Source organism: Oncorhynchus mykiss, chromosome 8 (genome assembly GCF_013265735.2).
Source record: "Oncorhynchus mykiss isolate Arlee chromosome 8, USDA_OmykA_1.1, whole genome shotgun sequence".
Taxonomy (NCBI): domain Eukaryota; kingdom Metazoa; phylum Chordata; class Actinopteri; order Salmoniformes; family Salmonidae; genus Oncorhynchus; species Oncorhynchus mykiss.
Window position 1 is genome coordinate 10,051,599 of NC_048572.1, and position 61,578 is coordinate 10,113,176.

At 42.0% G+C, this 61,578-nt stretch overlaps 4 protein-coding genes across 13 annotated transcripts; 3 read left to right on the top strand and 1 right to left on the bottom strand.

Moving 5' to 3' along the window:
* The first annotated feature begins 21,390 nt into the window (after window positions 1–21,390).
* On the top strand, window positions 21,391–27,725 carry LOC110529342. The gene is made up of 2 exons (XM_021611475.2): window positions 21,391–21,679; window positions 23,873–27,725. The coding sequence occupies exon 2, from the start codon at window positions 23,996–23,998 to the stop codon at window positions 25,874–25,876; it is 1,881 nt and encodes a 626-aa protein (XP_021467150.2). The 5' UTR covers window positions 21,391–21,679; window positions 23,873–23,995; the 3' UTR covers window positions 25,877–27,725.
* Window positions 27,726–29,238: 1,513 nt separating this feature from the next.
* On the bottom strand, window positions 29,239–34,812 carry LOC110529344 (zinc finger and BTB domain-containing protein 25). Of its 3 annotated transcripts, none has more exons than XM_021611477.2 (3): window positions 34,696–34,812; window positions 33,404–33,593; window positions 29,239–32,726 (listed from the first exon to the last, which is right to left on the bottom strand). In XM_021611477.2, the coding sequence occupies exons 2-3, from the start codon at window positions 33,574–33,576 to the stop codon at window positions 31,481–31,483; spliced, it is 1,419 nt and encodes a 472-aa protein (XP_021467152.2). In that variant the 5' UTR covers window positions 33,577–33,593; window positions 34,696–34,812; the 3' UTR covers window positions 29,239–31,480. The 3 variants fall into 3 exon arrangements, with proteins under 3 accessions (XP_021467152.2, XP_021467153.2, XP_036840610.1); XM_021611478.2 differs by having other exon boundaries at window positions 33,404–33,540; window positions 34,696–34,805; XM_036984715.1 differs by lacking the exon at window positions 34,696–34,812 and having other exon boundaries at window positions 33,404–33,988.
* A 515-nt stretch (window positions 34,813–35,327) lies between these two features.
* Window positions 35,328–40,344, top strand: zbtb1 (zinc finger and BTB domain containing 1). The gene is made up of 2 exons (XM_021611473.2): window positions 35,328–35,684; window positions 37,242–40,344. The coding sequence occupies exon 2, from the start codon at window positions 37,246–37,248 to the stop codon at window positions 39,340–39,342; it is 2,097 nt and encodes a 698-aa protein (XP_021467148.1). The 5' UTR covers window positions 35,328–35,684; window positions 37,242–37,245; the 3' UTR covers window positions 39,343–40,344.
* Window positions 40,345–44,916: 4,572 nt separating this feature from the next.
* On the top strand, window positions 44,917–60,266 carry LOC110529345 (coiled-coil domain-containing protein 9). 8 transcript variants are annotated; one of them, XM_021611480.2, is made up of 7 exons: window positions 44,917–45,174; window positions 45,378–45,538; window positions 45,757–45,855; window positions 46,154–46,312; window positions 46,684–46,833; window positions 50,190–50,308; window positions 58,986–59,234. In XM_021611480.2, the coding sequence occupies exons 1-7, from the start codon at window positions 45,156–45,158 to the stop codon at window positions 59,032–59,034; spliced, it is 756 nt and encodes a 251-aa protein (XP_021467155.2). In that variant the 5' UTR covers window positions 44,917–45,155; the 3' UTR covers window positions 59,035–59,234. The 8 variants fall into 8 exon arrangements, with proteins under 8 accessions (XP_021467155.2, XP_036840612.1, XP_036840617.1 ...); XM_036984722.1 differs by having other exon boundaries at window positions 44,969–45,174; window positions 46,681–46,833; XM_036984720.1 differs by lacking the exon at window positions 50,190–50,308 and having other exon boundaries at window positions 45,005–45,174; window positions 46,681–46,833; window positions 58,986–59,141; window positions 59,199–60,266.
* Window positions 60,267–61,578: the final 1,312 nt, after the last annotated feature.

A 61,578-nucleotide genomic window follows, 5' to 3' on the forward strand; every position in this document is an offset into this window, starting at 1 on the left:
GAGGATGACATTGGTGTTTCTCGACCAGTAGGGTGAGTCAACATGAAAGAGAGGAGGATGACATTGGTGTTTCTCGACCAGTAGGGTGAGTCAACATGAAAGAGAGGAGGATGACATTGGTGTTTCTCGACCAGTAGGGTGAGTCAACATGAAAGAGAGGAGGATGACATTGGTGTTTCTCGACCAGTAGGGTGAGTCAACATGAAAGAGAGGAGGATGACATTGGTGTTTCTCGACCTGTAGGGTGAGTCAACATGAAAGAGAGGAGGATGACATTGGTGTTTCTCGACCAGTAGGGTGAGTCAACATGTCTTTACTATATGCACACACACACATCAGAAACATGGACAGCCACGTCATATTTAGCTTACGTTGATTGGACTAAATTGTTTTTGGTATCTTTTAGTTGTCACTGTATTAGACTAAAGCATAGGTGATTAGATGTTGAAATGGTGCTGGAATAGTGGAGGAAGCTCCTGTTATCTTTGCGACTTGCGATAACTCTCTGTCGTTCTAAATCAATTGTCGTTCAGTGGTCGGAAAATGTCGGCAACATCAACTTGCTTGACCATGCCGTAGGTGATGTAACTGTTTGTTACATGCAATATGCTTTGTGGACTTCACCGGACAGATGTTGCTCTCCGGCTTTGTGATGAAACAGAGGTGTGGTTGAATTTATTTTGCCACTGTGTCTTCTTATTGTCTCGGCCTTTAGGCCTATATATCACGGTATCAAGGCATATGATTGAACTAGCAGGTTATAGAGCAAACAACGCAATTATCACAACACATAGGATGTAATATAGCTTTTTTTCTGTCTTCCCCAGTGGTTTTACCGACACACCGCTACTGTGCCAAACCAAGCCAGCTCAGTACAGCTTGGTTTGGCTCGGCTCAGTTTACTGTGAAAAGCCCCAAAGCAACAAAAACACAACCAAGAACAGGTCACCCGGACAATCACTCCTGTTTGGATGAAGTCACTAAAATAAAAGGACACGTTCAAATATGCCGCGAGGGCTCAGAAGAACCCCCCCCCCCCCCCCCTCAAACGCATTCACACACACACATACACACACTTCAAGTGAGGAGACGAATGGATTGAGTTTCTGATAGGTGTTCACATACAGTACGTGGGTGAGCTGTCAGAGCAGTGTGGTGGGAGAAGACGAAGCTGAGACACGTTGGTTTCTACTACCCAGAGGATATTTTTACCGAGAGTTGCTAGGTTGCACTGGCCGGGGTTCTGAATATGGATGTTTAGGGAAGAATACTGCTATCAGGTGTCTGTCCCAAGGTGTTATCACTGCTATCAGTTATCTGTCCCAAGGTGTTATCACTGCTATCAGGTGTCTGTCCCAAGGTGTTATCACTGCTATTGGTTGTCTGTCCCAAGGTGTTATCACTGCTATCAGTTGTCTGTCCCAAGGTGTTATCACTGCTATCGGTTGTCTGTCCCAAGGTGTTATCACTGCTATCAGTTATCTGTCCCAAGGTGTTATCACTGCTATCAGTTGTCTGTCCCAAGGTGTTATCACTGCTATCGGTTGTCTGTCCCAAGGTGTTATCAATGCTATCAGTTATCTGTCCCAAGGTGTTATCACTGCTATCAGGTGTCTGTCCCAAGGTGTTATCACTGCTATCAGGTGTCTGTCCCAAGGTGTTATCACTGCTATCAGGTGTCTGTCCCAAGGTGTTATCACTGCTATCGGTTGTCTGTCCCAAGGTGTTATCACTGCTCAGTTATTCAATATAGCTCTCTGGGGAGTGTGTGTGTGTGTGTGTGTGTGTGTGTGTGTGTGTGTGTGTGTGTGTGTGTGTGTGTGTGTGTGTGTGTGTGTGTGTGTGTGTGTGTGTGTGTGTGTGTGTGTGTGTGTGTGTGTGTGTGTGTGTGTGTGTTCACATGCATACAAGTGTGTGTGCTTTTGTACTTGTGTGTTCATGACTGTGTGGTGAAGATTGCACTCAGACCCTACACATTGGGTAGACCGGGGACAATTGTAACAGGAGGCAATTGTAACACCTTGAATTTCTGCCAGAGTGATGAAAAGTTACAGTCAAATTTCTCACTATTTATTTATTGGCAAATGAAAATATTGTTTTCCTCCGGCTGTATTTTATCTTATACCGTCCTGAGTCTAATGTCCAATAATTCAAACTAGCATCATTTTCCTCAATATCTGTTGGCTAAACATTGACACGAATGACATGTCACTGTTGTAGTCTCTTGCTAGGTACACGTTGTCATAGCTGCTGGGTTGATAAAAACAAGTGATTTTAACTTTAAGATTGTATGATTTATACATGAATTATACAAGTAAATAACTTTAAATAGCCTTGGGGTCCTGTAGAGTGTCAAATAAGTTGTAAACAAATATATCTGGGCACCATCTGACTATTCAGATGTTTTGAGAGCTACTGAATGGCACAGATATGGGTGTTACTGTAATTATTTGGTTACGGACATAGAAATAGTCGTATGTCTTGCAAAATCATTCCATATGTCTCTTATTATATGGTACTTTTTTGAAGTTAAGTTAATTTATTTTGTTAATTTTTTTAGGTGTTACAAACACACATATACACACCAATGAGGTAGACAAAGCTCCTGTTGCTTTTCTAATGAAGTTTCTCTAATGTTAATTTCCTTTGTCAATATTCCTCCTTCTGGAAACCCTACGTCATGCCCCTCCACTACTTTACACCCTGTTCATCACAGTCTGCTCTAGCAACCGGCACTAGAAACAAAAACAGATGGCAACCTGCTGCTCTCCAGTTTGTACTGTTGTATCAGCTTTCTTATCTCCCTCTAATCCGTACTGTACTAGATGAGCGCTCCACCCCAATCTCCGGCCTTCTCCTGTTTCTATGACAACGACCTCAGCAGAGAGAGCAAATAGTCCTCCTCTCAGGTGAGTTCACAACGGGTTGAATGAGCAAATCACTACCACTACTCTGAACTTTGTTTCAAATAGGTAGGTAGCGTAGTGGTTAAGTGCGTTGGGCCAGTAACCGAAGGTTTGTTGGTTTGAATCCCCTAGGTGAGAAATATTTTCGATGTGCGCTTGAGCAAGGCACTTAACCCTAATTGCACCAGGGTTTCTGTCAATAATGGCTGATCCCTGGCTGTGACCCCACTCTTCGAGGATGTCTCAGGGGGAGTGGGATATACAAAAAAACACATTTCCAATTTACTTGTACATACAGTATGTGGAATAGGACAAATGAAATCACCCACCCACCGAATTGATTCATAATTGGAATCGAAATAGAAATTCCCCTACGATCATGAAAGAGGTTGTGTTGTGCCTCCACTCTTGTGAATGATTTGATTGTTTCTCATTTGAAGAGTAATGTTTCGCTTTCAGCCTGTGAGTCAGGCAATAACAGAATCACAATAGTCGCAGACCATATGGCCAATGTTAAAAGACAAACATGCTGGTAGAGGGAAGTAGGCATCGAATCCATTTCAGTTTGGAAGCTAATGGAAAAAACAGGGACTACATCCCAAATGGCACCCTATTCTCTATATAGTCCACTAGTTTTGACCAAGTACCCTATTAATGCACTAAATAGGGAATATAGTGCTAATTGGGAAGCAGAGACAGGATCCGTGTAAGGCTATGAAAACAGATTATTTAATTACGGCATTTATTGCTGACTGTATTGGTTAACTGTTTGTGAACGTGTAAGAGCAGCTAGCTATCGTTCCTTTAAAGAGACACTGTGACAACCCCTTTCATTAATGTGGACCAAACAAAGAGAAACATCTAAAAGACATGAGGGAAGAAAGAAGGCAATAATCATTATAAACTGGGTGGTTCGAACACTGAATGGTGATTGGCTGACAGCCGTGGTATATCAGACCATATACCATGGGTATGACAAAACATACACGTTGCGGCGTGCCTAAGAACAGCCCTTAGCCGTGCTATATTGGCCATATATCACACCCCCTAGTGCCTTATTGCTTAAATGGCCCATGTTCATCTCTCTCCCTTCTACTTTAATTTTTCCATGTGAAATAACACCATTCTCCATGTCATTTGCAACTTAATCATAGCTATTGATAAGAGCTAGGTAAATGAGTAATCCCTTTGATCCCTAAGGGATACTGACTGGTTTTCTGATACATGCCCCTACCTTTTTTGTATTGATATATTTTATTGTACCTTTATTTAATTAACCAAGCAAGTCAGTAAAAAACAAATTCTTATTTACATTGACGGCCTACCCCGGCCGAACCCGGACGTCACTGGGCCTATTGTGCGCCGCCCTATAGGACTCCTAATCACGGCCGATTGTCATACACCCTGGAATCGAACCAGGGTCTGTAGTGACACCTCAAGCACTGAGATGCAGTGCCTTAGACCCCTGCACTAATCAGGTGGTATCTGTGACCAACAAATGCCTGTCTGTATTCCTAGTCATGTGAAATCCATAGATTAGGGCCTAATGGATTTATTTCAATTGACTGATTTCCTCATATGAACTGTAACTCTTTGAAATGATTTCATGTTGCATTTATATTTTTCTTCAGTGTAGTTCCTTTCAGTTCTTATAGCCTACATTATCATTCCCTGTAATTACATTGTTTCGTTGACCTTAATTTGCTTCCTCTGTAAACGCTGTCACGTCCGTGTGGTTGTTGCCGATGATCATTAGTAACAGTTGATCATATATAAAAAAAGACGTGGGATAATTCAATCAGTTATGGAGCGGAGCGCAGACCAAGCCGTGACAGTTTGAACCCGACGCATGGCCCCTTTCTTGGCCGTGTCATCACACAGTTCCACGGTTAGTGCAGGCGATAGACACGGGTATAACCTACTATTGTACACTATCCTCGCTATTATAATTATATGTACACTAATCTTTCAACATTACCAAGGGTTGAATCATTTTCGGAATGAATCAAACCACCGTTTTCTTTCTTTTGTGCATAAAGGCTCTCCAAAACAGTTTTTTATGATCCATCAATACTCTCCCAAATCTAAAATATCAGAGTATTTTTTAAATATACCATTTGGAGTCTGTCGACAAAATTCGAACAAAAAAGTACAACATAGGGGATGTCTTAAGATACTGTACTGAAAACCATATTGAATGAAAACTCCACGACAACATCTGTTGGCCAGCAAGTGGGAGGGGTTTCAGCAGTTGAGTGAAATGTATTCAATGCGTGCAAGGTAGCCACACCTGCAGAGCGCGATAAGCGACTAAATTAGGTAAACCTGAACACCAAATACTGAGAAGTGCGTAAGAAAGGTGTGCAATTCCTAAGTCTGAATAGGTCACTTAGTTTCTATCTCTCTCCCCCTCGCCAAGCCTACCCAGAATCAATTAACTAGGCAAGTCAGTTAAGAACAAATCCTTATGTACAATGACGGCCTACCCGGTAGGGAAGTGTGGAAGTGATAGGGAAGTGTGTGTGTGTGTGTGTGTGTGTGTATGTATGTCGGTGTGCACACATTTGCTTGCTCAAGATTTCATATGCTGTTTTGTGAGCGCTATTCGAGATACCATAGGACCAATGACACGCTGTTAAATATGATCCAATGCAGACTTCTTTTTTTTTTTAACTGCACTTTCACCAATGTGAAGTTAATATTTAAATACTTTCGATATCACCAAAGAACCTTAGGTCTTTTCTTACTGCTGCAGGCTTTCATGATTGACTTTTTATTTGTAAATGTCATTTTGACACAAAAGTATTACAGCAATGTGAATACATAACTAAAGACTTGAATTAAAGTTGTCTTGGTGGTTGTCTTGTAGCTAGGCTGCCTTTTATTGTCAACAAAATGTGTACAGTGCCTTCAGAAAGTATTCACACCCCTTGACTTTATCCACATGTTGTTGTGTTACAGCCTGAATACAAATTGGATTCAATTGAGATGTTTTGTCACTGGCCTACACATAATAATACACATGATAATACACATAATAATACACATGATAATACACATAATAATACACATGATAATACCCAATAATGTTGAGATTTTTACAAATTAATAAAAAATGAAAAGCTGAAATGTCTTGTCAATAAGTATTCAACCACTTTGTTATGGCCAGCCTAAATAAGTTCAGGAGTAGAAATGTGCTTAACAAATCCCATAATAAATGACATGGGCTTAATCTGTGAGCAAAAATTGTGTTTTTAACATAATTTTAAATGACTACTTCATCTCTGTACCCCACAAGGCACTAAAGTAATACTGCAACAAATGTGGCAAAGCAACTCCCTTTTTGTCCTGAATACAAAGTGTTCTGTTTGGGGCAAATCCAACACAACACATCACTGAGTACCACTCCATCTTTTTAACCATAGTGGTGTCTGCATCATGTTATGTGTATTCTTGTAATTGTTAAGGATGGGGAAATTGTTTTTGAATTAATGAAACGGAAAGGAGCTCAGCACAGGCTAAATCCTAAAGGAAACCCTGGTTCAGTTTGCTTTCCATCAAACACTGGGAGATGAATTCACCTTTCAGCAGAACAATGACCTAAAACACAAGGCCAAATCTACAATGAGTTAATTACCAAGAAGAAGAAAGAAGAAGAAGAAAGAAGAAGACAGTGAATGTTCCTGAGTGGCCGAGATACAGTTTTAACTTAAATCTACTTGAAAATCTATGGCAAGACCTGAAAAAATGTTGTCTAGCAATAATCAACAACCAATTTGAAAGAGCTTGAAGAATTTGAATTGGCAAATTTTGCACAATCCAGGTGTAGAAAGCTCTTATAAACTTACCCAGAAAGACTCACAGCAGTAATCTCTGTCAAAGGTGATTGTACAAAGTATTGACTCAGCGGTGTAAATAGATATAATAAATTAGATATTTCTGTATTTCATTTTCAATACATTTGCTAAAGTTTCTAAATACATGTTTTCACTTTGTCATTATGGGGTATTGTGTGTAGATGGGTGAGAAAATCAATATTTAATCCATTTTGCATTCGGTATGTAACTCAACAAAATGTAAAATAAGTCAAGGGGTATGAATACTTTCTGAATGGATTGTAAATATTTATTGGGAAAAAGTTGTGGAATTATTACTTTTTCACATCAAGTAAATGTTTGGCGTGAAAAAACATGCTACAAATAATGTTTTTTTTATTTATATACTGTATACATTTTTGTATTTATATATATTGAATATACACTGTAGTGGACATTGGGACTCGGTTGATAGTAAATAGGAAGCATTTACAAGTATTGTGTAAAGCAGGTTAAAAAGAGAAAAGAAATGCTCATCCTGATGTCCACTACAAAGGACATTAATTAACATCCTGATATCCAATACAAAGGACATTTATTAACATCCTGATATCCACTACAGAGGACACTTATTAACATCCTGATGTCCAATACAGAGGACATTTATTAACATCCTGATGTCCACTACAAAGGACATTTATTAACATCCTGATGTCCACTACAGAGGACACTTATTAACATCCTGATGTCCAATACAGAGGACATTAATTAACATCCTGATGTCCACTACAAATGACATTTATTAACATCCTGATATCCAATACAGAGGACATTAATTAACATCCTGATGTCCACTACAAATGACATTTATTAACATCCTGATGTCCACTACAGAGGACATTAATTAACATCCTGATGTCCACTACAGAGGACATTTAATAACATCCTGATGTCCAATACAGAGGACATTAATTAACATCCTGATGTCCACTACAGAGGACATTTAATAACATCCTGATGTCCACTACAGAGGACATTAATTAACATCCTGATGTCTACTACAGAGGACATTAATTAACATCCTAATATCCACTACAGAGGACATTTTTTTACAGCCTTATTTACAGTGCCTTGCGAAAGTATTCGGCCCCCTTGAACTTTGCGACCTTTTGCCACATTTCAGTCTTCAAACATAAATATATAAAACTGTATTTTTTTGTGAAGAATCAACAACAAGTGGGACACAATCATGAAGTGGAACGACATTTATTGGATATTTCAAACTTTTTTAACAAATCAAAAACTGAAAAATTGGCCGTGCAAAATTATTCAGCCCCCTTAAGTTAATAATTTGTAGCGCCACCTTTTGCTGCGATTACAGCTGTAAGTCGCTTGGGGTATGTCTCTATCAGTTTTGCACATCGAGAGACTGACATTTTTTCCCATTCCTCCTTGCAAAACAGCTCGAGCTCAGTGAGGTTGGATGGAGAGCATTTGTGAACAGCAGTTTTCAGTTCTTTCCACAGATTCTCGATTGGATTCAGGTCTGGACTTTGACTTGGCCATTCTAACACCTGGATATGTTTATTTTTGAACCATTCCATTGTAGATTTTGCTTTATGTTTTGGATCATTGTCTTGTTGGAAGACAAATCTCCGTCCCAGTCTCAGGTCTTTTGCAGACTCCATCAGGTTTTCTTCCAGAATGGTCCTGTATTTGGCTCCATCCATCTTCCCATCAATTTTAACCATCTTCCCTGTCCCTGCTGAAGAAAAGCAGGCCCAAACCATGATGCTGCCACCACCATGTTTGACAGTGGGGATGGTGTGTTGCTTTTACGCCAAACATAATGTTTTGCATTGTTGCCAAAAAGTTCAATTTTGGTTTCATCTGACCAGAGCACCTTCTTCCACATGTTTGGTGTGTCTCCCAGGTGGCTTGTGGCAAACTTTAAACAACACTTTTTATGGATATCTTTAAGAAATGGCTTTCTTCTTGCCACTCTTCCATAAAGGCCAGATTTGTGCAATATATGACTGATTGTTGACCTATGGACAGAGTCTCCCACCTCAGCTGTAGATCTCTGCAGTTCATCCAGAGTGATCATGGGCCTCTTGGCTGCATCTCTGATCAGTCTTCTCCTTGTATGAGCTGAAAGTTTAGAGGGACGGCCAGGTCTTGGTAGATTTGCAGTGGTCTGATACTCCTTCCATTTCAATATTATCGCTTGCACAGTGCTCCTTGGGATGTTTAAAGCTTGGGAAATATTTTTGTATCCAAATCCGGCTTTAAACTTCTTCACAACAGTATCTCGGACCTGCCTGGTGTGTTCCTTGTTCTTCATGATGCTCTCTGCGCTTTTAACGGACCTCTGAGACTATCACAGTGCAGGTGCATTTATACGGAGACTTGATTACACACAGGTGGATTGTATTTATCATCATTAGTCATTTAGGTCAACATTGGATCATTCAGAGATCCTCACTGAACTTCTGGAGAGAGTTTGCTGCACTGAAAGTAAAGGGGCTGAATAATTTTGCACGCCCAATTTTTCAGTTTTTGATTTGTTAAAAAAGTTTGAAATATCCAATAAATGTCGTTCCACTTCATGATTGTGTCCCACTTGTTGTTGATTCTTCACAAAAAAATACAGTTTTATATCTTTATGTTTGAAGCCTGAAATGTGGCAAAAGGTCGCAAAGTTCAAGGGGGCCGAATACTTTCGCAAGGCACTGTAGCTTTTATTTAATGTGAAAAATGATTACACCACTCTGAAAACTCACTAAACTATTCCTGAGACATTTACTTACTAGAAACTATTTAATATCAAACTCACAAACCCATTATTTACACACACCAGTCCATTAAACAATGTAGCTTGTTATTTACATTTCATTCATTTAGCAGAAGCTCTTTTCCAGAGCATTTAGATTACGATTTTTTTCACCTAGTCTGCTCGTGGATTCAAACCAGCGACCTTTCGGTTACTGGCCTAAACACGCTTAACTGCTAGGCTACCTGCCACATGTAATCACTGTGGGACTTGACCCAATTACTGACGTTGCTTGCAGGCACCACACTCTTACCAGCTCAGCCACACACCATGGTATTACATTCAACCTCAGGCGTTTAAAATCTGTATGCAAAGTAAATAAACTGTTAAGTTCAGAGCTGAAGCAGCAAACATTTGCTCACTGCACTATTGTAAAAAAAAAACACATTTACTCACTTATCAACATAATTCAATTCAACCATTTTGCATTTTATAATTGACAATAAATATGGCTAATTAATTCATTCAACATGTAGTCATTCTCCAAATTAAGAAGCTAGGAGAACATGTTCAAAATCACCTTTTAGAGTGATGCCTTTCTGATGTTGACAATCTGGAAAATCCCCAAGAGACAAAGAGTCCTCATAAATGGAACCTTAATGACTGAATGTTAACCCTAACCCTAACCCATAGAACCTTAACTAACCCTAACCCTAACCCTAACCCATAGAACCTTAACTAACCCTAACCCTAACCCATAGAACCTTAACTAACCCTAACCCTAACCCTAACCCATAGAACCTTAATGACTGAACGTTTACCCTAACCCATAGAACCTTAATGACTGAATTTGAACCCTAACCCAAACCCATAAAACCTTAATGACTGAAAGTTTACCCTAACCCATAGAACCTTAATGACTGAATTTGAACCTTAACCCAAACCCATAAAACCTTAATGACTGAATAATAACCCTAACCCTAACCCAAACCAATAGAACCTTAATGACTGAATAATAAACCTAACCCATAGAACCTTAATGACTGAGTTTGATCATAATTGACACACACACACACACACACACACACACACACATGTTATGTTCTTCTGCCCATGTGGGGACCTAAAATTAATTTCCATTCAAAATTATATTTACCCTAACACTAACCCTTACCCTTACCATTACCATAAACCTAACCCCAACCCTAACCCTAACCCTAACCCTAACCCAAACTCAAACCCTAAACCTAACTCCTAAACCTAAACCTAAACTTAACCACTAACCCCTAACCCTAATTCTAACCCCAACCCTAATTGTAATATTAACCCTGAACCTAACCCCTAACCTTAAAATAGCTGTTGTCCTCATGGGGCTTTTGAGGGAGAATTTTTGTTGTTTTACTATCCTTGTGGGGACTTTGGGGTATTTTAGGTCCCCACAAGGATAGAAGAACACACAAACACACACACATACACAGTGCACACGAACACACACACACACACACACACACACACACACACACACACACACACAAACACACACACACACACACACACACACACACACACACACACACACACACACACACACACACACACACACACACACACACACACACACACACACACACACACATACAGAGAGAGACAACTAAACAACTAAAGCACAGCTGACAGGGAAAGCACAGAAAAGAGGCAATTGGATTAAATTAGGGCATCACAATGTTTTGCAATAAAGCCTTCTCCCTCAGTGGTGATAATAAGAAATCAGTTGTGTTATTCACTATTAAAATGACCCCCTACCTCAATCTCCCTGCACACACAAACACACAATATGCATATGCGAATACACACATGCCTGTACACACCCCCACCCCCAAACATGCACACACACACACACACACACACGCGCGCGCACACGCACACACACACGCACACGCACATACACACACTTTCCTCATATTGACTTCAGAGAGAGGCCATTGGAAGCTTTGTTCTCCCAGGAGCAGACTGTGGAATCCCATATCTATTTTATCTTCTCTTGGACAAATGAAATCTCTTCGTGACCTTTTAGAAAGCCTGCCGTTGCTATAGCAACACGACTAATGATGCGATTGCATCGTGCGGATACGCCAGCATTTGTCCTTTATCTGCCCGTATCTCCCATTTCCGAATACAAGTCTGTTGTGGATGCTGCATGGCCATGTCAACTGAGGAAGAATTGGCTAAGCCTCAGGGGGAAGGGGAGGGGGGGGAGGGGGGGATTCATTGGGGATCTTCAATGATTTATTTAACGTTTTCTGAATTATTCTGTTTTAATCTTTGATGTGGTGTAAATGTGCTATTTGTTTAAGGAGCCCGAACAGGAACCTGAGGCTATACAACTTGCCAAAAGACTGTGTTAGCCCAGGCATTAGCTCGGGAGATAATGCACGTCTTCAGGTTTCACGTCTCACCATCCTTGCATGGCTCACTAGAACCACCAACCAACAATTTTTCTGCCCTCAAATTTGTTGGTTTATCATCAGGTGCATGTACTCTTCTAAAGGTCAGCATGCTCCTGTTCAGCTAGGTGAACCCAACCAGCTAGGTGAACCCAACCAGCTAGGTGAACCCAACCAGTGTGCTGGCATACCTCCTTGAAAAACAAACAAAATGAACACGGGACAGTAGAGGGCGATGAGCTGGTTATAGAAATCTATGGTCAAACAAGAAAGTGACGACACCAAAACAAGGACAATAAAATAGTGTACACGGAGAGACTCTTGACTGGGGGGAGACTACGCACATTTGGTGAGCATGGAGAGGTCAGAGATAGCCAAAAAATAGTCAATTGGGCTAAGGAAAATAAGTTGGGTATTGGAGAAAGGCCATCAGTGCGTGTTCTGCAAACAATACAGTGGATGAAGGCGTGACATGATGGTGGTGAACGGATAGACGTGGTTATGGACAGCGAGGAAGAAGGAGAACAGCAGAGTGCAGAGGGAAGATGTGTGTTGAGGAAGAATGGCGCCATGTACAAACCACACTCTGCTGTCTCTGATGGCTGGGAAATTGAATCTGACGAGAGTGAGGATGAATTACCTGCGGTGGTAGGTGTGTTGAAGACCTCAGAGTCCGAGCCTCATGCCGATGGTCATGCAAAGGATGATTCTGGCCCAGTGGGAGTGACATTTTTGGTGAAAGTGGATCCCTGCCTTTTGGCTGACCTATATGTAGTCTCAGGCTGGGTAGAAAATAATTTGGCTACTGTTAAACCGGTGAAGGTAGCTCGAAGTGGACTAGTGAGGATTTTCTGGGTTTCTTCTGACCAGAGGAAGCAGACGCTTCACGTCAAGCTCCTTGGGACAAGACCTGTGACTTGCTTTGCTCTCCGGAGCAGGGTACCTTTGAAAGGAGTGTTTACATTCGTGGTGTTAAGTGTTGAGGTGGAACAACTGAAATGGAAGATTCCCTGTGTCTGTGACGCCCGCCATTTGGTGTGATGGCGAGCGTGGTGAAACTGAGAGACGGACTTTTGAGTTTTGAGTCTTTACCTGACAAAGTGTTGTTAGGATATGTCAGTTATCCCATGAGAGTTTTTGTGCCGAACCCACTAAGTTGTTTTATACAGTAAAGATTTTACTGACTTACAAGTTCGTATGAGGTAATCAGTCAATTGAAATCAATTCATTAGGCCCTAATCTATGGATTTCACATGACTGGGAATACAGCTATGCATCTGTTGGTCACAGGTAACTTAAATGGATAGAATGTCATCAAAGTATTGCTGTGCATTGAAATTGCCATTGATAAAATGCAATTGTGTTCGTTGGAGGTAGCTTATGCCTGCCCATACCATAACCCCACCGCCACCATGGAGCACTCAGCAAAGTGCCCACTCACACGACTCCATGAATGTGGTCTGCGATTGTGAGGCGGGTAGGACGTACTGCCAAATTCTCTAAAACGGCATTGGAGGCTGCACATTCAATTCTCTTGCAACAGCTCTGGTGAACACTCCTGCAGTCTACATGCCAATTGCACGCTTCTTTAAAACTTGAGACATCTGTGGCATTGTGTTGTGTGACAAGACTTCACATTTCTAGTGGCATTTTATTGTCCCTAACTGTGTAATGATCATGCTGTTTAATCAGCTTCTTGATATGCCACACTTGTCAGGTGGATGGATCATCTTGGCAAAGGAGAAATGCTCACTAACAGGGAAGTAAATACATTTCTGCTCAACATTTTAAAGAAATAAGCTTTTGTGCGTATGGATAATTTCTGGGATCTTATATTTCAGCTCATGAAACATGACCAACACTTCACATGTTGCATTCATATTTTAATTCAGTGTAGATCCCAAGCTCATGGTCATCTTGCAACAGTGTGTAAGAGGGAGATTCAGAGATGTGAGACGTATGCAGGAGGGCGCGGGACAAAATAATGTGTAGTATTGGTGGGAACAACTGTGCGTGTTAATTGTGGGTGTGCCCATGTTGATGGGGATCAGAAGTGCTCGGTGTGAGAGACAGGTTGAGGTTGCCAGGGAGTAGAGGATGATGGGTCAAGGGTAAATAGTAAGCCTAGGCCAATAGAGTAATACAAATTTGTGCTTCAGTAAGGTTGACTACAGCTCAGCGTTCAACACCATAGTGCCCTCAAAGCTCATCACTAAGCTAAGGAATCTGGGACTAAACACCTCCCTCTGCAACTGGATCCTGGACTTCCTGACAGGCCGCTCCTAGGTGGTCAGGGTAGGTAACAACACATCTGCCAAGCTGATCCTCAATACAGGGACCCCTCAGCGGTGCGTGCTCAGTCCCCTCCTGTACTCCCTGTTCACCCTAGTCATAGACTGTTCTCTCTGCTACCGCATGGCAAGCGGTACCGGAGCGCCAAGTCCACCTCAATTACCTTGACTAACCGGTGCCCCCGCACATTGATAAAGGGGGCATATAAGCAGAACTCTGCAGAAGTCATGCTGGATTGACAACATGGCCAATGTTGAATGCTTATCCTTTTAAGCTTGGAAAAGAGACCCTTAAACCCAGACTTGGAACACACTCCACTGAATAGCAGGCTAGTGATTGCTTTGCAACGTTTGCAGTAAGCCACTGATTCCTTCCAAACCACTCATTGTTGAATTGGCCGATGGCCGATGAGCACCGATATGTTTTATCTATAATTTCTCTTCATCATTTCTCTTCATATGACAAGGATTGAAAAGCATTTGCCAGTTGATTGTCGATTTGATTCATGATGATGACTGTTAGCTTGCTAGCTAATATTTTTAAAGTATGATGTTGACATGATCAGTCCAATCAAAAGTACAGTAGATATAATGTGATTTGATGTAATTTTATCTGCGGCCAATTACCTTGAGTCTTCTTTGATGGGCACTTCTAATGTAACTCTATGGCAGCACCCAAGGGTCTTGAATTTGAGCTCTCCCCGTACATTTTGCGGTGATGTAGTGTCCCCATGAGTGACAGAACACTGAGCCAATCATGGCGCAACTAGATAACATGACCAACCCCTATGCTCCATATTTTCAGCTGGCTGCTCCACCACCACAGAAAGCACTGAGCTAGGCTGAAACACCTGCATTTAGGAGCTGCCTTACTCAAGAAAGAAAAAGAGAGACCATGTTTGTATGTGGCTTTATTAACTCAGTGATATTCTTTTTTTAAAATATTGTTTGCAAACTGATATGTGACATATATTAATACCAAAATAACATGCAAAAGAGGCCCAAAAATTAATAATCAAATATACACTACCGTTCAAAAGTTTAGGGTCACTTAGAAATGGCCTTGTTTTTGAAAGAAAAGCATATTTTTGTCCATTAAAATAACATCAAATTGATCAAAAATACAGTGTTGACATTGTTAATATTGTAAATGACTATTGTAGCTGATTTTATATGGAATATCTACATAGGCCCGTTATCAGCAACCATCACTCCTGTGTTCCAATGGCAATGGTCTCATGTCCATTGCTCGTGTTTGTTGGCCCAAGCAAGTCTCGTCTTATTATTTGTGTCCTTTAGTAGTGGTTTCTTTGCAGCAATTCGACTACATGAAGGCCTGATCATGCAGTCTCCTCTGAACAGTTAATGTTGAGATGTGTCTGTTACTTGAACTCTGTGAAGCATTTATTTGGGCTGCAATCTGAGGTGCAGTTAACTCTAAAGAATGTATCCTCTGAAGCAGAGGTAACTCTGAATCTTTTTTTCCTGTGGCGGTCCTCATGAGAGCCAGGTTCATCATAGCACTTGATGGTTTTTGCGACTGCACTTTCAAAGTTCTTGAAATTGTCCGGATTGACCGAGCTTCATGTCTTAAAGTAATGATGGACTGTCATTTCTCTTTGCTTATTTGAGTTGTTCTTATCATAATATGGACTTGACCTTTTACCAAATAGGGCTGTCTTCAGTGTACCACCTTTACCTTGTCACAACACAACTGATTGGCTCAAACGCATTACAAAGGAAATACATTTGACAAATTAACTTAACAAGGCACACCTGTTAATTGAAATGTATTCCAAGTGACTACCTCATGAAGCTGGATGAGAGAATGCCAAGAGTGTGCAAAGCTGTCATCAAGGCAAAGGGTGGCTACTTTGAAGAATCTCAAATATAAAATGTATTTTGATTTGTTTAACACGTTTTTGGTTACTACATGATTCCATATGTGTTATTTCATAGTTTTGATATCTTTACTATTATTTTACAATGTAGAAAATAGTATAAAGAAAGAAAAACCCTTGAATGAGTAGGTGGTATGTAGATGTTAGTTGGTGGTATGTAATAGTGGTATGTAGATGTTAGTTGGTGGTATGTAATAGTGGTATGTAGATGTTAGTTGGTGGTATGTAATAGTGGTATGTAGATGTTAGTTGGTGGTATGTAATAGTGGTATGTAGATGTTAGTTGGTGGTATGTAATAGTGGTACGTAGATGTTAGTTGGTGGTATGTAATAGTGGTACGTAGATGTTAGTTGGTGGTATGTAATAGTGGTATGTAGATGTTAGTTGGTGGTATGTAATAGTGGTATGTAGATGTTAGTTGGTGGTATGTAATAGTGGTATGTAGATGTTAGTTGGTGGTATGTAATAGTGGTATGTAGATGTTAGTTGGTGGTATGTAATAGTGGTATGTAGATGTTAGTTGGTGGTATGTAATAGTGGTATGTAGATGTTAGTTGGTGGTATGTAATAGTGGTATGTAGATGTTAGTTGGTGGTATGTAATAGTGGTATGTAGATGTTAGTTGGTGGTATGTAATAGTGGTATGTAGATGTTAGTTGGTGGTATGTAATAGTGGTATGTAGATGTTAGTTGGTGGTATGTAATAGTGGTATGTAGATGTTAGTTGGTGGTATGTAATAGTGGTATGTAGATGTTAGTTGGTGGTATGTAATAGTGGTATGTAGATGTTAGTTGGTGGTATGTAATAGTGGTACGTAGATGTTAGTTGGTGGTATGTAATAGTGGTATGTAGATGTTAGTTGGTGGTATGTAGAAGTGGTATGTAGATATATGGTTAGTTGGTGGTATGTAATAGTGGTACATAGATGTTAGAGATTCTTGGATTCTGGAGCAGTGGAAATGTGTTCTCTGGAGTGATGAATCAAGCTTCACCATCTGGCAGTCCAAAGGATTAATCTGGGTTTGGCGGATGTCAGTAGAATGCTGCCTGCCCCAATGCATAGTGTCAAATGTGAAGTTTGGTGGAGGAGGAATAATGGTCTGGGGCTGTTTTCATGGTTCGGGCTAGGCCCCTTAGTTCCAGTGAAGGGAAATCTTAACGCTACAGCATATAATGACATTCTAGACGATTCTGTGCTTCCAACTTTGTAGCAACAGTTTGGGGAAGGCCCCAGCATGACAATGCCCTCATGCACAAAGTAAGGTCCATACAGAAATGGTTTGTCGCGATCGTTGTGGAAGACCTTGATTAGCCTCAACCCCATTGAACACCTTCAGGATGAATTGGAACGCCAACTGCGAGCCAGGCCTAATCGCACAACATCAGTAACCGACCTCACTAATGCTTTGATGGCTGAATGGAAGCAAGTCCCTGCAGCAATGTTCCAACATCTAGTGGAAAGCCTTCCCAGAAGAGTGGAGGCTGTTATAGCAGCAATGTTCCAACATCTAGTGGAAAGTCTTCCCAGAAGAGTGGAGGCTGTTATAGCAGCAATGTTCCAACATCTAGTGGAAAGCCTTCCCAGAAGAGTGGAGGCTGTTATAGCAGCAATGTTCCAACATCTAGTGGAAAGCCTTTCCAGAAGAGTGGAGGCTGTTGTAGCAGCAAAGGGGGGGACCAACTCCATATTAATGCCCATGATGTTCGACGAGCAGGTGTCCACGTACTTTTGGTCATGTAGTGTAAGAAAGTCCCTGGTTCGAGCCCAGGTGGGACGGAAGCAACACTGTTACACTGTATATCTGTTCAAACAACACACACGTTAGAGAGAGAGAGAAAGTGAGAAAGTGGCTGAGGTCTGTTATTGATCAGTTGCCTTTGCTCTCACCAACTCACCGACAGCTACACTCCAGGCAGGCGTGCCAGTCGTCAGATATGAGTGATTTACGACCAATCAAAAACAGCAACACTCATGTGCTCCGTTCCTTGCTCTCGGTTAGTGCCAATTATCCTGACGCATTAGACACAGTTGGGGTGGTTCCGTGTGGCTCAGTTGGTAGAGCATGGCATTTGCAATGCCAGGGTTGTTGGGTTTGATTCCTACGGGGCACCATTATAAAAATGTATGAACACACTACTATTGTAAGTCGCTCTGGATAAGAGCATCTGTTAAATGACTGAAATGTGATTCATAACAGGAAATATCCTCTTCTTTCTTTCAGGCTGTCACCTGAGATATCTCTGGTTAGGTCAGGGTGTGACTAGGGTGGATACGCTAGTTTTTGCATTGTCTAGGAGTTTTGTATTGTCTAGGGTTTTTGTATGTCTAGGGTTTTTGTATGTCTAGGGTTTTGGAGGTCTAGGTATTTGTATGTTTATGGTGGCCTGATATGGTTCCCAATCAGAGGCAGCTGTTTATCATTGTCTCTGATTGGGGATCATATTTAGGCAGCCATTTCCCTTTTGGTGTTTGTGGGATCTTATTCTATGTTTAGTTGCCTGTCTGCACTATCCGTATAGCTTCACGGTTCGTTTTCTTATTTTGTTAGTTTGTTCAGTGTTCATTCGTTAAATAAATAAGAATGTACGCATACCACGCTGCACCTTGGTCCGATCCTTATAACGAACGTGACACAGGCATTCAAGTTGAGAAGGGGGAAATCTCACAGCTTTGTATCGTATGCCTATGGACACACATTGTTACATTCAATATTCTTAAAAATATATGATTTTTTTTTTAAATGTAAATATTAGTAGAATTGAATGAGGGTGAAGAGAGAGATGGAAATACAGATTACAGGAGGGTCCAGGATTCAAACTTTTAAGCTGCTTTTCAACTCTAACAACAGTGTTCCACTATTGGTGTATACACCATGGTGTGATAATAGGGAAATTGTGTTTCCATAGCTAGGGTTGACAGTGAGGACTTGTGAAGAGAAGAATCAACAACCTCTGCATTATCAAGACAGTTGCTTTGTTCGAAAGGTGTTAACTGTCAAAAGGTGTAAACCCATGTTCACAATGGCTCATTGTTATGTAAATGAGGCCCGAACAGTACAAGAGGCCTAAACTCTGCTCCACGTCAGAGCAAGTCCTCTGGAGACATTAGAGGGAGATGTTTATGTGCTGCAGGCAGCGGCTGTTAGCTGCTCGACCAGCCCCAGGAAATATATTCAATATATTCAATGCTATTCAATACGTTGACTCAACAACTCACATGCTGTTCATTTGGCCAACGCATCAGAACGACCAACCCGTATTCAGTATTGTTGTCATCTCATCATGCATAGCTAAGACAAGGGATCCTTTGAAGGTTGCATTATCTCATGTCTCTTTTATCCCTCATGATGATGCACTTAGTCATCTGACGTTGCTCGTCGAGTACTTCCCAATGGCACCTTATTCCCTACATAGTGCACTGCTTTCGACTAGAGAACCAACGGTCCTGGTCTAAAGTAGTGCCCTATTTGTGCCTTGTTACAAACAGGATGCATGTTATCAAATATTTTTTATTCTTTACAGGGTTCCTTCTTTTCACTCTGTCAATTAGGTTAGTATTGTGGAGTAACTACAATGTTGGTGGAGGATCCTCCGTTTTCTCCTATCACAACCATTAAACTCTGTAACTGTTTTAAAATCACCATTGGCCTCATGGTGAAATCCCTGAGCGGTTTCCTTCCTCTCTGGCAACTGAGTTAGGAAGGACGCCTGTATCTTTGTATTGACTGGATGTATTGATATACCATACAAAGCCTAATGAATAACTTCACCATGCTGGTCTTTGTGGTTGAATCTGTGCTTAAAATTCACTACTCGATTGAGACACCTTACAGATGTGAGGGGTACAGAGATGGGGTAGTTACTCAAAAATCATGTTAACCACTATTATTGAACACAGAATGAGTGCATGCAACTTATTATGCAATTTGTTAAGCACATTTCTACTCCTAAACTTATTTTGGCTTTCCATAACAAAGGGGTTGAATACTTACTGACTCAAGACATTTCAGCTTAAATGTTTTATTAATTTCAAGATATTTCTAGAAACAAAATTCTAATTTCGAAATGATGGGGTATTGTGTGTAGGCCAGTGACAAAACATCTCAGTCTAATCCATTTTAAATTCAGGCTGTTACACACCAACATTTATGGATAAGTCAAAGGGTGTGAAGTCACTGTAATTGTCTTTATGATGTCAATATCCATTCATATGGTTATGGTTATATGGCCGTGCCATCTGTCAGTGGTCTATTTTTGCTCTCAAGATGGTACAGTATCATGATCAGGTGGTCCGTTGTAGTTGCCAAGGCCCCCAATGCGTTTTGTTTACGACTCCTTCATTCATTTCTTGGAACACTTCACAATGTACCTTCTGCCATAGAAATATACTGAATTGATTATATTTACATGTATAAGCCTTTAACCACCTCCTCACCTCCTACCTCCTTACCATCTACCTCCTTACCTCCTACCTCATACCTAATCTTCAGTTGACTCTTCTTCAGAGGTTAGGGTGACTGTAATTAAAGCATTGAGACATGGGCAATAATAGTGGCAGCTTGGGTAAAAATCTATGGTTCATTAAGACCACATGTCTTATATGAATCAATATGTCAATGAGATGCTGTACTGTTTGTCTACAAAAATCGACCTACTCTATGTTCTATATAGGTTATGTGACCTTTAACCTACTTGAATGAGGGAACTCTGATGTGAACTCATAGTGGAAGTTGAAGTCACAGTGTACAAAAATTAAACAGATAGGTTCTATAGCTAACTCATCTTCCACAGTCTTCTTCGGGGCTAAACATGACACATTTCATGAAATAAATTAAGCTATTTTAGTGACATGGTTACTAATCTATGGTTTTTTAAAGATTATTTTGTAAAATACTGTAGGTGGGGCGTGTCTGATTTGAAAGATGGGATGTTTTTAAAAAAAATTATGGCTAGGGATTTTCTACTTACATTTTTTTATTTTACACTAAAGAAAATGCATTTTTCATTGCATCTAAATCTTGATATCTCACATGCAACCATCTGCACACAAACATGCTAAAACGTGTATTAATGAATTGACGGTACTCCTATACGTTTAAAATGATGAAAATGTGTGTTTTCATGGATGGAGCAACTGAAAGAGACAGAACTGAATATTAAATGCATACCATCTAAAGACATAACAGAAATTGGATAGCAAGGCTACTCTAGTCCATTCTGTCCTGCCTCCGTAACGTTTATATGATTAGGAGGCCTCCACGCATTCCACATTTTTATTGAATGACACATTTCTCTAAATAAACTGTCAATCACCTGGTTTCCATGGAAACTGGGCGGTACACTACCTGCATGCTGCTCGCCGGAGTCTCTCTCGCTCGCTGCAAGCAGGGAGCAGGCATGGGTTTGAAAAGGACACTCAAGCCTGGCAGTGGCAGGGGCGCGCTGTAGTTGAAGGAAACTGAAGATTTCTACTATAGCCGTCAACGCCAACCGAAAACCGCCGACTAATTTTGTTCTTCAGGATTAGGCTTTATCAGGTAGACCCAGGTAGGCTATACGTGTATTTCCAGGATATTACTGTTGACCAGTAAATAGATTTAAAACTCAACCAAGCATGTCATCTCTCCGTTTCACATGTGAAGCAAGGTGGTGAGAGGGAGTGCAGGGTTCATCGTTTAGTTGGCAAAGATCTTTTGGCGCCATAAATGTAAGCAAGCTTCATCAGCCTAGATGAAAGGAAAAATATCAATTGTAGCCAAAAATATAAATTACAGCATATTACTGATAGCATGATAACTGTAGCATGTGCTTTGCATAATCCAATATCCTAAACTCATTCAATGCAATAGCCTGATGAGAGGTTGGATCATTGGAATTTGTTTAACTGAAATGTATTAGATATTGTAAATTAAAAGCTGATATCCTGTCTGATATTGAGCCAATGATCCAATGATTTTTCAATGAATTCATTATAAAGGGGACAACATTATGATGCATTATATATGCCAGGTGGTGCTTGAAATATGATTATAATGTTCTGCCTTCAGATAGGCTAAATGGCCCTATACATTTTTGGTTATGCATATTTGTCTCATTTTCAGATCAATAAATGATTTCATATAGTAATTTAATCTTAGATAAAGGACTGTGTACTGTGTACTGTATCTTGTGATCATTCAAGGAAAACTATCAACTAAGCAGCCATTTATAACAAGGTAAACAGGATGAGTCAACTGAGCCAGCCTGTAATTGTCTTGTCCATCATTCTAAGAGGCATGTTTATGAAAACATCTGTGTAATTTAATTATACATTATCAGTCTGAGTCAGATTGATAGCTTTTTCTGGGAACAATGTGATATGAAACTGACAACTTAAATGTTTACTTCAGTTATATCAGACCGAACGCTGTCTCAAAGACTAACTTCTGTCAGTCAGTTTATGAAAATACTTTGTTCAATTTGTTCAAGTGATCTTATATACAGTGAACTCCAAAAGTATTGGAACTGTGACACATGTGTTGTTGTTGTGGCTCTGTACTCCAGCACTTTGGGTTTGAAATGACACAACGACTATGAGGTTAAAGTGCAGACTGTCAGTTCTAATTTGAGGGTATTTTCATCCATATCGGGTGAACCGTTTAGAAATTACAGCACTTTTTGTACCCAGTCCCCCCATTCTAGGGGACCAAAAGTATTGGGACAAATTCACTTATATGTGTATTAAAGTAGTCAAAAGTTTAGTATTTGGTCCCATATTCCTAGCACGCGATACATTAAGCTTGTGACTCTACAATCTTGTTGGATGCATCTGTTGTTTGTTTTGGTTTCTGTTTCAAATTATTTTCTGCCCAATAGAATGAATGGTAAATAATGTATTGTGTCATTTTGGAGTTACCTTTATTGTAAATAAGAATAAAATAACACTTTTACGTTAATGTGGATGCTACCATGATTACGGATAGTCCTGACTGAATCATGAATTATAATAAGTGAGAAAGTTAGATGCACAAATATCATACCCCATCCTAATGCTAATCTCCCCTTTTATTGTAATGGTGAGCGGTTAGCATGTCTTGTGTGGTTGTAACTTTGTCACTCATCATTATTCCCGATTCATTCAGGACTATCCGTAATCATGGTAGCATCCACATTAATGTAGAAGTGTTTAGAAACATTCTCTATTGTTATTTACAATTAAAGGTAACTCCAAAATGACACAACACATTATTTACCATTCATTTCTATTGGACACAAAATAATCTGAAATACAACCAAAACAAACAGCAAATCCATCCAACAAGTTTGTAGAGTCACAGGCTTGATGTAATCATTGTGTGCTAGAAATTTGGGACCAAATGCAAAACTTTTGACTACTTTAAGCTTGTCCCAATACCTTTGGTCCCCTAAAATAGAGGAACTGTGTACAAAAATGCTGTAGTTTCACCCGATATGGATGAAAATAGCCTCAAATTAAAGCTGATAGTCTGCACATTAATCTCATAGTCATTGTATAATTTCAAATCCAGAGTGCTGGAAACAACAACAAATGTGTCACTGTCCCAATACTTTTGGAGCTCAATGTATTTTATGTAGACTAAATGCTTAATGCTGTACATACATGATTACAGTAGCTTTGGGCATAACTGAAGCTTAATCAGCGTTTGGAATGAATGAATTAACATGGCAATGTACATGACAATTACAATTCTAATTTAGTCATTCTCTGTTGATTTTCCCCAGGTTTGAGGATTTGTTGGTAATTATAAGAGAGAACTTGACAGCTTGCTGTGCATAAGTGAGGTGCGTTCTTCATTTCTAAGCCTTCAGTAGCATTCACTTTGGTGCTGGGCTATAAACTAACCAATGGCGACTGAGGGGGGCCAAGATGGACAGCGTCAGAAAAACGTTGTTTTGAAGAGGAAGTTGACCGGTCCACCCAGACTCCTCCTGGGCAAATCAAAATCCAACAACCAGAGAGGTGACAGGTCTGAGGCTCATTCTAAGAAGAGAAACAAAAGAGTGAACATCATCAATGGAAGTCAGATGGATTCCTCCATCAAACAGTCAAATATAGAAGCTGGAGAGACGGGATCATCACAACTTGTAGCCACTTCAGACGACATCTGTACAACCTCAAAAATGGATGAGGATCAAGCTTCATCTGAACTACCCACTGAGCCCTCAAGGTGGCGCTCCACCTCAGATGAGGATGAGACCAGTGAAGGCCAATTGGAAGGACACAGTAAGACGAGGAAATCAACAAAGCATGGCTGGAGAAGGTTATTTTCCCCGGCTCTCATTTGCGTCAGAAGACAAAGGAAGAAGTACGCTGCAAAAACTTCAATCCAGGGTGGTGACCAGGGAGTTGTACAAGCTGAGAGACTAACTCACACTGAAGCAAAGTCAATGGGAGAAGACACCATCTCCTTGAGTGACAAGTGTGTCCGCGATGCGCCTGACATTGACAATGTCAAGAAAAGGAGACGCAGGTTTACCATCCGGACGTGGCCGACCTTCAAGCGGCTCTTGACAGTGTCTTACGTCCGCGGCCAAAGGCCAAAACAGGGAAATGTTGTACAGGTGGTCTCTGAAGACGTCCAACAACCGTCAGTGACCTTCAGGAAGACATTTCAGCATTTTTTGATGTGTGGAAGAAGGGCACCTTCAGCTGTGATCCCTCTGGAAGACAAGGACACCCAGGACACTGGAGACAAGGACAACCAGGACACTGGAGACAAGGACAACCAGGACACTGGAGACAAGGACAACCAGGACACTGGAGACAAGGATAACCAGGACACTGGAAACAAGGACAACCAGGACACTGGAGACAAGGAGACTGAGGTGGAGCCAATGGGGACACAAGACAAGGGACAACAGTGCACATCTGACATCCAGGGGGTTGAGCTTCTGGAAAAGGGGGCTGAGGTTAGAGGACAATGTACAGAGAGAGTGACAGTGTGTGCCGAAGTGAGTGCCCTGCAGCCCGAGAACGAATGCCCAACAGACACCCTAACGAGCCCAGAGTCCCTACCAGTGAGTCCCATCCCGACAAGAGTAGTAAGACCAGAGGTAGATACAGAATACACAGAGACCAGTCCAATGGGTGATTCAAAGGAAACAGGGATATTGGAACCTAAGACTTCTTTCAAAACTAAGTTATGGGAAACTGAGACTTCTACCAACACAGACTCAATCCTCAGTGAAGTCATCAATGTTACCATGGATGCTAACGAGATGCAAGGAGATGAACTGGATCATATCCAGTGTTTAGAGAAGGACAAGGTCATTGAGTCAGACTGTGTGATAATCAATACACTCAACAGCGTTGCCATGGACACTAATGAGTATCCCTCAGACTCAAATCAGATAATTTCTTCAGAGAATGCTGCTGAGGACTCTGCTGATGCATCTGAGGAGAATGACACACTCTGCATGATCACGGTAGATAACATTGTGCAAAATGGCCCGCCCTTGACCAACATCAGCATCACCCCCGGGACTGACTCGGATCAGGATGTGTCCGACCAGGATGGCCATGAGGTGGGGGATGAAAGCGGCAAGAGTGGCCTCCTGACGGAGGACGACCAGGACTTGTTGTGTGAAGAGAACCTGTTAGTGCAGACGGCTCGCTTCTTGGTCCAGGCAGTCATGAGCGCTGCCATGGAGCAGCTCTCAATGGAACAGAGAGGCACTCCCACCGCAGTCCACAGGGAGGCGCAAGGGAGTCGAGATCACGCTTGACACCCCCTTCCGTATGTATGACCCCATTTGGATCAGCAGAGTTGCGTTCATTACGGCACACAGCGGAAAAAGTTTTAAAACATTTTGCAACAGAAAATGGAAATTATAGTTTCTTATTGAACCAGTAGTTTCTGTTTCAATCCGTTTTCTTCCGTTTTGTGTCTAATGAACACGACCCAGGATTATTGAGAAAATATATTTTTTAAATTAGACAAGTATACATCTGTAAACCACTTTTAAAGTTATTGTTGTTTACAACTTGTTGTTAACAAACCAAACTGCTGCTGTTCATATAAATCTAAACCAGAGAACCGTATTGACACAATACATTTTTACAATATATTCTCCACAAGTGGTGGCACTCAATTTTCACAATTACCATCACAAACATTTTAACTGTTCGGTGTGACTGTGTGTTTTGAAAATGATGGAACTAAGGGCTCTATTCAATCAATATCGCAGAAAATCAGCGTAACTGCGTGATTGAATTTTCAAGGCAATGTTCCCGACTGCATTCTCAGTAAACTCTGCATATGTCACCTCAATCGGAAATTACCTTCACATTTCTAGCGCACAATCTGTAGCTCTTCAGTGATACAGATTGAATATTGTCCTTATACCTCAATTACGGTTTATTTGCCTATAGAACAGAAAGTCTCAGATTCTCAGATAAAGTTTATCTGTTCATCTGAATAAAATATAGTTCTTAAAAAGCTGAGATCCGCGCTAGGGAAACAGCGTCACTGGCTACCCCAGGCGCATTTGTTATTTTTTTTTGTTTTGAGCCAATGAGCAACCAACATCGTGATACATTACTCTGCTGTTCTATCGCGCAATGACGTGTAACGATGTCAGCGGGGAAAAACAGTGCTGGTTGTTGATGTAACGTCTTCGTTGTTGTAATATCGCAAATGGTCACGGCAGTTTCACCGCTACCGATTCCAATTTTAATTAATCAAACATTTGATGATGTATTTAAGATATGGTGATTATTTCACACGATGAAAGTCTTAGGCTCTTATTGACTAGTGTCTTGCCCTCTGGTTGCTGTTTAATAGATGTTTAAGCATACATTGCTCAGTTAAAAAGCTTTCTCTCTTATGTGTATAGAGACTATACAACGCTTAACGTTACACCTGTAACTTGTCATAAGAAAATATGAGGTACCCTAGTCCGAATAGAACTCTGTGCTGTCGTTTTTCTGTGTGAATGTCATTCTGTCATGGGATAATAATGATTACACAGTTTGACACCTGGTGTACCTGGATAAATACAACCTAGTCTCCAGGTGGCTATTTGTTGTCATTCTGTTATCATTGCTTGACCTCCTGGACTTCAGAGGAGATTTTGCAGTATTTGGAAACAAGACCAGCAAACATCTGTCTTGATGCAACACAACATTCAATACATGGAGGCTTGCTGGTTTCCCAAAGGCCTCTTTTAGAGGTGGGGGACTGTGAGGCAAACAGCAATGACATCATTAGAAGTGGATACCAGGCTCTCGTAACCAAAAAAATGTGTCATCCAATGATATGAGCCAACTCTCTGGTCTGACCATGAGCAGTATGTCCTGTATGTGTGATCACCTCCTTGAGATCTGGCTACGGAGGCAATCACTTCAGAGGAGTGAAGGGTGTTGACAGTCTTTTAATGTGACGGGTGAGGATTGATTCAATTGTGAAGAGAAAAATTGCCTTTTCTAATTGAGTTATGTGAGTAATATATATTTGTTGTTGTTTTATGTTAAGTGTGTATAATGTGCTGGTGGATATTTATTTATCAATATAACTATATTTTCTGTTTGAAAACTGTCACCAATTAAATGATCGGAATGACATGCATAATCTCACTCCTGATCTACCTATTTTTAGCTGCAATATGTGAAAATGATCTTCTCCAGTGAAGTCTGCAGTGTGTTTCTATAGCGATAGAGCTGTCTTATATTTAATTATAACCTACCTATCACCAAGAAACTACCAATTTGAACCATTACAGTTCTGTTTAGTTTCTCAGTTTCTTCTCATCATGCTTCTTCTCTGTTAATTAAGGCACAATAATAGTTTGCCATTTGATTGGGAGGGTGGGGTACTACTTATTGTTCTTACAGCCTCAGCTTAGTCTTACTTTATGGCAGATTGTAACAATGTATTTTTGGACATTTTGTTATTATCACAAGTAAGAGTTTGATGGGTTCCAGCACTATCTGTCCTATAATAAATCAGAATATACTTAACCTAGTGTTTGAGAGAGAATTGTGCTGTCTCAGAGCCAGAAGCCATCTGTCAATTTTAATATTTTTATGTTGAGCTCCAGAGGGATACATAAAACATTCTGTGTAGCTGTTCCATTAACCTGCTCCACTCAGAGGACCATGGCTACATCCCAATTCTCCACCCTTTTCCAGAAGTGTGTACTTGCACACTCCCCATAATGGATTTAAAAGCACATGATTGGTGTAACCATTGGCTTGGAGGGAGTTTCCACCTTTGTTAAATCCGTGTCGGGAACGTGTGCAAGTGCACACTTGTGGAAAAGGGTGGAGAATGAAAATTGTGACGCAGACGAATAAGCACGGGGTAGAAGAGAGGCCTGATTGGTACCTTTTGGGGATGAGTCCTTCAGCTCTTAAGTGGCCTCTGGTGGTAAGAAGTTGTTACTACAGGAACAGGGAACATAAAGCCTGGTTCAAGAAATGTTGCTGTTCTTGCTTACTCATTTGCAGTCCTTGTCTAGCGAAGTTTGGCATGACAATGAGTGACAAGGAGTCGGCATGATATAACACAAACAGACTTGCACTCAGGTTAGGGAACATACTAGGTGTGCTCTATAAATTGAGCTGTGTTGAGATTCTCCACCCTTCTCTAAGTGTGTCCTACTTTCTCTGTCCTCTGTCCCCTTTAAAAACATTGTATTGGTGTAATCATAGGCTGATTGAAGTTACCACTGTAAATCTTGCTTTTACTTCCATGAGGGTGAGTGAATGTGTTTTTACACATGTCATGGATAAGGGTAGAGCATGGGACTAAAGCAATGGAGGCTGCTGAGGGGAGGACGGCTCATAATAATGTCTGGAACGGAGTGAATGGAATGACAAACATTGAACATTGAAACAATGTGTTTGATACCATTCCACCTACACCACTCCAGCTCCTCAATTAAGGTACCACCAGCCTCCTGTGGACAACAGCCATTGTATTTAGACACTGGTGTGTGTGTGTAACATTTACCTCATCACAATTACATGCAGCATTAAAAAAACAGAAATAGTGAGAGGGAAAGGGAAAGGAATTCCGATATCGGAAACAGATGTTCGGTTTGTAGAAACTAAACATTCCTATCAATGAGACGAGTTACATGAGACAATCTGTTACAAAATATATTTATTTACAAAACCTTTTCCATGTATGGAAAAGTGACACAGATTAAAGAAAACATGAAACCACGACAAAGTGTATGACAAAGTGGAAAAGCCATAGAAGAGTAGCCAACTGAAACATACCAGAGGTCACACACACCAACAGGATAGAATGGAAACAAACCCAGAAAGGTCAATTTGATAATCCTAGGTTTATACTGTCTATCGCAGTACATACAGGTTCCTGGTTCAACATTACTAGATGCATTCTTCTACACACTCTGATAGCCATTGCCACATATCCGTCAAATATGAATCTACAATCGCACAATAATAAAGCTTTAGAGAACTATTTAAGTTCAGAGTATCTCTTTTAGTCACTTCTACTCTTGCCTGGCTACCCAGACTCTTTGCTCTGGCCAAACGCTACGCCACGCCCACGGACTTTGGTTGTTTTCTCCGCCATGAGTCTGGATCTGAGTACCTCCCCAACCCTCCACCCTTTACCAAAGGCGAACACTTTGTTTTGTACAATGCCCTTCGTCACCAAAACCCTCCGTCTTTCAATGATGGCAGTCTCAGATTGAAGTATGTAGCTAACGACAGAGCAGCGGAAGAACTTAGTGTGAGTCGTCAGGCTACTTCTGCCTGTTATGAGCTAAAATAAGTCCTTCCTCTTAGTGTTGTCAAGGATTTAATTTACATTATATTTAACTAGGCAAGTCAGTTAAGGACAAATTCTTATTTACAATGACGGCCTACCCCAGCCAAACCTGGATAACGCTGGGCCAATTGTGCGCCACCCTATGGGACTCCCAATCATGGCTGGATGTGATACAGCCAGGATTTGAACCAGGGACTGGGACACCTCTTGCAGTGCCTTAGACCGCTGTGCCACTCGGCAGCACAGGATAAAGTACATTCAACAGGTTTCCTCTGTAGTTAAACACTGCTAAGGGTCGTATGTGTTAAACATCTCAGAGGAGTGCTGATTTAGAATCCGTTTTGCCTTTCAGATCTAGAATGAATAAGACGGGGGGACCTGATCCTAGATCAGCTCTCCTGTGACGCTTGAATACATCCCCAGGTTTTCCAGCTTTAAAGGTTTTGGGATGACACTTGTGGCTTTGTCTTCTTTTGCATACACGTCCATTTTCATAGTTAGTACACACTTCTTGAAGGTGAATGAAGCTTTGCCAAGCAAATTCTCTGCTAATTATCAAGTTTAGGTATACTGTGCTCGTTTGTAAGTGCTAGTTAGTGCTAGTTTGTTGAGATTAAAGAAAGAAAAAGAGGAACACCAAGCCCCTGCTCATGATTTGGGAGGGAAATATTGAAATGTTCCAATATGTGTAATGATGTACTACCATACATCAATTGTGTACTGCAACATTGTGGGCGTAAGAATTTGTCCCTTGCAAATTCCTGTAACCCTGACAACCCTCCATAACAACATGCCAGGCTCCATTTCAACAGCTACTTATTTCTGAGACTGAGAGTTATTTTCTGGAGAGTCAGAAAACAATGCAGATACATTTCCAATCAATATACCAGCTGGTAAAATATGACAACTGAGAGAGAGACAACACATTCCTCTTTAAAATACCATGTTCTATTCTATTCAACCGTTCACTGAATAAAATAACATACACTTTACACTGGATTCACATCACAGGGTTTCATCTAACCGACAGAGAGATGACGGTATTGACATAAGGACAGGATACAACCGGATCAGTGGAAAGATAATGACAAAAGGTAAGGAACGCAACTGAAACAGGGTCATGTTCAGTCGGAATCAAACTGAAGAAAACAAACTCAAACAGGGTGAAACAGGAGGCACTATCTGGAATCGTCCAATAAGAATCACTAAGTTTCGTTTTCCATTGCAAAAACGTTTTACTATTGTCGTGCCCTAATGAAGACGAACCAGCTGTGCACAGTCTCTGGTGAGTGCAGATGGGAGAATGAAGATGTATTCACAAAACACTTCTTATTACATAGCTGTTATCCCCGGGTAACTGTAAGGGTATAACTTATGTCAATTACCTTGTGACAAGTATAAGTACATAGTTCTTACCAATTACCATTGTTAATCCAGTTTTCTAAGAAAACACTCCAAAAAAAAGAGAGGCTACTGCATAATCACACAAACAAGAGTTATCAAATTCGGTGGTGACTCCAACACCAACACCTATGTAAAATGGGAGTTGATGTACTTCTTTAATTTCTACAGTTTGTTTTCGCTTTCATTCCACAGCGATGTTGTCCACGCTCTCCTGCGAGATCTCAGAGTCTAGCGAATAGCAGGAGCTGCCATTGTCCTGAGCTTCCCTGTTTGCCTCCTCCGCCAGCGCTACTGTAGTGCTTGCCACCACCCCGCCGCCCTCCGGTGGCCCCTCGCAGAAGTGCCCAGAAGCGTGGATGAGCTGGCTGCAGAGGCGGCTGTAGCGATGGTAGCGTGACGGCTTGCCCGTGTGCGTGTACATGTGCTCCTGCAGCTGGCTCTTCTGGGTGAAACGCAGGCTGCACACGGAGCAGGCGATCTTGCGCTTTCGTGTGTGACTGGTAGTGGAGGTGGTCATGGTGGCGGTGGGGGGTGTACTGGTGCCACCGGCTATACCCCCCCTGCTCCGCCTTAGCTCGGTGGCTAGCTCGTCAGCTAGGGCTTGGCTCTGTCTCAGGGCCTCCTCCAGGTAGCCTGCATCCTGCTGATCCTGGGGGCACCCCCGCTGCTGCTGCTGGTCCTCAGTGCCCACTGTGTCCCCTCCCCCGCCCTGGGAGAGGCCCTCCATTAGTCCGCTGGGATCCAGGGCGCAGGTGGCGTGGCTGAACAGGTGCTCGCGGAGCCCCTCGGGGGACGAGCAGCGCTCGCCGCACCGGGGGCACAGCAGCGCATGGGGACCATCCTTGAACAAGAGGCCCTGGCAGGGGTTGCCGCCCTGGGCCAAAGGAGACGTCGGGGACCCTCCCCCGCCTGGCACCGGATGGCACTCCTCTCCCTCTTCCTCCACCGTCTCCTGCTTGATGCGCGTTGAGATGTCTGAGTCGTCGCCGGAAGCCACAGAGGAGACACCACGGAGGAGACCAGAGAAGGGCTGACAGCCTGATGAGGGGACGCCCTCCATCCCCACAGTCATCGAAAACTGGGTTGTGTGTGAACGGCCTGCCCGAGTGGACGAACGCCCGTCCTCGGGGCCGCCCCCTCCTCGGGCACCTGCACTACCTTTAGGGACCCCAGTACCCTCCTTGTTTGCTAACTGTGATGAAATCTGAATGCCGTACAGGTTGGACATGCGGACAAGGTCGGCGGTGGCGGCATCGGGTCCACCCTCACCAGGCTTACACAGCTGGTAGGCATGGAGGAACTTGATGCCCTCCTGCAGGCGGCCCTGGTCCACCGGCTGCTTGGGGCCCATGCCCGTGTACATGATGTGGAGCAGGTAGCTGAAAACGTCTGGCTGGATGTCCGTGGGCTGGATCTTAATGCACTCACTATGAAGATGACGATAGACAGTGGGAGAGTATATTAGCCTTTACTCTCGAAGCACATTCATATTTCCTCTCTCTAATAACAAAGTATATCCAAGTCCCTTGAATTTTGTAAAGTTAGATATATGTATACAAACTAGTTAAGACCTTCTCTCGTGCAGGACATTCAGGTAATACAATGTACAAAAACAAACACTCAAGTGCATTACCAGTCTCAATTATATTCTATGAATCTATTCTTGCAGCCAAAGAAACATGTGGTTAACAACCAGTACAATGTGAGACAACTTACACAACACCCCTTCTAGTCCCCAATGTCACTGAAACAACCTCTGATGGTCACTAGACCCTGGTACTGTAAAACAAGACCAAACAATTATGGCCAACTATTTACTTGAAGGGACTTGCTATACACATAGGCACTCATTGGGTGGCAGGTAGCCTAGTGGTTAGAGCGTTGGACTAGCAACCAAAAGGTTGCAAGATCGAGTCCCTGAGCTAGGAAGGTAAAAATCTGTCGTTCTGCCCCTGAACAAGGCAGTTAAACCACTATTCCCTGGTAGGCCATCATTGAAAATAAGATTTTTTTCTTAACCGACTTGCCTAGTTAAATAAAGGTCAAATTTAATAACACCCTTAGTGTGTCACAGAATGCAACAGTCATGCAGTATGCATCTAACCTTGACTGATGAATGAAGATCATCTTGAAGTAGTTGGAGAAGGCAGCAAGCACGGCCCGGTGGGCCTTGAAGTACACGTTGCCAATGGCGACTGTGCAGTCGCACAAGAAGCCAAACTCCCTCTGGACGTTGAGCTGCTGCAAGAGGAACAGGCTGTGGCTGGAAACGTCCATGATACCCCCCACTCCACCTCATGTCACACACATAAATATACGCACATAGTAATTCATAATATAAAAATGAGGTTCATATGTTGTGCAGACCTGGGTTAAAATAGTATTCACTTCCTTTCAAATAGTTTGGGGCGGAGTTTGCACTTCTGGGACTATTCAAATTGGTTCCATTGTGCCAGGTAAGCTCAATAAATATACACAAATACCATTGGAACCCAGGCCAGGTCTGATTGCTGTGCAAAGACAACATGTGATTCTATAGGATCAAACTATTTTCTCAGCCTCTAGAACACACCGAAAATAAGTTGATAAAATGTCACACCTCTGAAGCATGCATTAAGCATGCATGCTGCTGAAACAATGGCGTACTCTGCTGGTCAAAAAACTGAAAGTAGCACCCCCCCCCCCCCCCCCCCCCCCCTTAAAAAAATACTATTGGCCAGATGTTGGCATCTGCGTAACTTTCTACCTGTTGACATCTTAGGTAGTAAGAGTTTCACTTCCGGTGTGAAAAGATTAAACATTGAGGAACCGCAACCTAATAATTACTTTGACATAAAAACAGTTCATTTTATGTCGATGTATACTTACGGCAAGGTTATTACATTGTAACTGATAGTGGGCCGATATAATATACCGTTACATTGTTGCAATAGATAGGGCATGTTTATATTGTAGCAAACCCTTTATTTAATTGTATCCATTTATGCTGACTACTTCAAAGCAGACGGGACAATATGATGGACTGTCAGACATAGCAACGCATGCATTCTTGCAACCGCCACAGATAAGGGGTCAGCTTTCGAATGAAATATGCAAATAACCGAAAAATACCATCCTAAATTATGGTCAATATGCCAGTCCCCTATGTAGCCTACAACACACAGGCGGTCTCAAAATATATTCGCCAGCTTGTTTCACTACAGCATCACATCGATTCGCACACGTCTGCGTAGTAGCCTATCAAGTGTTCCTGCCGACCGAATCAAGTGTTCCTTCTAGACAAAATCAACAACCGTGAACAGCCTCGATAACCCACACGGGCCCCAATGCATGCATTTGGATATCCCCTCCTATTTGCAAAACAAAGCAAATACGATAATCGGAAGTCTTTCTTACCACCTATTTGCGAAATATATATTAAATAAAGGTTTATATTTCGTACGTAGTCTATTTGTTGCCACAGAGAAATTCTCGCACGGTCTCGCGCGTCTTCCTATGTGATTGTCTCCTGAGGTTGTTATTCGTCACGTGACTATACAGTAGCCTACTGTATATTTGCTGTTCTGTCATAAAAGGTGTGAACATTTTGTAAATACCGTGTGTAAAAAAAAAACAAGTTGTTCAAATTGTGTAAATACCGTGTGTTTTACGTTCCCCTAAAACATATGTCGTTGGTTGACAAGCACTGAAGTAAGGGTAACATTCTAAATACATTCTAAAATTGACATGACATGTTCAGTCAATTTAAGAGCGCCTCAAAGTTCAATAACCAAGTAGCACAGCATCATAAACGCACGCCTTGGAGATTTGATCTTTTTCGTATTTGCCTTTATGCTGAAATGTAGCCTTAACATCCTATCAAGATGTAAGCCTACTTCTGTAAAACTTTAAGATTAATCAAATGTGTACCTACACCATCCTTATCGGTGGGTTATTATAGTAAGTGCATATGGAGGCGAAATAAATAGGCAATAAAATGAGGCTTTTAATCAAATTTATGCGGAGGAAGATAAACCTTGTTAATTTTATGCATTTGCGCTATTAACTTAAATAGCCTATGCCACAGTCACAGTCTCTATGTTCGTCCATTTTACTTGTAAGCGTCCAGCTGAGCAGCCTAGTCACTGCCTTGTTACAGTACACCCAGTCTCGGGAGGTTTGGATTTGCGTGAGTGGGGCTGGATCTCGCTCAGTGCGGTGAACGAGCTCGGCAGAGCGGCTGTGCGGAAGTTCTTTCATCCGTGCTGCAGAAGGGGCTTGCTTCGCCCTCGCGATTATTCTCGTCACAAGTTTATGGTTGGATAAAAGCGGTTCAGGTGGAACTTCTGGACAGTACACCCCAACTTCAGTTTTACTACATCCACAGTCTGCTCCATTTATTGTCGGTGAGTATTTATTCAGTGTTTTCACAGAGTAAACATTCCTGCTTTCGGAAAAACCCTGTGCCTTTTTTCTCATAGAGTGAATGCGGGTAGGAGCGCGGGGGTGGCAGTGCGTGCTTGCGTGAGATTTCCGACAACACTGCCACTGCCGTGGAGGTCTCTCCATTTTGGTTTCACATTGTTTGGTCCTCCCGATATTTTCAACAAGAAATAATAATCACTCATTTACGCTGATGCTCCGATTGGAACGATTGTAAAGCTGTTTAGGTCATCGTTACTTTTAGTGAGGTATGATTGACAGCCACGATGCCCGCACGACTTAGTCTCCAAAACAGGCCAATGAAAATTGGTGGGCGGGATTTGAGCAGTCAACGAGTACCGACAAAGAAACGGCTATTTTTGAGCCATAAATAAGAGGACATCACCTCACTGCACATTATCAAAGTAGACCATTGATAGACTAGTAGTCTACAGCTGTTGGACAAACAGATATTTCATTGTGATCAACTAAGTTCAAGTACATTTTATGTTATTGGCTTTAAAAAAATAAGGCTACAAATGCAGTGCAGACTGAACTCCACTTTGTAAACACCGTTACTGTAGAAAATCTGTAATTGACATCACTGTAAATCTGTAAATTAGATTTTTTTAAAAGCTAGCTATATACTGTAGATATATGTATTTTTTGCTTCCAGAGGAGCACGGGCTTACACAAACACACACACACTGAGCGGTTGGAGGCCAGGGTCTGTTACAGTGTAGCATTAAGGGATTAGGTGCCTTGCTCATGGGCACAAAGTCAGGAGATGGAATACCTGAATCCCGACAGAGATTTCCCCATCATACGTGGGATTCAAACCAGCAACCCTCCGATTGCAGGCCTACCTCTCTCTCTAAAAAAAGCCACACTAGTTCAAGACATAATGTGCTCTACTGTATATTATACAATTAGGCTAGATCATTTTGAAATCGTAAATTTGATAATATAGTCCTGTGTGAGTACATACCTGGATGACAAGAATTGTCTTCAGGGTGAGCCTAGTGGTTAGAGCGTTGGACTAGTAACCCGGAAGGTTGCAAGTTCAAACCCCCGAGCTGACAAGGTACAAATCTGTCGTTCTGCGCCTGATCAGGCAGTTAAACCCACTGTTCCTAGGCCGTCATTGAAAATAAGAATTTGTTCTTTAACTGACTTGCCTAGTTAAATAAAGGTAAAATTAAAAAATAAAATAAAAGGTAAAATAAAAAATGAAATAAATAAAAGTATGTGCCACATGCAGACCTTTTAAAAATACTTTACTTCAACATGCAATGTTTAGCACTATTTTGAGAACTTAATTAAGGCATGAGAGTTTACATTTTTTTAAATTTCCTCTTTTGTTTTATTTCAACTTTGTTTTTAATGAGGGTTATTGTACAGGGATAATAACCACTCAATGAAGCTTAAGATGTGCAATTGTGTTTTCAAACAGATTTGGTACCTGCTAAATAACTAAATGTAGCATCTTTAGATTGAAGCATTGCTTTGCTAATTCGCTGCTCTCCCCTTCACTCTTCCAGGGTGATGGCGAGGCCGAGCCACAGCGAGCATGTGCTGCAGCAGCTCAACAACCAACGGGAGTGGGGCTTCCTGTGCGACTGCTGTATTGCCATTGGCGACATCTACTTCAGGGCCCACAAGGCAGTGCTGGCTGCGTGCAGCTCCTACTTCCGCATGATGTTCATCCGGGACCAGCAGGGGACAGCTCGCATGGATCTCAGCAACATGCAGATCAGTGCAGAGTGCTTCGACCTCATCCTGCAGCTCATGTACCTTGGCTGCATCGTGGTGGGTAGCTACGAGTTTGAGGAGCTCAAGGTCTCAATGGCCTACCTGCAGATGTACTACATCCCAGACACCCTGGAGGACCTCAGGGACATCAGGAACACCTCCAACCTCACACCATCCTCCTCGGCCTCCTCCTCTTCCTCCACCACCTCATCCAGCTCCTCCTCCTCCATTGGCCCGGCAATTGCAGGAAAAATGATGTTTGGAGTCCGCATGTACGAGCAGCAGAAGCCAAGCACCCCAGAGGGGGAGCCCAAAAGTTTGCCCAAAGTTGCCATCACTGCTGTGCCTGTGCGACCAAGCATTCCTGTTCAAGTCAACAGGCCTCCACTTGTGGTGGAGGATGTGGCTTCCCCTTTGGTAGTAGTTGCACCACCGTTTCTAGACAGTGTGGCTGAGCAGCCTTGTGACCTGCGCAAGAGGCCCGGTGGTCGGAGTGCCACCTTGAAAGAGCGCCCCCGCTTCGGGCGCACATACACCTGCGACGACTGTGGCTTTGTCTTTAGCTGCGAGAAGTTGCTGATCGAGCACATCCTCACCTGCACCAATCGTAAGGCCTTTCAGGTCCCCAGGACCAGCTCCGAGGCAGACAACGACTCCAGCAAGGTGGAGAGCTCGGCCTCTGAGGGGATGGAGGAGCACAGGGTGGTCTGCAAGGGTGAAGAGGATTGGCCAGACCACAAGTCAGACGCTGACACAGTGATCAGGTCCATGACAGTTGGTACGGATAACGAGCCTGGTTCTGCTAGGAATATCACCATCAAGGTGGAGCTGGAAGAAAGCGTGGTGTCCGAGATGGATGGCATTAAGGTAGTTCAGGTGGGAGAGATCAGTGCTAGGCACGGTGCACTCAGCGACACTATGAGGGAACCGATTAAATTTAACCGGGAGGCCGAGGCTTGTGTTTCAGTCATGGACGACAGCAACGAGCCATTCGAGGGGCACATGTCCAGCAACAAGGATTCTGGCATACCTGTTAAGATGCGCAAGATTAAAGAGGAGAAGCAGGACGGGGACAGTGCACCGTGTGAGCTGTGCGGGGAACTGCTCACAAAGGAGGACCAGTCAGCTCACTACATCTCCAGCCACATGGGACACATCTGTGCCTGCGGGAGGTGTGGCCAGGTCCTAATCAAGGGGAGGCAACTGCAGGAGCACGCTGAGCGTTGTGGCGAACCTCAGGGTGCGGACACCGACTCCCACGGGGAGGAGGCAGACTCGCCCCTGCCCGAGGACCCGCAGGCCATGGACGATGGGCTGCTGGAGGGGGGTGACCTGGCCTGCCCCCAGTGTGGCTTGCTTTTCCAGAGTGAGAGCCTAGCATTGGAGCATGCTCTGGCCTGCCACGAGCAGGAGCTGTTCCGCCCCGCTCTGCTGGAGGATGGCGGCGTCGAACCGGACCACCGGCGCAAGCACTTCTGCGCCATCTGTGGCAAGGGCTTCTACCAGCGCTGCCACCTGCGGGAGCACTACACCGTCCACACCAAGGAGAAGCAGTTCACCTGCCAGACGTGCGGCAAGCAGTTCCTGCGTGAGCGACAGCTTCGGCTGCACACCGACATGCACAAGGGCATGGCGCGCTACGTCTGCCCCGTGTGCGACCAGGGAACCTTCCTCAAACACGACCATGTGCGCCACATGATCTCGCACCTGTCGGCCGGCGAGACCATCTGCCAGGTGTGCTTCCAGATCTTTCCCAGCGGAGAGCACCTGGAGAAGCACATGGACGTGCACCTGTACATCTGTGGCGTCTGCGGGGAGAAGTTTCGCCTTCGCAAGGACATGCGGAGCCACTACAACTCCAAGCACACCAAAAGACTGTGTCCTGCCTGAATTTTATGCATCTATTACTTAAAAGCCATAAATGTGAGAACAAATTTATGCACTTGAACACCAAAAAAAGAACACCTATAAAATCTGCACTTTCAAATTTGTATGAATAATCAAAGTGTGTTATTGCCTCAAATTTTGGCCATTTTGTCATTAGTTTCACACCCCTGTACTAAACACACATTACTGTCATTTGTTGACAGTGCCACAGTACACAAATCCTTGGCTCATCTTTTAAGGCTTTTGGAATCTGGTGTTTCTCAGCAAACAGCCTATGCAATACACAGTTCATGGAATGAAGTGGATTCAACTTAAGTTCCTTGCAAAGAGGTGTGTTTTGATTGTAATATGAATCCACACTTCAATATAGTCTTTGTGAGTAGTTACTGTACATAGCACTTGTGCATTTACAATGAAGAATGGCCTTGCCTTTGCTTTGGCGGTGCCGTGCTCTTGCTTTACAGGTGTGCATGAGAGTGGCATTGCATTCTGAACACTGTCTGCCAGTCAATGCCACTTTGCAACGCTCACTTCTTTGTCATTTCAATGTAAAGCATTAGGGACATGGACAAGCATAACTGAATATCTCAACAAATGGACTTATCTGGCTCCTTGTATTTTAAAATGATGCTACGAAATGGAAAGAGGCATCGTTTGTTTAGCCCAATCATAACATAGGCTATATATCCCATCCCATCACGGTTTTCCAGAATTCTGTTTCAGACAGGCTCAGAAATTCCTGTCTTTAAAGGCCCAGTGCAGTCAAAAACGTGATTTCCTTGTGTTTTATATATGCCACACTATGAGGTTGGAATAATACTGTGAAATTGTGAAAATTATTATATAATGCCCTTTTAGTGTAAGAGCCCATAGGGACCCGCACAAAAAAGTACAAAAATGTATGCACTCACTACTGTAAGTCGCTCTGGTTAAGAGCGTCTGCTAAATGACTCAAATGTAAAGACTGGTTTTGGTGAGGTGGAGTTTTGGCCTGCCGGGTGTCATCACCAGGTGGTAAATTAGTTAATAGGCCAATAACAAAGAGTTCCAAACCTCTGCCAATAACAGCTAGTTTTAGGTTTTTCCCTCCGCACTCAGACCACTCCCAGACAGTCCTAGCAAATTTCTTGCTTGAGAAATTCCTCTTTGCTAAGAAGCTATTTTTGTTTATTTTTGACCATTTTAATTGAAAATAATCAAAGTAAGGTACTTAATTATTACCCAGAAATGATTTGATATTGAGATAAAAACAGCTGCATTGGACCTTTAACCCTCAAATGATAGTTTTGAAGGTAGATTTATTTTCTACCAGAGTTGATACACATGACTACAACTCATATCAGATATGAACACTTTTTTTTTTTTCATGAAAGTTGCTTTTTAAGTGGAAAGTTCAATAGCTGTGAGAACTTCAGATTGTAAATAGGACACAAAAAAAACACTAGAATGCTTTACTCTTGACAACGGTTATCACCTAATTCCATATGAAATCTTTCATGCCACCAAGGCAAGATCATGCACTCGCTCTTTTGCTTAATCAATTATTTCACCTGTTTACTATGCAATGTTGGGCTATTCGCTTTTCAAACAGACTTCGATTCAAAGGATTTCTATTGTTGTTATACAGTAATTACTTTTATCACTGTGTGAGAAAACAGTTATGATGTCTACATTGATTCTTATTCAGTTTTCCTGGTAAGGTAGGGAGTATTGTATATTACCTATACAATTAGCAACATAACTTCGACCCAGTGACTATAGGACAGTAATTTGGCTTTATAGACAATGAAAAACGGTAATATTTCATTTTTTGCATACTGTACACAGACTAAAACTACTGTTTGAATCCACTCTTGGGAACTTTTTTTTTTGCTAATCGATGACTTCATTCTTGTTACATTTGCTTTCTCTTCAGCTTGGATAGATTTAGTCGGAAGCTTCCTTTAACATTTTCTGTTGTTTTGAACTTTTGTTTGATTGCATTACACGGCCAATATTAAGCTTTGTCCTACATTGGTAGTGTTATATTGCGGGGAGTTACTTGAGCAGTATGACTCCTGCATGTTGGACAATGTCACGCGTGTTGCTATCGTGAAATGCTAATCCTTTTGTTTGTTGCACTGCAGAGAGAACATAATCCTTTTAAAACATGTTGAAATGACATGCAGTAGTGTGGAAGCTGGTAAAGCCTCTTAAAGTAGCTATCCGGTGTTTCCAAATTTCTATGAAATATGATCTAGAATTAATTACTATAGCTAGGTTTCCATCTAATGGTGACAGATTTCCATGTGAATATTCGAAAAAAAAATTGCATGAAAATTAAAATGCGCATTTTTCCACCAGAGATGTTGCAGATTAAAGGCTGTGCGTGATGACGTAGTGCGCGTAAAAATAGCTTTTGCGATTAAATTCCCATGTACCGACAACAAAAAATACAAGTTAAATAGGTTTCCATCACATTCAACTATTTTTATAGTTTTCTCACCCCAAAAAATGTCATTATGTTCCCAGTCCGGCATTGGCAGTGCGCTCCAGCCAACAGTGCACAGATACAGTACTCTTGGCTAGAGCGCACTTATAGCCTACATCAGGGATCATCATCTAGATTCAGCCGTGGACTGATTCTTTCTTTTCTTGAGTGGATGGTCAGGTGGCCAGAACATAATTACAAGTAATTTGTCAACTGCAAATTGACCTCAAAAAGCCCAAACTATATAATATTTAACTAAAACAGAATCATTTCAAACCTTGCTTACGATCACATACTGTATATCTCTCTATTTACAAATCTAAAATCACTTGGAGCTGATTTGCTGGTGTTTGTACAGTCTTTTTTGACCAACAATAAAAAATATATATATACAAATTTTCACAGAAAACTTGGGCCAAATTTGTCCCCCAGGCTGCCAGTTGGGGAACCCTAGCCTACATGATGACATTATTATTAAAAGCGTTTCCACTGACATTTCTCACATAATACATTTTACAGACACAAAAAAAAGATCCCACCTTGTCTAGTGTATTTTGTTTTGTCGACATTTAGAAAGTTTACCGAAAACCTTTCAGTTTCCATCAGGCCTGTCGTTACATTTCATATCTGACATATACTTTACTCGCATAAAAAAGGTTAGTTGGAAACCTGGTTAATATGACTGAAATATATTTATTGAAAAAAAAAAAAAGAATTAAAAAGTTAAAAAGCAGCTTTTCTGTGGTGTGGGCGTAAACCGGTCGATAAAAATCGATACAAATATCCATGACAAGTAAACAGCTGATTGGCCAGCTCAGCCAATGAGTCAGTGGACGGATTCGATTATACTGACCAGCCGGGTACCTGGCAAAGGCACGTTCTATCATCGGGCGAAAGAGGGGAGGGAAGAGCGCCCTTCTCAAACGGAAAAGTAATCTACGCCGCTCGGTCATTTTGTCAACAAGGCAGCATGGTGCATCGTCCAGAAACATACATATATATTCCATAAAACAAATGTTAGAATTTGCTCATTTTCATTGGGAAGGCAGATAAAGCTCAAAAGCAATCACTTTTGCATTAGTCCTACTCATTACTCCACGTGCTCCTACGTCACACCTAGCTCATGCCTGAAGGCAGCCCAGTTTCAAAATGAATGCAATCAACTTTCACCCGGTGCAAAACATGCCTACATGTTTAAACATGCCTACAAAATTAATCAAACCCCTCATTGAGACGCCTTGGCCAAAAACTTTGGCCACAATTACAAGTATAGAATGAGTCAACAACATTATTTGGGTATGAGTTAACAGTTATTTTAAGCTATCATAATGTAGGCCTACAACATGACCATGTACAGATGTAGGATCTTAATTTGATCACTCTTTTGTTGCTGAGAATATTCCTGAATTGTAAATTTACTGAAAACCCACACTAACACATATTAACAGAAATTGAATTTTCATGTAGCCTACTTTTGACCAGCTAATAGCCTAACCACATATCAAGAAACATTGTGTTCAAATACTTTAGCTGCAGGATTATTTTTGCTATATAGGTCAAAATTAAGATCCTACATCTGTATGGAGGTTGTATTTTAATAACCTAAACAGGAGTGACATCCCTTCAGGGGGTAAATTAAGAATTATTAATGAGCAAGCAAGCTAATTTCTGTATATGATCTACTACTCAGGGCCCTATCCAATCAAAAGCAAGGTAAAACAAATTAAAATTATCATTTTTTTTATTTTTTCTTCAGACAGTAACTGTACCTTGGTTGTGAGGAACAAGACAATAACATGGCTGTTAGGGGTGAAAATGTATTTCTTTCATTAAGTATATTAGAGAGAGATGAGTTTGAAAACCAAACCGGTGTCAAACAAAAGCATAAGTCATTCGTAATTTCTGTGTTTTTACTGCTGCAATTTAAATTTATTATTGCTTTTTAGAACCGTTAAAGTAATGCAAAATGGGTACGAAAATGTGTTGGTATGCAAACAATCTGGTAACTCATGTCACCTCAAGTGAGGCTTTTATAGAGTTAACCCACTTGGGAGAGATTGTAAGGAGACGACCATGGCAAGGGTTGTAGTATTTTATATTTCACGAAGGAAAAATATACAAAGGCTGTTTACACAGGAAGACTAATTCAGATTTTATATTTTGACAAATCAGATGAGATCTTTTGCCAATAATTGGGCAAAAGACCAGAATTGGGTCACCTGTGTAAACACAGCCATAGAGCTATGTTCATTTGCATTGCAAATCGTATATGAGTGATTTTGCTTTAACTACACACAGCCAAACTAGGACTAGCTCCTATGGTCTGCACCTGACATCAATCCAATATATTTATCGGAGGGAGCACTGATTTGTTCTCTAATCCACACACAGGGCAGAAAACAAAGGCTGCATTTACACATGCCGCCAAATCTTTTCACCCTATAATTGGTATCTTGACCAATCAAAACAGCTCTTTTGCCAATAATTGGGCATAGATCAGAATTGGGTTGCTTGTGTAAATGCAACCATAGAGCCATGTTCATTTGCATTGTAAATTGTATATGATGAATGGTATTGCTGTAACTACACTGTCGATATGAGACATTTTTAGGATAAACAATAGTTGGTCATTATACAGCAATTGATTGCATGAAATAAAAAATTAAATAAACAAGATTGATAATAAAGATGTTCACCAACCAAGTGTGGTGTTTTGCAAACTTATTTGATCTATCACCATGCTGGTAGGTAGCTAGAGAAGGCTTGGCCTACTATGTTAGATTTGACTAGGTGCTAAACAACTACGGTCAAAAGTGACTTTTCATATCAGGTTGGATAATTAGGTTAAGGTTAGCAAAAATGCAAAATTTTTCCCCCTACATGCAAATTTGGACATACCGTTGGCTGCGTTAACACAGACAGATGAATTTGGATCCTCTTTTTTTTACCACTAATTGGTCTTTTGATCAATTAGATCAGCTCTAATGCCAATAATTGGGCAAAAGATCAGAATTAGGCTGCCTGTGTAAATGCGGCCTTTGACATAAACTGTATCCCATCTAGCCAATCGCATCAGATTTTTTTGAGAACTGATCTGAATGGCTAAAATACCAATTAGTGGGGAAAAAAGATCAGAATTGCAGCCTATTTTGGCCAGGTGGCCATGTTGATTAGATAATTGATTACTGGTAGTTGCTTGTTTGTACCTCGTGCTCTGACGCAAACGCTGCCCCCCCCCCCCCCACGTTCTTCACTCAACTCCCAAAATATTGCTATCCGTGGTTAGTAGCTAGCAAAAAGGCGGAGAAAGTGTGCGCGCCAAAGTGTTTTTGTTTACAAATTCGCCATGGCCCAAATCATTGAAGGTAAGTTACAAGTAAATGTAGTTTCTACAAACAGTTAGTTTCTCACACCCTAGTTCTATGCTTGCGTTGGCTAAACTGGCTTTAGTAAGCTATTTAGCTGTGCACACTTAGTTACTCAATATTTCAGTTTCAAACGAAATACTGTAGTCACACAATTAGCCAACGTCTTCACCATGTTTTGCAAACTTGTTGATGGTCTGCAGGTGACAGGCGCAGGTCGGGTCAGACTGGGAAAAGTCTATGCCAATGCCAGAGTCCCCATGACAACGATAATGTGGTCATGCACGACCCTGAATGCAACGCCATACTGGAACTAGATTCTTCAGAATCGTCTGAGGAATCTTCAGAAGAAGAAATTGTGAAGGCAAAGCTTTGATTTAGTTATTGCCGGTGTTGTAGCAAACTCGCCTAGTTATCTGTTCAGGAAAATGACACAAAAGGCCGATGGTGGTGGATCTCTCGTTCAAGTTGCTTTGCCTTACGTTAATTTTACGCTTTAATTTTACGTTAATTTTACGCATCTTTTGCCTTACGTTAAAGATGCTATACTTGTTAATAAACCCATTGCTTTCCCCTTGTTAGTGTTCTACAGAACCGGAGGTTGTAGGCCCAGCCATGGAGCTGGAAAGGAGGTGTGAGGAGATGAGGAGGCGAAATGAGGCTTTGCTGAAAAGGTTCAAAGTAAGTCTAGCAGTAGCTAGTGCAGCGTCCTGACTGAAACTGATATCATACAAAGGTAAACACTATGCTATTTTGAAACGGTTTAGCTAAGGTATTTGAAACTGAAGTCATCATATTCGGAAACAATAATCTGACTGTTTGATGGTGTATTTTCAGTAGAGGCTTTGTTACCTAAAAAGCAGAATGCAAATGGTCACTGAATTGGTTACCTTTACATTTTCCTCATGTCTTTGGCTGCATTGAGGCCTCAGCTATAGTCACCTCACCTGAGTCACATGACATGTCTCATTCTTCATAGGAAGTTGAGGAGGACAGGAGAAGGGCTGAGCGTAGGGGGGCAGCCCTGCTGCCCAAAAGCACCAAACTGGTCAAAACCAGTTATTCAGCTCATACCACTGATGTGTCGGACCAGTGGGAGAGCCTCACCATCACCGTAATGAACCAGGTGCCAACCCAGGTGTTGTTTCCTGTGCAGCCCGCTTGGTGGAGACATTGCACTTCTCACTTGCTAATTGACTGCAAGGAAACATAATAAAGCAGTATCCTGAGTCATGAAATTAATTGGTTAATTGAAATGCATCAAATGGACTGAAAGATTCCTAAAGTTGACCTGGATTCATCCAGTTGATCGCACCCCCACCCCTACTGATAAATAATACAGGATAACTTGTAGTTACAGTATCAACATTGCCGTTCCCATTATCTCTATTGATGGGGTGACATTGCAGGTGACATACAGTTTCCCCTCTGAAAAAATGAATAATGCTTTTTATTTATGAATTCAATGCACCATCTAATATCCCCTCTCCTATGTGTCCTATGGAGAAGGACACCCGTTTGGTGGCAAGGCGGTCTAATGGAGGCAGAAGGCAGCCCAAATCACGGAGGTTGGAGGACCGCCTGGAAAAGAGATGTGGGGACGAGAAAAACATTTTGGAGGAAAGGCAACTGATAATCTGCACTATAGACAACGGTGAGGTAAGTGCTTTTACCAACACGGGTCGGAACTGTCCACTATGATATGGACTCTGCTGTCATTGACAAGGGTTTAGGTGTTAAAAGCGTGATTCTTTTTGGTGTTGCTCAAGAAACATACAGGCAATAAAATATTGACAAGGAAGGTCCATCCCCGCTCTCATGAGTAGGAAATTACCCTCGAAAAAGAGGCAGACTTATGTGAAGGTTAACATCAATGTTTGTCATTTTGAGTGTTTGTAAAGCTTAGCGGTTCTTCTAATGTGTCTCTGGAAATGTAGATGAATGTGACGCTAAAACCTTTTCATGTGACCCTGTCTGCTGAAACATAAACATGTTTGTCAGCTTTCAGTGCAAAGCTCAAACTGAAGTGATTTTCACAGCACCTATCTGGTATATGACAAAAAAAAGATATATATATATATATATAAATATATATAACGTCAGATCCCTCTTGAACCCGCGTGCCATTGAGCTACATGGGTCGTGTCCCAATCCAATAGACCTAGCTTCCTTTCCCCCGTGGGAAATGTTACGCAAGAAAAGATTTACCCCCATTAACTGATATTTCAGACTCTCGACCACGTTCTACTCATGTTTCTATAACAGCTGTCTTTGATCCCCATGGAATGCTGAGAAACCACTCACAGGCAGAGCACAGTGCCCTGTAGGCTGCCAAGTGCAATGAAAGCAGCATGTCATCCACTAGGCCGAACTGCATGGCACGCTATCTCATGCTAACTGGTAGGAGCTAGGTGCTCTGCCATGTAGTCTACTATATGGGAAGCTACTATAGGGCCTACAGCTGTATCCATAGGGCCAGCAGTTGTATACACTACTGTGGAACCCACTGTACATCGGTTGTATCCAGTCTGTAGTCCTGTTGAGAATTTGAACTTGAAAATTGGTTTTATAGGCAGCTGGTGGGGCTCTTGGCACTCAACATTGTATGGGGAATTACTCTCCTCATCCAACGCTAATGTGATGTACCCACCTGGATGATACCATGGCAGCCATTTTGTGGCAGAAAACGTTCCACCACACATCAGGATGGTGTTTATTAGGGCACAGTGTGGCAAATTGTTTTGCAATGGGGAAACTATCGGACAACATCACAGTACGTCCCTGTTTTACAGTTTTTTTTTTTTTTTTTTTTTTTTTTTTTTTTTTTTTTTTTTTGAGCTTTTTCTGCCATTTTTGTCCTTTTTGAGCACGGCCCAGACGAGCCCACAAAGAACATAAATATCCCATTTTTAGACACTTGAGTAACTGGCTGTGACAGTGGAATCGGGCTGGAATGAAAGCTCAGGGGTGGATGCCAATCTGACCTCTAATTATTCAACTGCAGCAGAGTTTCTATTTATTCCCCATGGGGATTGTTGTTGGACTAGTTGAATAGAGCCCTGTGAAGGCATGTTACCGTCATAATCTGTTATTGTGAAATGTGTTGTCGAAGGGTCGTCCTTGATTAACACAGTAGGCCTAGTGTTTGATGGTGTACTCTGTTCACTTTCAATATGATACAATATAGGAAGGATGAATGAATTATCCGGGTGGTGATGAATTAAGGTTGTCCTGTCTACATTTTTGACATTGGTACACTGTTGTTGTTCTTGGGCTGTGGTTCCGATCTTGTCCACTTGAGTGTGCTGTTGCACACTGAGCATGTTTCTCCACTACTTGTTTGTTGGAATTAGGCCAGGGCTATTCTACTGTATGTATTGACCCATGTTTTAGTCATGTTAATTTACCCATGTAGCAGCTTTTTAGTGAAGTTTTATTTTATTTATTGAATTCTACTTTTCACTTGTTAAAGTGCATGATCGGAAGCTATTAAATGTCACCAATTGAACCAACAACTAGTGCCTCTTGCGTTCTGTTGGGCAGCTGTGGAGCCCTCTCCACGAAAAAAAGCATCAAAGCTGCTACGTCACATTTCTCCCCCACTGAGACTGAAGTCTCTCTGTTTCCTGAGCGATTACAATTAGGCCTGATTACACCCACCGGTCAAGACATGATGCAGAATTCACTGCTGGCCATAATCTGCCGACTGATTTATACTTGTATAAATGTGCGTAGACCATAGGCCTAGCAGTGTTCACTTTAATTTTATAGTGCATACCCTGTTACTATAATGGGCCTATATCATGCCAAGTTCAGAGTGGTGTTGATGGAAATCTTACAATGATTCTATGTATTGCATACTGTTGAATCCATAGGCTAAGTCTACTACTGTATGTGTTGTTGTCTGAGTGTTGTGTCGTTCTGAATAACCCTCTCGGTTATACAGCCCTGTACGTTGCTGGTGCCGTCTACCAACTTTTGATGTTTGGGCACATCTTTGTGAGGGCCGAATCCTAACTTGAGATATATGTGTGTAATTCCAAACCCACGTGTAGGCTAAATCATGCATTGATGTCAATGGAAGATGTCTCGTGTTAGGCTTGAGGCCTATGATCACAGGTCGATTGGAGGGAGCGGCCAGGCTCTGATGGACAGCAAATCATCCTGTAGCGAAGGCCAACTGTTTTCATTTGGTAGGTGCTGAGCTTTCTCATTGGTGCGTTGCTTGGCATACTGACATCAAGCAAATTCCCACACTGCACACCACATGCTGTAGCTACCATAGGGGAAGGGGATACCTAGTCAATTGCGCAACTAATTGCATTCAACTGAAATGTGTCTTCTGCATTTAACCCAACCTCTCTGAATCGAAGAGGTGCAGGAGGCTGCTTTAATCAACATCCACGTCATCAGCTCCTGGGAAGCAGTTGTTGTTGGGGCTATACTGCCTTTCTCAAGGGCAGAACGGTAGATTTTTCCACCTTGTCGGCTCGGGATTAAAAACCAGCGACCTTTCGGTTGCTGGCCGAACGCTCCTAACCGCAAGGTACCTGCCGCCTAGTCTTCCAGTCATTGCGCTAGTTAACATTGGTTCGTGAAACTACGTTGAACTTGCTGTCTTAATAAAACCGTTTTGTACCACCACCACTTAGGATGTTGTACACAATTAGTTTTTTGGCGGGGGGATAGGAGTCTCTGTTCATGTCTTATGATAAACTTGGGCAAGTACATTTGATTCCCCACTAAGTTAAATACATATTTGAATTCTGTTTTGTCTGTATTCCTGATTCATCATTCTGCCCCTACACCCAGCCTGCAAATGGAGATGAATTATGGGGTATGACAGGGCCACCCTAGTCTCCGGGGATTGTGAATAACGGACGCTCGCATGTGCACAAACCCATTCTGTGGTGTTTCTTGGGAACTAATGACACTACCCCTGTCGTGACGATCAAAGGTGTGACACACACACAAATGGAAGCACACGGCACCAAGTCTGCCTTTTTATTCTACAGGTTATGCAACCGGGGCGTTGTCTGCCTCTACGGACACCGCACACACCGCGACCCAGGAGAAAGAGGGAAATTGAAAGCACTAGTTTCTGTGGAAGCCTGGTGAGGCCTGGGAGTGAGAGGTAATCCGCTGACTGTCCCTAGGGCTGGGCAATATCGTATATACTGGTATGGATTCACATACTGGTATAACTATTTGGTAAATAAATGAAGTCTAACAAATTGGACTAATTCACTGTCAGTTTTGTTCTCGTCTGGTTGAGTATAAAACCGAGTGGGGAACCCAGTAAAGCCCTATAATTGGTCCATGCCCTACACGTAAAACATACTTAAGAACTTCACAAACATGAAATACCGCCATACCATCAAATGTTGTGATATGATTTTCTGGCCATATCGCCCAGCCTCAAGTGTCCCTCACGCTGTCCCCCAGCACTAATGGAAAAACCCATCCCCAACCCAAATCTCAGGAGATGGGCAGCACATCATGCAACAACCTCTCAGCATTTCTCATCTCTCTCCCTCCATGATTTTATCTCGATACATTCCAGATGTCTCCGTAGCCCTCCTCTCAATGGCTTTCTTTTCTCCCTGTGAAGTCCTCCTTAAACTGAAATATGACAACTTTTTAGCTGTTACAAAAGAGGGAAGTGAAAGGGATTTGCTATCCGAACATCAGGGCTGCAGCGTTCACCCAGAGGGAAAAGAACTGAATGTTGTAGCTAGAGCCAAACCGACTCCTCTGGCCACATGTCAAAGGCTTGTCTGCACTACGTTATGTTTCTATCTGAACGCCCTACTGAAGACTAACCAGCTGTGTTCCCTGCCTGTGTCACATCCCCTCCACCCCTCTTTCCTTAGGGATAAGAGGGGGAAATATCTACTCTTTCCCAGCCACAGACTCTTATCTCCCAGGGACTGAGCCCTAGACCAGTGGTTTTTAAACCTGCCGTCTGGGACCCTGAGACGTTTCACTATTTTATTTTTTGTTGCCCTTAACTAGGTCACTTGATTGTCCTATTCAAGGGCTTGATTACAGTAGTTGTCAAGTTGAATCATGTGTGCTAGCTGTGGCATAGTTAAAATATGTTGAACGGCTCGGGATACCCAAGGAGAGGTTTGAATACCCCTGTCCTAGACCAGTGCTTACAGTCCCAGTTAATCGTCAGTGACTAGGGTTGTGTTCATTAAGGCTCGCAAAAGATAACATTTTAAAATGCTTTACAACATAACAAAAATAGGCATTCCTTATTGGGCAAGCCCTGGTAGTCCCTCCCAGTTTCAGTCAGTTTTCTTCCATTTGATGTCCAATGAACACAGCCCAGGCTGTGTGGGATTTTATGGTTGGTATCAGAGGATATATTTGTCCTTGTTACCAAATTACTAACCCCTCAAATATAATTTTTCACATGCTTGGTAAACCGGTGTAGACTAATAGTGAAATGCTTACTGACAGACTCTTCCAACAATGTAGAGAAATAATAGAAAAATAACACAAGGAGAACACAAATAATACAAGGAACAAGTTATCAATTCACAATGATAGCGAGCTATATACACAGGGTACCAGCCCACACAACGCCTCGATAGCGCAGTCGACGCCGAGTGTCGGGACTTTGGGCCTGGTCCGGGAATAATTATTTTGCCTCTGACTTTACTTCAATGAGTCAATGTCCAAATCGAGGTTAATAAAAAAATAGAATTTTACATATACTAATTCATTTAGTTAAGGCCCGCAGGAGATTAATTGGCCTGAAGGCCAATTTTTAGGCCATAACTATCTGGCTGTATGCATTTTTATGGACGAGGATGCATTTCAAAATATTTTTAGGAAACGCAAACATCGTATTAGAGTACAAATTATTTTATTAAGTCATCATAGTCAGCCATATCATTAAGAACCTTCCTTTTCATCTTGAGAGACTGCAATGTGCGAGCTCTTTCTCCTCAGTGCATAACTCTGCAGAGAGAAGAGGGGAGACATATGTGAGAACTTGGACAAGGTTTTAATAAACAGCTAATAGTGATCTATACTAAATCGATAAATTACATTCTAAATCAATGATAAATGTTGCCTAGTGTCTTTTTTAAAAATGTATTTTTATGTCGGTTAGGGTAAGTGACCTGTGACTCTGTCGTAGGAATACTGTGCAGGTTGAGGATACTCGAGGCATTCTGCTGCTTTCTGGATATTCTCCAGCTCTGACTCCGGCAGTGTCCTGGGGCGGCAGGGTAACCTAGTGGTTAGAGAGTTGGGCTAGTAACCGGAAGGTTGCAAGTTCAAACCCGCGAGCTGACAAGGTACAAATCTGTCGTTCTGCCCCTGAACAAGGCAGTTAACCCACTGCTCCTAGGCCGTCATTGTAAATAAGAAGTTGTTCTTAACTGACTTGCCTTGTTAAATAAAGGTAAAATAAAAAACAGGAACTTGTTGGTTACATGACTTGATTGACTTCAAGGTTTCCAAAAGCTTTTGGGTAAATGTGTTGGGTTCTGTGTGTGTATATATATCTCTCAGCATGGCTTCGCCCCACTCCATAAGTTATGTACTTACTGTATGTTGGTCTGCTGGTGAGTGTATCCCTCCCTACACAACAGTTTCCCACAGTCAGCAGGGCAAGGAGAGGGAGCACGTAAAGAACACACATCGTGTAGATCACATTAAACTGAGACTTCAGACACGTAATGGTCTTACCAAGAAGGAAGCCTTGATTGGAAAATGAAACACCTGGAAAAATCTTCCATTTTATATAGAGATATGTGCCTACTTGCATAAGTAAATATTTTGAGTAAATATGATAAAACTAGAATGAGGGGAGGAGCCACATCCTCATATTACCCAAACTTGCTTGTTGGGTCTAGGCTCATTGATCCTAACGGCAATTTACATATGGTTGAACTTTAAGGCGCAGGAAAATTCCCAAAGTACCTTAGTAAAGTCCAATGAAGACGGTTTTTATCTCGACATCAAATCATTTCTGGGTAATTAAGTACCTTACTGTGATTTTTGTTTTCAATTCAAATGTACTTCTTGGCAAAAGAGCAAATTTTCAAGCAAGAATTTTGCTTGGACTGTCGGGAGTGGTCTGAGTGGGGAGGAGAAAACTAGCCGTTATAGGCAGAGGTTTGGAAATGACTTTATTGGTCTAACTACTCTGAACTAAAAAAGTAAATGCAACGATATCAAAGATTTTACTGGGTTACAGTTCATATTAGAACATCTGTCAATTGAAATAAATGAATTAGGCCCTAATCTATGGATTTCACATGACTGGGAATACAGATACCCTTTTGTGATTTAAAAAAAATATTTTTTAAATGTTTTTATTTTAGGTGTGCAGAACCAGTCAATATCTGGTGTGACCACCATTTGCCTCATGCAGTGTGACACATTTCCTTCACGTAATCAGGCTGCTGTTGATTGTGGCCGGTGCAATGTTGTCCCACTTCACTCTCCAGAAGTTTCTGGATATTGGCGGGAACTGGAAACATGCTGTCGTACATGTCGCTACAGAGCATCCCAAACATGCTCAATGGGTGGTGACATGTCTGAGTATGCATGGAAAAACTGGGACATTTTCAGCTTCCAGGAATTGTGTACAGATCCTTGTGACATGGGGCCGTGCTTTATCATGCTGAAACATGAGATGGTGGCGGATGAATGACACGGCAATGGCCCTCAGGATCTTGTAACGGTATCTCTGTGCATTTTGAATTGCCATCGCTAAAATGCAATTGTGTTCGTTGTCTGTAACTTATGCCTGCCGTAACCCCACCGCCACCATGGGGCATTTCATATTCACAGTGCTGCCATTGGTCCAGTACAGTTGAAACCGGGATTAATCCGTGAAGTGCACTTCTCCAGCATGCCAGTCGCCATAGGTAAGCATTTGCCCGCTGAAGTCGGTTACGACGCCAAATTGCAGTCAGGTCAAGACCCTGGTGAGGACGACAAGCACGCAGATGACCTTCCCTGACACGGTTTCTGACAGTTTGTGCAGAAATTCTTCAGTTGTGCAAACCCACAGTTTCGTCAGCTGTCCAGGTGGCTGGTCTCAGACGATCCCGGATGTGGAGGTCCTGGAAAGGTGTGGTTGAGGCCGGTTGGACATACTGCCAAATTCTCTAAAATGATATAAGGGGTGGCTTATGGTAGAGAAATTAACAGGACAATTTCTGGCAACAGCTCTGGTGGACATTCCTGCAGTCAGCATGCCAATTGCAAACTCCCTCAATTTTGAGATATTTATTGCGTTGGGTTGACACAACTGCATATTTTATAGTGACCTTTTATTGTCCCCCGCACAAGGTGCACCTGTGTAATCATGCTGTTAATCAGCTTCTTGATATGCCACACTTGTCAGCTGGATGGATGGATTATCTTGGCAAATGAGAAATGTTCACTAACAGGGATGTAAACAAATTTGTGCATATGGAACATTTCTGGGATCTTTTATTTCAGCTCATGAAACATGGGACCAACACTTTCAATGTTTGAATTTTTAAAATTTTTGTTCAGTATAATTTACTGCCTGGTGACTAGACAGGCCAAAACTCCATCCCACCAAACCGGCAGAAAATCAAACACCTCTTACACTAAAAGGGCATTATCATTTTCACAGTATTATTCCAAACTCATAGTGTGGAAATAGACACTGAGTGTTACAGAAAATTAGGAACAACTTCCTAATGTTGAGTTGCACCCCCGGTCTGCCCTCTGAACAGACTCAATTCATTGTGGCATGGACTCTCCAAGGTGTCAAGTGTTCCACCGGGCTGGCCCATGTTTACTCCAATGCCTCTCCTGGTTCACTAACTACTTCTCAGAGTTCAGTGTGTCAAATCGGAGGGCCTGTAGTCCGGACCTCTGGCAGTCTCTATGGGGTGCCACAGGGTTCTATTCTCAGGCCGACTCTTCTCTGTATATATCAACGATGTTGCTCTTGTTGCAGGTGATTCCCTGATCAACCTCTACGCAGGCAACACCATTCTGTATACATCTGTCCCTTCTTTGGACACTGTGCTAACAAACCCTCAAATGAGCTTCAATGCCATACAACACTCCTTCTGTGGCCTCCAACTGCTTTTAAATGCTAGTAAAACTAAGTGCATGCTCTTCAACTAGTCACTGCCCACACCTGCCAGCCTGCCTTGCATCACTACTCTGGATGGTCCTGACTTAGAATATGTGGACAACTATAAATACCAAGGTGTCTGGCTAGACTGTAAACTCCTTCCAGACTCATATTACGTATCTCCAATCCAAAATTAAATCTAGACTTGGCTTCCTATTTCGCAAAAAAGCCTTCACTCATGCTGTCAATCATACCCTCCTTAAAACTGACTATCCTGCCGATCCTTGACTTCAGTGACGTCATTTACAAAATAGCCTCCCACACTACACTTAGAAAATTGGATGCAATCTATCACCGTGCCATCCATTTTGTCACCAAAGCCCCATATACTACCCACCATTGCTTCCTGTATGCTCTCGTTGGCTGGTCCTCACTATATATTTGCTGCCAAACCCACTGGCTCCAGGTCATCTATAAGTCTATGCTAGGTAAAGCTCCGCCTTATCTCTTAGCTCACTGGTCACCATAGCAACACCCACCCATAGCACGGGCTCCAGCAGGTATATTTCACTGGTCATCCCTAAACCCAACACCTCCTTTTGGCTGCATTTCCTTCCAGTTCTCTGCTGCCAATGACTGGAACGAATTACAAAAATCTCTGAAGTTGGAGACTTCTTCTCTTTCACTAACTTCAAACATTGGCTGTCAGAGCAGCTTACCGATCGCTGCAGCTGTACACAGCCCATCTGTAAATAGCCTATCCAACCACCTACCTACCTCCTCCCCATATCTTTCATTTTTTTCCCTACTCTTTTGCACCAGTATTTCTACATGCACATCTCACTCCAGTGTTAATTGCTCAAATGAGTTACTTCGCCACTATGGCCCATTTATTGCCTGACCTCCTTACCTCATTCACACACTGTATACAGATATTCTATTGTGTTATTGATGTTTGTTTACTCCATGTGTAACTGTTTTTTTATTTTTTTGTCACACTGCTTTGCTTTATCTTGGCCAGGTTGCAGTTGTAAATGAGAACTTCTTCTCAACTGGCCTACCTGGTTAAATAAAGGTAAAATAAATGCCTCCCACAGTTGTCAATTTGGCTCGATGTCCTTTTGGGTGGTGGACCATCCTTGATACACACGGGCCACTGAGTGTTCAAAAGGCACGGCACACCTACACAGTCCATGCCTCAAGGTGTTTTCACGCTCAACAGTTTCCTTTGTGTCTCAAGAATGGACATCCAGCCAACTTAACACAACTGTGGGAAGCATTGGAGTCAACATGGACCAGCATCCCTGTGGAATGCTTTGGACACATTGAGGCTGTTCAGAGGGCAAAAGGGGGTACAACTAAATATTACGGTGTTCATAATGTCTTGTACACAGTATATGAAAACTGTACATGTGCAGATGTTTGAGCAACATCAGCAAAACTACAAACGGGTGTCGTACTACAAACTGATCAGCAACTGCAGTGGTGTACACAGAGCTAACATTAATAATATGCATGTCAATCTCTTCTGGCTCAAAGTGGAGGAGGGATTGACTTCACGTCTTGTATTTGTGAGCGGTGTCGACTTGTTGAATGCACCGAGCTGACGTTTTTGAACTACTGGTACACAGCTCGGACACCCATGCATGCATACCCCACGACATGCCACAAGAGGTCTCTTCAGTGCCCAAGTCCAGAACAGACTATGGGAGGTGCACAGTACTACATAGAGCCATGACGACATGGAACTCTATTCCACATCAAGTAACTCATGCCAACAGTAAAATGTAGATATACAAAAGTACACCTTATGGAACAGCGGGACTGTGAAGCAACACTCATGCATTCAAATGCACCATACACAAATGTAGACATGGATTTTGTGGTAGTAGAGGCCTGAGGGCACACTTAATGTTGTGATATCTGTGAATGTATTGTAATGTTTATTTAACATGTATAACTGCCTTAGTTTTGCTGGACCCCAGGAAGAGTAGCTGCTGACTTAGATCCATAGTAAATACAAACTCCCAGGTGCTGTTCTCTACTGTGAGCAAGCTTCTCCAACCTACCTCAGCCTCCTCAGAACGGTGCCATCAATACCTGTGCTTCTTCCAAATTGTAATATTGGAAACAACATCATCCTGTCCTCACCAGCCCCTGTAGGGGATCTACCCAGTTCCTCTGATCCCTGAGTCAAGGATCTCCTCCACAGTTACTGCAGCTGATGTAACAAGCTGGTTAGGACAATGAGGCTCACCACTTGCTCACTAGACCCCTATCCCTGCTTACCTGCTCTGGTGCCTTCACAGAAATCAACCAGTCCCTCACCACTGTATGTGTCCCACCTCAGCTCAAACACGCCACAGTCACACCAGTAGATAAACTGTCCATTGTAATCATTTTCTGCCCTTACCCAAACAGTTGTTGACTTGTCCTTTTACTTATAGTTGTGGCCAAAGCATACAGTGCATTCGGAACGTATTCAGACCCCTTTTTCCACATTGTTCCGTTACAGCTTATTTCATTTTAGAACAAGGTAAATAAAAATCCTCAGCAATCTACACACACCCCATAATGACAGTGAAAACAGGTTTTTAGAAATTATTATATTTTTAAAAACACGTTTGCACCCATTTTTTTTATACTTTTTTTTTTTTTTTTTTTTTTTTTTTAATGCTTTAAGTTTGCTTGGAACATGACATCGTCCTCTTGGCTTACACAGGCCAGTAGGTAATTTGTCCAGAAGCTTTCATTGATTTTTATTTTTTTCCCCCACTTAAATTCTCAGGTGGAGATAAGGAGCCTAGGGGAGACATGTGATCTAGCATGCCAATCAATCCACAGCTGGTGTTTTAGTTGTATAGGCTTTGTCCTTTTTGCTATCTTGCCAGTCACAACTTTTTCAAATTGTTTGTAACTGGCTGTTTTTTTAGAAGCAGTTAGCCACGATAGCTAGCATGCTAATATTAGCTAACTTAGCTAGCTCGCTAGCCAACAAGAAAGCAAGTCAAAGTAGATTCTTCACCATTGCTTTCAATTTTAATTTTGTAGCTAAAAGTTGAATGTCAAGAGGAAACCTAGTTAGCTGTTGTTGACTGATATATATATAGTCAGGTCCATAATTGTTGGCACTCTTGACAAAGATGAGCTAAAAAAATAAAATAACTTTTAATGCAAATGCTGAGATGTATTGTATTCTCAAAGTATATTTTAGACCAATACAATTGCTCAGATTTTGTTGAACAAGTAATAAGATTGGGGGTCAAAATGATTCTAGCACCATCCCCATGTGAGGATAATGACAGCCTTTTTCTAAAATGTTTTGAGATTACAAAACACGTTGGGGGGGGGGTCTTAGCTCATTCCTCCACACAGACCCTTTCTAGGTCCTTTATCCTTTGTCTGCGCTTATGGAATTCCTCAATTCAAACCACAGGTTTTTAATGGAATTCAAGTCCGCAGACTTAGACAGCTATTGCAAAATGTTTTTTTTTTTAACCATTTCTTTGTATATTTTGGTGTTGTTTTGCTGGTAGAGCCACTTGTGGCCAAGTATCAGCTTCCTGACAGAGGCAACCAGGGTTTTGGCTAAACTGGTACTTGGTAAAGTACTTGATGCCGTTGACCTTAACAAGGGCCACGACCATTGGAAGCAAAATAGCAGCGTAACATCAGAGTTCTTCAATTGGCTCCTATTTCTAAGTAATCTGTCTTTATCTCCCAGGATGCAGGAGACTACTGCACTGACCACAGTGGCAGCACATCGGACGTAGAGAGGCGAGAGTACCTACGCTGGAAGAGACGCAACCGCTCGCTTGTGGAACTGCTCGACCAACACCAGGACAATCTGGCAGTACACCTACAGAGCAGCAGGGAGCAGATGGAACTGCTCGACCAGGACGACCTGGCAGTACACCTCCAGAGCAGCAGGGAGCAGATGGAACTGCTCGACCAGGACGACCTGGCAGTACACCTCCAGAGCAGCAGGGAGCAGCGTAAGAAGGCCTGTTAGCTGGACGATTACACAATTCTCATTTTCTTGTTCGGTCAACCACTGTTTGTATTTGTGCATGTTTACTGGTGTATTGCACTTTATTTCTTGATATTTTCACTGTGAATGTTACATTTTTATGTACTTTATAAATGAGCAACCACAAGCTTTGTTCTTCTTTCCTCACACTTTCTCTGACAGAGTAGAGGGGAGAATAAAGTTAACACTCAATGTACTTGACTTCTCTAAATTCTTATTCTAGCATGATGCCCAGAGGAGATGTACCACCATGGTCCTTTTTTAAAAGTTGTCTTTACTCTGGGTTTTATATCCAAACCGTAACTTCGTTTGTACACTGATATGGTTCTGTTTATGTGTAATGAAGTGTTCCCTGAATTCTCCTGTTCTAAATTTTATTTTTGTCTGCGTAGCTGATGTGCAATTTGATACAGGGAGGAGACTTCCTGAATGTGTTCCAATATAAATGTTTTTTTTTGTTCTGTTTGCTTCCATTTTGGTTCTTAAATGGTTTACAAAAAGAATACTCAGCTGGAGAACAACTACTGAAGTTACCAACTGTCATGTTGGGTACAATATATGCCATTGACCCATTTTTGATTGAAACCTCTTAAGGTAAAATTTAATTGGTGTAGTGGAAGCAATTTAGTGGTCCTCGTTACGACAGAGAGAGAGAGAGAGAGAGTGGCTGTTCCGATGTCGTTTGACCAGATCAACGGGGCCTGCGTCACTAGATACGTTTGACACAAATCCCAAGTCATTGTATCTATATTAGCATTTTTCACACATCCCCAGGGAAACGACCAAAGCATGAATTTCTGTTTTATCTGACTGCTTACAGGGTAAGAAAACAAAGTTATTTGGGAGAACTATACCATTAATGGATCTGGGTGGATAGGTACTGTAGACAATTGTCAGATATTGTATTGACACGTTGATTTGTATATGCCATCTCTGGTTAATGGTTCTCAATTAAAATGATTTGAACACCAAACTACATTGACCCTCGTAGCGAGTGCGGGATTTTTTTTTTTTTGCGTTGTCAGTTTGTCCTCTTGGCCGACCGTCTCTGCAAGCTCTGCACCAAGAAATTTCAGATATGGAAATACAGTATATTGCAACCTAATAAGTACACTCAATTGGGACTAGTACCTACGTGCATAATACAGTTTAGAATAGCCTAGGCTATTCACCACTTTCCCAAGTCACAGCATGCATGTAGTTATTAAACCAACAGATTATGATGTGCAGTTAAATGGTGGGAGGAAACATGAATTCCCAGAAGAGCTTGTTCTCAGACAGTACCGTGTGGAGGGTTTGGCGGGGGAGTATTTTTACTATGGGATTGGAGTGCCTCGCCATATTTGGGAGAAGTAAAGATGGCAAAATCTTGTATTAAATCTTCAACCAAAATCCTGTTGAATGGAGACTACAACATGACTGACTAAAGTGTTGGTATGTTTTATATCAAGGTCAAATGTCTCTTTAAATCACAATTCCATTTGTCTTATGACAGGTCATTGTCTGGCTTTTAATAACTTCGTGTTATACTTCATGAGGTTTGAAGTCACTTAACATGAAGAGACTTTGTCTGTTGGAAATAGAATAAGCCTGCCTCTGAATTGTTTTGGCCAACGTTGACCTTGGGGCTTCATTGAATTGTTTACCCCCAGGCTTAGAATAGGCCCAAACATCTTAACAAATATACATCAAACAACTCTACTTGGCGTCTCTGGGTTAGTCTTCATGACACAAGTGTGAGTGTAAATTGTTCACGTCTGTAGAAATTGGCATCCATCACTGAACCGGGCTCTGTGTTGTCCCGGTCTCACATGGTATGTGGTACACATTGATACACATGTACACATGATTGAAAGCATGGATCCTATAGCCACACGTCATCCTTTTTGAGTGGTTCAGTGTTCCCTAGTGGCATGCAGGGACAGCCCTTGAGACCTTGGCTGGTGGTGGTGGATGTCCTCTAGCTGTGTGCTTGTGTGGGGCTTTGTGTATATTGGGATTTTGATGACTATAAGTCATTTCGTTTTCACTTTGACACCTGCAGAGATTAGGGCCCTGAAGGGGACTAACACCTCTGCTGCTAACACTCCACTCTCAATATTATCAGGCTTACGTAAAACCCACCCAATGATTCAAAGGTGATTGCAAAGACCTAGGTGTCCTGATCCTCTTTGCCTCAGTCGACCTACTCTGAATCCATGTATGTATTGGCATCTTTTCACTTGCTGTGCAGACGAAACCGATGCTCTTAGGGACTCATGAGGTTGTTCTGGTTGCTTCTCTCCTA

Excerpts from the sequence above, each read along its gene's own strand:
- LOC110529342 (XM_021611475.2), top strand. The coding sequence starts at position 23,996 with ATGGCGACTGAGGGGGGCCAAGATGGACAGCGTCAGAAAAACGTTGTT.
- LOC110529344 (XM_021611477.2), bottom strand. The coding sequence starts at position 33,576 with ATGGACGTTTCCAGCCACAGCCTGTTCCTCTTGCAGCAGCTCAACGTC. Across the intron at positions 32,727-33,403 it reads ATCTTCATTCATCAGTCAAG|TGAGTGCATTAAGATCCAGC; the intron begins GTTAGATGCATA and ends TCATCTTCATAG.
- zbtb1 (XM_021611473.2), top strand. The coding sequence starts at position 37,246 with ATGGCGAGGCCGAGCCACAGCGAGCATGTGCTGCAGCAGCTCAACAAC.
- LOC110529345 (XM_036984716.1), top strand. Across the intron at positions 45,539-45,756 it reads CAGAAGAAGAAATTGTGAAG|TGTTCTACAGAACCGGAGGT; the intron begins GCAAAGCTTTGA and ends TCCCCTTGTTAG. Across the intron at positions 45,856-46,153 it reads CTTTGCTGAAAAGGTTCAAA|GAAGTTGAGGAGGACAGGAG; the intron begins GTAAGTCTAGCA and ends CATTCTTCATAG.